At 38.4% G+C, this 72089-nt stretch overlaps 1 protein-coding gene across 1 annotated transcript; it reads right to left on the bottom strand.

Annotated features, from left to right (window-relative positions):
• Positions 1-19607: 19607 nt before the first annotated feature.
• On the bottom strand, positions 19608-23897 carry LOC147631588 (beta-glucosidase 25-like). The gene is made up of 13 exons (XM_086808103.1): positions 23714-23897; positions 23412-23478; positions 23251-23309; positions 22702-22777; positions 22500-22571; positions 22287-22380; positions 21933-22158; positions 21467-21582; positions 21103-21329; positions 20926-20963; positions 20687-20795; positions 20317-20422; positions 19608-19930 (listed from the first exon to the last, which is right to left on the bottom strand). The coding sequence occupies exons 1-13, from the start codon at positions 23783-23785 to the stop codon at positions 19756-19758; spliced, it is 1437 nt and encodes a 478-aa protein (XP_086664229.1). The 5' UTR covers positions 23786-23897; the 3' UTR covers positions 19608-19755.
• Positions 23898-72089: the final 48192 nt, after the last annotated feature.

Here is a 72089-nt window from a genome sequence, read left to right as displayed (position 1 = left end):
GAAATGTCCTTTTTTCGAAACTCAATCCCCTGGATTTCAACTTCAGAAGTTCCACCCTTGAATAAGAGAGTGAAATGTTATAACTGTCAAGGGTTTGGACATCGCAGCATGGATTGCAATACTTGTCACATACATGTTCCTTTGCCAGATTGCATCCATTTGCACAATACATCACTGCTTTCAAGCTCTAATGGAAAGCATGCAAAAACCAAAATTTTTATTTGCTTTGGGCAACCCTGATTTTCCTTGTTTATGCTTGAATCACCTGCAATCCGCTCATCAAGGGTGTTTAGCTTTGCTTACCCATGGTCCTTAGCTCTTAGATTTTTTGAGTATTTGTGTGCTCCAAGCTTCACAGCTCTAATGGTTTGCTTCACAGCTTCTTCTCCCTCTTCTCACTCACTCATAAACCCTAATTAGAGAGCACCAAGCTCTGATACCATGATGAAAAATAGATCAAGAGAGAAGGAGCACACACAGAAGAGCAAACCCTAATGTATATTGCAAACCCTAACCATAGAGGGAAGCCATCTCCCTTCTCACACAATGCATAAAGCCATAATCCATAATCTACAACACACACACACTGTGTTCTGTTGTGTCCACACACTGCTAACCCTAGCTAATGTCCACACTACTATGACCAGCTGGACGTGGTCATTTATGTCTCACACATGTTACTACCTAACATGCTAGCACATAGTGCAACTGGCATAAGCTGACATCGAGCTTGAATCTCAACAAATTCCACTGAGTGTATCATGAATATAAAAGGAGTCTTACCAAAAAGTATGTGATATCTTTTTCTCCCCATGCTTCTTTGATTATTTGAATGAGATTTGTAATAGAACTTTTGTACTCTTGCGCATATGTAGCTGATGTCTTCTGTTGTCTAAGAACATTTAAAAAGATGTTAAGATGCTTCCAAACCTCCATTCTAAGATTTGCTAGCTGCGGTGTACTGGCAACATTTGTCTTGATCTCACACAATTCTTTCCAACAATCCCACATAACATTCACTTGTTTTTTACTATGGTTTCCTAACAATCTTCTGGCTTTTGCACCTCCCATGGAGACGTCTGCCAAGACATTTTGTGTGCAACTATCTGGGGTGGGACTCTGTCTCTTCTTAGTCAAGTCGATTTTTTCCAACTTAACAAGACGCTCAAGGAGTTTCAGGTGAAAAGACCACTTTATTTATAATTCGAATCAAAAAGAAATTAAATTTTAGATTCAACTGATTCTAGTGTTCCTTAAAGTTTGGTCAACCCTCTCAAAATCTTGGGATAAAGATCCCTTCTATAAGAAGAAACATATGGATTTCATTATCAAAAAATAGTTCATTCATATCCTTAACACAATAATGGTCCATCATACCAGTAATTTCCATTTAACATCTGAACATTTTCCCCATGGAAATTTCAGTTATACAGGTTCTCGATTCGTCACATTCCACAATTGGGTCCACTAGACCAAAGGTCAATCTGTCAGCACGATCCACTAATCCCATAGTGATCTACTAAAAGTCTTGATCGTCTTCCAAGTTACTAACATCATCATTGGGATTCTCTCCGTTCATCATCATCATCATGACTTATTCAACTTGTCTACTTTCAACGAGAACTCAAAAATCATCATCCTTCAATCAAAATCCAAATCAATTCATCAATTCTCAACCAGAATTCTAAAATCATATCAACTAGCATTCAAAATCATCATCTAGGATAGCATTTTTGCTCATAACTTCAAGGTCTTAGATTCACTCGTATATATTGTCAGTAAAGAGTTGCAGTATACCCATGGTATATATGGGTGGTCACGGCCCTTGGTGTTATAAGGCAAATGCCATCATATCTAGGCCTCAAGCAAGTTCGGGATTCCACACAATTGCGGTACTTCCATCTAAAAACCCAATTCCCAATTTATGAATTCCCATTCTAGATATCAATTTGTACGAGTTTCAACACTCAATTACAGTCTTTCACTGGTAATTCATAAATTTTTGACATTTCTTGCTTCTTGGTTTATCAGCTTCAACCAAATTGCTATGATACCAGCTCTGAGATCCCTGCCCCTCTGTATCGAACTCTGGAGTGTTGGCAACAGAAGTAGCAGCCTGGCGCGTAGAATAGAGCTTCCCACTCAGGGCCTCGCCTACGAATGTGTGGACACAACAGACTAATCCCTTAGTTCTTCCAAAACCAAACCCAGAAAAAACTTTCCTCATCGAGAAAGCATAGGCGATTCCTCCGAGAAAAATCTTCTAACGTAGTCAAAAGCCTTAACTATCCTTTGTATTCCAACCAAACCCACGGGTCACATGGCCGGATCAAAGGAGGAACTTGCACTTGGTTCATAGAGACCAATGCTTTTTTCCCCCATCAAAAGAGGCACAACCGTTGATTCTTTTCGATCTAATAAGGATTATCCTGTGACTTACTTCAATTATCATAACTTGAACAGAATTGAATTTTATTATAGGAATCCATCGATTTAGCTTAACCCCATCCAATCCCATGGGTTAGACCACCGTATTTATAGGATCCATTATAAAAATTTGGTTATGTTTTGTCCCGGGTATCAGGGAAAAGAGTTCCCAGGCTCCCTAATCGGCACTCATGCAAAATTTAAATAGACACACCACTTACGCACCCAATATGAAATTACCTTTTCTTAGATTCAATTGTTTCCAAAATAGTATTGCAATAAAACCATAGTGTTTCCATCATAATCCTCAGTATTCCATTTCCAGGGTCCAAGTTCCAACTTTTCCACTTTCTAACCACAGAATCCAATTTCCAGTCATTCCTTCTCCTCGGCATACATATGGCATCATTGGCAACCAGAACGCTCACCACCTACTCACTTAGGGGTCTTTTCAAGAGTTCCTAGCCCATAATACCCAGGGATATAATCACATAAAAACCATATGGACTCTCTGTTGAAGATCAGCTAGATCAACCAACAAGATCCATTTATCAAAAGAGCCATGAACTCATCTGTTGAAGACCAGCAAGGCCAATCAACCAGATCCATGCCCGTGTTTAGAAAACAACTCCAACTCATTTTCTTCCTCATCACACGCGTGGGTATCTTGGGTGACCCAAAGCCCAAGCACCATATGGTCAGCATCCTCTAGGCTCCTTTGCAGGTGACCTAGCGCTTCACTCATAGGCCGCTTCCTTGGCCCCTCATCCACCGTACTGGAAGCTCACCATTTTAACCGAACCAAGGTTGGTCAAGACCTTGGCCGATCTTGCCACACGAGATATCCTTCTTTGACTCTCCCCGTCAGCTGTTGCAACATTTTTCACTTAGGTCCCCACCACGACCTCATTCCACAAGATAGTCAAAATGCTTCCCCCATACGTAAAACAATCTTTAAAAAAATAGGTTTCACATACAAATACAGTTTCCAAGAAAAATTTCCATCTTTCCACATCATTCCATATCGTTCCACATTAATCGATATCATTCCACATCATTTGTCATTATTCCACATCAATTCACATCATCTCACATTATTCCACATTCATTCACATCATCATACATCCTTTCCACATTCATTCACATTATCCACATCATTTTCACATTCATTCACATCATCCCACATCACTTTCATATTTATTCACATCATTTTCACATTCATTCACATCATCCCACATAATTTTCACATTCATTCACATCATTTCAACATTCATTTACATCATCATACATCATTTTCACATTCACTCCACATCAACTCCCATCATTCCCTATCAATCCACATCACTTCACATCATTCCACACATCAATCTACATCAACCCACATAAATCCACACATTCCACATCCTTCCACACATCACTCTACATCATTTCACACATCACCTACATCAATTCCAATTTCTACAAACAAGATGGTCTCTTTTTCCTTTGAGCGAATTAGGTTTGATTATCAACTTTCCTTGATCTAGTTATCAGAATCTTTGTGCCACAATCAACCAGTTTAAAAGTACAATTACTCTACTTTTTATATTGACAGGACTTTCTAAGTCTCGGCCATTACTTGGCTTAGTCAACGGTAACTTTTTCTCGACTCAATTAAATCTAAATTTCTGTTCACTTTTGGATCCTCAATCCTTTCAAGAATTCTAGATTCCTTTCCTAGGGAATCTAGGAATAAATCAGTCAAGTATTTACAATTCGTCTAACTAAGCATGTTTCATGTCTTTTTTCTAGAAAATCCCTTTTCCCATTCAGAATGTACCCAAGATTCCATTTCTCGAGAATCTAGACGTATACTTCGATTTCCAAAAGTTAAATATTTTTGTGATTCCTCTTTCTGATTAAAAATTTATCCATGATTTCTCGATGCATTCCTATGAATATTTTCTCATTCTTATCTCAAATTTTCCAAAATAAAATATGCTCAATATTCTTCTTTTTGAATAAAAGATTTATGCATATACGATCTCATGGGATTTATAGAATCAATTATACCCATAGTTCCTCTTTATGATTAAAAATTTATCTATGTTTTCTCGATGCACCCCTATGAATATTTTTATCTTATTTTCTCTATTTTTCTAAATTAAAATATCATGAAAATCCCTCTTTTAGCATAAAATAGTTATGCACACCTTCTAATCTATTTTTATCTAAATGAATTATATTCCTAATCATTTCCACAATTCTCATAATTTGAATGAATCTAAAAAATTTGTGCATAACCTTCTCTATTTTTTTGACAAATGAATAATGCTCAAAACTCCACTCTTAGCATAAAATCTATTATGCATAAATTCATTCTCTAACGATATAAATTCTTCCATAGCTTTCCCACATTTTCTATGAATGATAATACTCAAAATTTTACTTTTAATATAAAAATTATTTATGCATAAATTTTATTTTCTAATGATGAAGATTTCACCATAACTTTCCATATTTTCTATGAAATGAGAATGCTTAAAATTCCACTTTCCATATTTTCTATGAAATGAGAATGCTTAAAATTACACTTTTAGCATAAAAATTAACTATGCATAAAATTCATTTTCTAATAATAAAAATTTCACCATAGTTTCCTCGCATTTCTATAAAATGATAATACTCAAAGTTTCTCTTTTAGCATAAAATTTAATTTATGAATAAACCTTCATTTTCTAATGATAAAATTTTGCCATAACTTCCCCATATTTTCTATGAAATGAGAATGCTTAAAATTTCACTTTTTTGTAGAAAACTGGTTTACCCAAATCAAAATTAAAATCTGTAACATCACATGACTCGACCAATGAAGGCACTCAACCACTTCGAAAGAAGCATGAGGGAAACAAAGCTCCATTATTTTTTGAACGTTTTGGAGGAGGGTATAAATGTTCGCAAATCTGCATGCCATCAGCAAGAAAGGCTCCACATCCTTGCACACAAAGTGGATCACCTCCTCTCTTGATTCCTTTACCTGTATGTAATCCTTAGTATCCAGATTTGGAGGTTCCTCTTTCTTCAAATGGAATGTCTACAAAAGAACCCCTTGCAAGTCAAGAACCAACGCCACTCGATCTAGATCCTTTGTATCTATGAACTTTGATGGAGTCTAGCGGCACTCTATCAATCTCGATCTCCTCAATCCTCTGTATTGCCACATGAGCCTTTCGAAGCTCTAATAAACAGAATGATTATTAACACATTAACCTAAATTCATCAAAACTTTACACAAGGAGACAAGAGGCATAGATGACGAGTTTCAAAAAAGGATGCATTTCATTAAAATAGGGGCAGCCAATACAAACAGTGGCAGCAATGCTTATAGATGCGCATTAAATACAAGAGGCCAAAAATTGGCAGGTGCTAGTGATATAAACATATGCATAAAACAAATACTTTACAACTTCTTGCATTCCCGGGGTTTATGTAAGTGCAAAGGGGGGTCAATGGGATTAAGTCCAATACTTTATTACTTGGTTGGGGTTGTTGTGACACCGCAGGGAGATGATTCCATCTCTTCATCACCATGGTACTAGCTTTGTCTTCTTTGGAGGGCCAACTCCTACAAACACGATAGCCTTTCAAAGAATAATAATAAAGATATTACAATATGGTTAAAAATTAAAAACAAGGTGCCTTCATTTGTATTTTTCTTTCTTCCATTTGTTACTAGATGTGTATTTTTATGTTTATCTTTGAATTTGCTCAGCGTCACATCCGGAGAGGCTTCAGTATCAGCATCCTCCTGCTCTCTTTCTTTGCCCTCATTGTCAAAATTTTTCACAACCTTCATTGCTGTGCATACACACTCTCTTGGGCTGCTTGCTCCATGACTTCAGCTGGTGACTTTTTATGCAGGTCATCAACCATAGGCTTAGGTGGCCCATCTGCCATGCTATTCAAATCTAGCCCATCCTATACGGAACTATAGAACTTGTCACTTTCCCCAAGCCCTCATCTACATCTAGCCTCTCCAAACTCTCTGCTTTCCCCAACCCTGCACATGTCGAACCCCTTCTAAAATCCCATGCATCCACAATCCAAGTACATGTGTAAGATTCATACCAAAGGGTAGCATGACATATAAAACATCATCAAAGATAGCATACTCAAACATCATGAAAGATTACATACTCTCTTGCTTAGTGACTATCCGAGGCTCCCTAAGAATCAACGATCGTGCATTGTCTGGGAGGATGGTCTCATTTTACAGCCAAGTCCCACACAAAACATACTCGAGGCAATCACACTTACAAAGCATAAAAGGTGGTATTTGTGTTTGCAAGCTAGCATATATATACCAATTATATTTGCAGCAGCAGCCAATGGATCTCCACACCCAGCATAGTTGCCTGCCACCTTGATTGTGGCCTCTTCATCTCAGTGCTTCATAGGGTGTGGGTACTAAACACAGCTTCTCACCTTGCTTAAACTTCAACACCATACTCTCTATAAATACTAAATGCTGCATAGCATCTTCAACTTCTGTCTATAATTGTTCTAGCTCAGCCTATACAGTCTCACAAAAAGACATAGCATAATAAGTTAGAAAGATATAAGGATAATCTAAAAAGATATAAGGACATTTGAAAAAAGACCTTTTTGTGTGCTAAACTACTTTTAGATATTGTTAAAAATCTAAAAAGAACTTTTAAAGAAATAAAAACTAGCTGAAAGTATTATGTTGGTACTAAACTACTTCTAGGTTCTGTTCACAATCTGAAATCTACTTTTAAAAGAACAAAAACTATATGAAAAAGTAATTTTTGGGTACTAAAATAATTCTAGGTTCTGTTCACAATCTGAAATCTACTTTTAAAAGAATAAAAACTACCTGAAAAGTATTTTTTGGGCACTAAACTAATTCTAGGTTTTGTTCACAATCTAAAATCTACTTTTAAAAGAAAAAAACTACCTAAAAAGTATTTTTTAGGCCACTAAACTAATTCTAGGTTTTGTTCAAAATCTGAAATCTACTTTTAAAGGAATAAAAACTACCTGTTTTTGGGCACTAAACTAGCTCTAGGTTATGTTCACAATCTCAAATCTACTTTTAAAGGAATAAAAACTACCTGAAAAGTATTTTTGGGTGCTAAACTAATTCTAGGTTCTGTTCACAATCTAAAATCTACTTTCAAAGAAATAAAAACTACCTGAAAATTATTTTTTGGGTGCTAAACTACTTCTAGGTTCTGTTCACAATTTGAAATCTACTTTAAAAGAAGTTTAAATTACTTTGGGGCTCATAACATTCTGAAAAATATCTTGTGGGTACTAAACTACTTCTCAATAAAAAGTAATTTTAAAGGAATAAAAACTACCTTAAAAAGTAAAACATTGTAGAAGGTTTACTTTTATGGATACTAAACTATATATGGGTGCTAGTCAATATCTGAAAACTACTTTAGAAGAAACTACTTTAGTAAGTACTTCTTATTCAACTAGGGACTTGTTCAACTAGGAAAAAGAACACATACCTCTAACAATGAGACGTCCTCCTTCATGTTCAACATATAAATGTCAAACAGTCATGCAGGCACCTCGTGAGTGTCAGCTCATGTTGAGCTTGACATCTCAACAAATAGAAACCCTGCTCTCTCCAGATCGGCCACCTCCTCTATTGTAAGGTTTGTACCTTCTACAACAAGCCAAACACCTAGAGTGGGTCGAGGTGGTGCAATCACCCACTTGGTGTCCACGTGCCAACAATGTGTATTCATAGTAGCACAAAACCATACAAATCCCTCTCAAATGCCACCCGAGGCACCATCATATCCTAGGTAAGTACATTGTCCCCAAAAACAAGGCATAGGCACACCACCTATTCTGCGGTCCACCCTGTGGATTAATGAGGGCACCACAACACTACTTTGTATCTTGTAGAAATCCAAAGAATGTAACTTTAGACTTAGACCCATAGGTCATTCACTCCTAGAAACTGGAGCATCCTAGAGTAAGCTTCAATTTAAAGCTCAAGTTTACGCATTTGCTCCATGTTGGTGTGCAGGTCTACCTTCAACTCTTCCAACTGCACTTGTGACCTTCATGTCTGTTGTCAAGATAGCTACAGCAGATGATGTGCCTTCATTGCAAAAAGTAGCGTGTCTCTCTTCTTATTGAAATCTATTATTCTGCAGACGAGCTCCTGTGTCTTTTCGAACAGCCGCTCATTGGCCTGGGCAGCCATGGACTCCACCTTTGGAATGTGCACACAACAAGGATTGTGAACAAGTATCCATGAACCAGGTTGAGCCATCTTGCTACCGCCATGCTCCCACGTTGAATACTTGGCCTTCTGGTTATTGCCACCTGCATCACATTCCCTATCAGCCACACTGCTTGCAGCTTCTAAATTTGTGGGCCCATAAGCTTTCCTCTAGTTGATGATCTTTTAATGTAGTCCTCCTAGTTGAGTTTTACAAGTTTCCAAGACACTCTCCCCAAATGTCACCCATGCAATTTGGTAACCTTCGGAATCACTTTTCGTGATTTGCACTTTTTGTATACGAAACACCTCGCAAACTTGTGACCAATCTCATTGTTTGAGGGCACATCTTGGTACACCTTTTGATAAAGCAAGCGGCACTCATCCACAAACTCCGACTGTATCATATGCAAGAAGATCTTGGAGTTCTTCTCACACCGTGTTCTGAAAACACTCAGCCAATCTGCTTCTGGCAAATCTTCTTTTGATAGATGCTTTGGAAGCTTCCCCTCCATGTTCAAACCATATTCCTCGTGGAGCTGCTCTTTTGTTAGATACAACCATTGAAGCTTTGGGTATATATGTTTAGCTTTACCAGTACTTATATTAAGAATCTAACTCTAGTCACATGAAATTTGAAACTACATAAATTTAGCAAAAATCTATCTCTCTCTCTCTCTCTCTCTCTCTCTCTCTCTCTCACACACACACACACACACACACACACACACACACACACACACACACACAAAAGCACACATTATTTCTTTTTAAAAAGAAAGAGAGCTTTGACAGTACCTATAGCAAGAATCTAACTATTTCAAGCTACATAGATTTTGCAAAAATCCATCTCTGTCTCTCTCTCTCTATCACACACACACACACACAAAAAAAGCACACATTCTTTGTTGTTGAAAGAAAGAGAGGAACAATCAAGCCATGAAATCACAAACATACCTTTAGAAGAGGATTCCGTCTTTAATATGAACTCCTCTTGTGTGCTAATGTGTGTTTGCAATGGCGGGGTTTCTTCAACGGCTTCTGTAGGTGGGAGTCCTTTCCATGTTGCCCTCAAAGAAGACTACTCCTAAGCTAAAGATGTTAAGAATAGGGATCTATTTAGAGATAGGTTGTAGAGAGACGGTTGGGCATGACAAGCATGCAAGTTGTAGAGAAAATATTGGGCGATAGCATAGACTATTTTTTTTCAAAACTGAAGAAAGATTTCTAGATAGAGAAGGGGATTTGTTGCGCGATGAAAATGATGAGGGGAAAAATTCTACCTTTCACACGTGTGAGATTATAAACATCAAGAAGTGGATCCATGCAATGATACTCATGAAATAATTTACTTTTTATTCTCATACAAAATTATCTTTCATTCTAATTCCCGCACCAAAACTACCATTTCTTGAACCACCAAAAAAGTGGAAGTTTTGTACCACCTATCCATGATTTCACCCATTCATAATATAATTTCCTTCAATGCATGGAACCAATTGGAAAAACCCTAACTCATAGATACCTCCTTATTAAAGGTGAAAGGTATGCATGGTAGAAATACGAGGATTCTTGGGCTATTACAAATAGAGACATACTTTGATGGCAGCAAGCACCTGGTGGGAGACTTCTTGGTTATGCCTACCAGAACATTACCTGAATTGGTAATACTTGGTCATACATGGATGAAAGCTATAGGATGTATGATTGACTGGTCGACAAGGTGTGTCTCTACTATGGGTAAAACCACAACTGAATAATCTACACATAAACCCCTGCCACCTCTCACTACTATTATTGAGGGTCGCACGAGGAGGAAGCTTCAACATCCACAGAATCTATAGAAACCCCCTCCAGTTCAGCATCCACTATTCAAAAAAAAATGATTCTTTTACCTCCACACAGCAAACACCTACATATTAAAAAAATGAGTACATATGATGAGCTATAAAGTGGCAACCCAAATCTACCTTGAATCCCAAGATTTCTCCATCTATACTACTTAACTGACCAAGTAAGGAGGACCTCAACACAAGAATCGGTGTACGAATTCCACATTATAAGTTACCTCAAAATGGATCCCCAAATGCTTGTTAAAATCTCAAGGCTACTACAAGGGTAACCATTATATTTGGATAATGGAAGGCAAGAACTTATGGACTTACACCATCATTCCATGAAGTAATATTACCAACTCCTTGTCCCTTCTGGAGCATGGTGGGTGGTTTCCTAAACATCTTAGCTCATGATAGCTACTTAGATCACTTACCTATAGTACCCATGTCATATCACATTGAGGATGCACTCAGACCATTGCCTAGTATAGTAGAGGAAACATATGTATTAGAAGCAAACCTAAGTGAGGAGGAAAATCAGTCTAGTGATGTTGAATTGGAGCATGCTTACGAGCTATCATTATCTAATAATAATGAGCTTGCTAATGAGTTTGAATTAGAGGTGGTGTAGTCTTGGAGACCAAATCCATATTTATAGCTTCAGTGGACATGTAACCTTGATACGGATCACATTTTCACACTTACCCAAGTGTATTCTAAACCCAACCTCAACTATTACTATGATTTTTATTTTTAATCTTTTTTTCGATTCTCCATTTAGTGTTTGTTTGAGTGCTTGCTTGCATCATTATGTGACTGGTCTATCAGTTTTCTAGTTATTACTTGGATAACCATTTGTTTACAGGCGACCAACCAGCTTGTTTGGCCGCCTCTTAGGTTGCTGCTGCCCAGATTGTCCCGTTGTGTAACAAACTACTATGGGTTAAGCTTTCTTTCTTTGTAACAACTTGTAACGGTTTCTTTCTAACAAGTAGTATCCGGATGGATGTAAGCAGCAGCAAAGGGGATTATTCTCGTATGTGTGGATTAGAGGATAGAGTACTGAGTGGATAGTTGAGTTGAAGAGTTCTTGAGCTGAGTTTTGCCAGTGTACTGTACTGTTGAGAGTTTAAGCTAATACTGAAGAATGTCTCATGGGTTGGTCTCTAACTTGTATCTACTCTACATTGCATAGTTTTATCTATTCTGTATGCATTCTATGTTAAGTGCATTCCTGTCTGGACATGAACTCCTATCCGAAAATCATGATGGAACTAGGAGCTACTAACCTACTTGTAGTCACGATCTACAAACTCCCCAAGTTTGGCCAGATTGATAGCTCAACGCACCAATGTTGGCTTGTCACATTGGGCACAATTGCATTAGTCGTTTCTCTTTAGGAGCCAACTAGGTGGTCTGGAACCACATAAGTGTCGGGTCTTGACAGGACATCGACACTTTTGGCGATTCTCCTAGGGAATGGTACACAAGGAAGGGGAGTAGGCTAGTTTTGAGGTAATTATGCACAACAAGTCCAAATAGAAAAGCTAGTCGGGGTAGATCAAGAGAGGAAGTGTGCATGTCCTTGTGTCGAGCATGTTCGCCACATAAGAGTCATAGGAGTGCAATGGACAATGAATGGACAATGAAGCAAGCTCAAGCAGAGCAATGTGGTACTGCCGTAGATACTCCAAAGTTGTAGGGAGTGAAGGGTGAACCATCATCCAAGAAGACTTCCGGAAGGGATTCTGCACCAGCAAGAAGACAAGATCAGGAACCTCTAAGAAATCAAGAGGGAGAGCACCAGGATCTTCAAAACAGGAGGTAAGAAGATCAAGAAGAAGAAGAACCGGTAGCTATGGGAAGGATGTCTCTCAAATACCTTAAGTTCAAGGGAAAGAGAGGAGGATCGAGATGCTCACATCTTCACCCTCGAGATGCTCACATCTTCACCCTCGAGACCATAGTCTTGGCCACCCAAGCTCCATTGCCACAAAAGACAGAGTACTTTGTGACAACTCTGGGTGGCGATGCCGCTAGATGGTACACACAATATGTTCTAGAGAACTTCCAGACATTTGAAGAATTAAAGAAGGCTTTCTTGAAAAGATTCAAGAGAGATAAGAACATCATGGAAGTAATGGAGAAGCTACAAAGGCTAACTCAAAAGAAGAGGTTAACAAAGGATTATGCAGTAGAATTCAAAGCACTACTAATGTGTCTAGATCAGCCCAATAAACCTACCCTAGCCACACTGAGTTAGTGGTTTGTGAGAGGAATGAGGGAAAATCTCCAGACACAGTGGTAGCCTCATATGCATCTGGATCATCCCAATAAACATGCCCCAGCCACACTAAGTTAGTGATTTGTGAGAGGACTAAGGGAAAAGCTCCAGACGGTGGTAGCCTCATATGATTTGGAGACCCTCACCTTTGAACAAGTGGTGGTGTCATGAGAAACTAGAGCTAAGGGGATCTTGAAGCAAACAAGCAAAGACCCCAAGAAGAAAAAGAAAGAAGAAGGAAGAAGAAACTTTTGAGTCAAATTCTAGAGAGAACACCTCAAATACATTTGTATCCAATGTTACCATCTCCTCATCCATGGCATCTTCCCAATTCTGATTTCCAAGTGTCTACTTAAAACAAGTGGGCTCTATCTCCTATATTGCTTTATCATATCTCAAATTGTCAATAGGGTATCTAGCCTAACACTTGGAGCACTGTCCACTGTCCTCAAAATAGCCCTAGCTCTCAATGCACTATGAGTAACCATTGATGGAATTCCAAGCTCCTCATCAGATCTCAGCTCAGAGAAACTAGAGTCACCATCCACATAAGTGATAAAGTTGCACAATGCAAAAGCAAAACATAGTAGACAAGGAGAGCAAAGGATAGAGAGAGAGAGAGAGAGAGAGAGAGAGAGAGATCAGACAATGAACATCATGTTATGTAGCAAGAGGCTTTTACAATGGCAATATCAGCACATGGTGTAGAACATGTGCTTGTGAATAGGTTAGATGATTAACAAGTGAATATGGCAGGGCCCCTTTTATAATGATGTTAGAAAGTTGGCCGACTACGCCTACGAGTTGGTCGATAGTCCACGACCTACTAATGGTCTAGAACATGTGCCTGTGAATAGGTTAGATGATTAATAAGTGAATGTGGGAGGGCCCCTTTTGTAGTGATGCTAGGAGGTTGGTCGACTGCCCCTAGGAGGTTAGGAGCTAGCCGATAGTCCACGACCTACTAAATAGGAGATAAATGGATAAAATCTCATAAATAGGCATTCCCTAAATACACTAAGATGCACAATTTCTAACACCCCCTCTCCAGCTCATAGTGTGCAAAGTTTGAAGAAGATAAGTTAATGAAGATGCAACCATGGACACTCCAATATTGCGCAGTACCGGATACACCTCAGAAAGAGTACCTACCAACCTATTTCCTCGAAACAAAATGCCACCACAAACAATAGGAACTTTGTTTGGCTCTAAATTCCCACACAAGTGTGCGTGTGAACTCCAAGAATAAAATGATGGGCTACTAGACACACTGCACCCATTATCCCCCCCCAACAGTGGACTCTGAACACATCACATCCCAAAAACCTCAAACAATGAACTTAGAACACATCTAGTTCAAATCTCTGCTACACCAAGTAATAGACGTACAACACATCCAGTCAATAGCTCCAAAATGAAATTGTCTCATCAGATATTTTTAATGCTTGGAACTCTGATTCACAGTTCCCATGCACCAGAAATGGAGCTACTAAAACAGCCAAGGTTGTGTTGGTAGAAGAGGCAAATGAAGATTATGACCAAGAATCTCCACCAAGGTAGCCCTTGGAGCCTTTAACAAAAGAGTAGCTTGCTAAAGTTCCACAATTCACAAGCATTTCAGACATTGAAGGTGATCATGAATAGTTGATTGTTTATCCTTCGGGTTGTAATTTAGAAGTATTGGATTTTTTTTAAGGTGATACAAATTTTACTATAACACATTTTTTATCTTTGTATAAATCCTTTTATGTCTTTTAAAGTTACAATAGAATACATGTGAGTCTTTGTTATGCTTAATTTGAGATAGTGGATTACTAACAAGACTCCATTCATAAATGTCTTTTTTAAGTTGAGATATGTAAGTAAAAAATTGCAAGAAATATCTAGTTTGTTTCTACTTTGTGTTCTTTTTATTTATGTGTTGCAAAAGGCATGAAGGATAGATGCCTCCTCCCATATCCACGGTAACTCTACAAGAAAGCCTTTGTGCCACTGATGATCTAAACACTCCACAACCAATCTCCAACACTTCTCCACAACATAACGAGGTACGAGGAACAAGTAGCCCCCTCTCAAAAATGTGAGAGAAAGGGGCTAGATAGTACCAACAGTCCACCAAAACTTGCTAAAAAAACAACCACAAAGGAGGTAGATCGATCGAAGAAGAGACAAGCTGAAGATGCAACAAGTTTGTAATACTCCACATGCAAAGAAGAGGACTACCCACTGATGTCCAAGGCTCTGCTCCAAACACCGATGCGGTGAAAGCACAGGACCAACAGCCCCCTCTCAAGCAAAGGAAAGGTTGAAACACCACGAGCAAGAGAACCTTCACTGTTGCCCAAGGCTGAACACAACCCATGCACCACCGGCAACATCGACTAATGGGGACAAGATAGCTGTAGGAGAAGAAAACGCAGCCCAAGCAGGGAAATGTCGCCACCAAAACTGAACAACACCCCCGAAAGAAAAACGTAGCCACCAATGTGAAAACACAGTCTTCAGGATGAAAACTCAACAGCTAGATGGAAAACACAATAGCAAGATGCACAAAACGCAACACCAAATTGAAAATTCAATACCTTCTTGCTCTAAAAAAAACATAGATCTTCATACAGATGAGGAAACGCACTACCGTCTCACCTAAGTGACTGATATAATGATAAAGTTACAAAATGTGGAAGCAAAACATAGGAGGAGGGAGAGAAAAGGAGAGAGAAAGAGACATCAGACAGTGAATATCATGTTATGTAGCAAGAGGCTTTTACAATGGCAATATTAGCCAGAAGATGGTATAGAACATGTGCATGTGAATAGGTTAACAAGTGAATACGGGAAGGCTCCTTTTATAGTGATGCTGGGAAGTCAACCGACTACCCCTAGGAGCTGGCCAATAGCCCACGACCTACTAAATAGGAGATAAATGGATAAAAATTCATAAATAGGCATTTCCCAAATACACTGAGATGCACAATTTATATCAATAAGAGTGACCTGCTAACAAATTGGGCATAAAAGGTTAATCTATCTTTTCCTTCATAGTAATAGTACTACATGATGCTATCTGCATTTTAATTTCTTTGCCAACCACCTTGACCTTCTCGTTGGCTCCCCTTGCCTCTAGAGTGGCCTCTTCCACTGCATCTTTAGCGTGTTCCTTCCTTGGAGTCTATGTGATGTTCACAAGATGAGGCCCTAGGTGTAGCTCGATGAGCGACAGTGCTTGCTCACCTTTTCTACCCACTCGTCATTTGGATTAGCAAGTTCATTGTCCTTTAATGAGTTTCCATAGCTTTTTGTGCATACGAGATACTTCATTTGTGTAGCCTAGGTATGGAACCCTTCCTTAGTGAATTTTTCAACTTGATTTATTGTGCTCACTACCATTTAAGAAGGTCCTAACAATGAGTACTACTCACATACCAATGTCTACTCTGATAAGAGATTGGCACGCACAAGGTTTTCAAGTACAAAATCAAGCAGTGAAGTAATTTGAGTGCAAGAGACGACTTCTCAATTTTGAAAAACTTCAAAGTTAACAAATCCACAAGATGAGTGGTCTAGTCCTAAAAACCAAAATTTTTGAATGTGCTCCTTTAGGCTTCCCAACACTCATGAAGAGGCAATGTGATATGCTTTGATACTTAGCAAACCCAAACACACCCTTACTTTTTCCCAATATGGCTTTAATTAAGTTTGATTTTTACTCATTTTAGCTTAATAAGCTTAATTATCTTCTTAATACAATGATTAAGAGGGTTGAGAGATGGAGACCAAATTGAGCTTACCAATGGGACTAATCAAGGGGAAAATGTGATAGGGACTTCAACTTTGATTGATAAGATAGGATTAAGCCCAAAGATTCAGCTCTCAATGTCCAAATGACACCTTTCTTGAAGCGAAAAACGCTAGCTCGTTTTTCGGATATAATGCCGTGACCAGTACTCCAAATGTCTTAAGATTAGAGAGTTCCTTAGATAATAAGAAAGAAGCCCCTAAGAGCTTATAGCTCAATGTGTCTCACATAGGGAGAACCGGCTTGTAGACCAGCATAGCCTTCAATGCAAAATTTAGGCAAAATCCGCCACTTCCTCTGATGTGGAGTAACGCCTTAGTGCGTTTGATATTCTCCCAAAAGTTGAAGAGAAATGGTGAAAGGGATAGAGAGCCATGAGCTCTGCAAGTTCAACCACAAGAAGCGGGTGAGGAGATGAGGTTATTATAAGTGAGCTAATTAACAACTCAATGGTGAAAGGGATAGAGAGCTATGAGCTCTATAAGTCCAACCACAAGAAGCGGATAAGGATAAAGTTATTATAAGTGAACTAATTAACAGCTCAATTAGAGTGCTAACAGCAAAATTTCATCGATAAGATTGAAGCTAAGCTATGAAGAGCTATGACCAAGCTCTAATACCATATTACAAAACATGAGTGCCTCCAGTAAGACGACTGTGGAGTTGTGAGCAAATGTGATGATGAAAAAAACACTAAGATAAGATGAATGCAACCTCAGTGAACTCATAATGATGAAAGATTAACACTAATAAATCTTGGAATCAAGTTCAATTAGGTTACACGATTGAGACTTGTACTCATAGAAGGACTTGAGAGCTTTCTTGATTTGATTGCTTGAAAATGGCTCCTTTTATATGAGGTGAGTACAACTTAGCTTTGTTAGCTCATATGGGATATTTCATACTTACTCATGTGGCTATTTGCTAGACTTACACTTAGTTCATATCTTTCTTGTGCTCCATGGCACCATAGTTTTCAACAAAATCCCATGTCTCATTAGCATTTAATGCATCCATCGCTTCATCCATGGCGTCTTTCCAACCTCATATAAAAGGAGCCATTTTTAAGCAATCAAATCAAGAAAGCTCTCAAGTCCTTCTATGAGTACAACTTAGCTTTGTTAGCTCATATGGGATATTTCATACTTTCTCATGTGGCTATTTGCTAGACTTACACTTAGTTCATATCTTTCTTGTGCTCCATGGCACCATAGTTTTCAACAAAATCCCATGTCTCACATTAGCATCTAATGCATCCATCGCTTCATCCATGGCGTCTTTCCAAAGCTTATGCCCAAGTATCTCCTCTTGTATAGCTTTGGCCATGTTTACATAATGATAAGCTGTATACCATCATATCTTAACTTGTCCACTGGATGGATATCTGACTCTAGTAGACATGTATACACCTGGATTATCTGACTCTAGTAGACATGTATACACCTGGATTATTATCCCTATATATGTATGCATGCATGCATATACATCATCTATGTATAAATGCATGCATACATATATACATCTATGTATACAAGAATTCACATGCATATACATCTATGTATGCATACATATATACATGTATGGATGCATCGTTGTATGCGAACATGCATGCATGTATACGTTTATGGCTGCATGCATGCATATACATGTATGCATGCTTGTATTTATATATATATCTATGTATGCATGCATGCATACATGTATATATACTTTTATATCTACATGTATGTATGCATATTGGAGAGACTTTTGAAAAGCGCTCACCAATTTGGAGAACCACTCTCCCTGAAAATTGCTCCCCTAAAATCGTGTTCATATTATCCCAATCAATGACATTAGTGGAAGTTTTATATCAACCTTAAGAATTGTCGCCTGATTTAAACAAGATTATGTCGTAAGTTTTGACACATGGTTTGGCATGCACTGCTATTCAACCAAAAGGAGTGGAGTACGAAGAAGGTTTCAGAAAGGAAAATAGGTGGTCTGCAATGTGTGATGCTTCCATGGACGTGCATGCGCAACACTTTTTATGAGGGGTTTATACATTGGCCTTGTCATGTATGTGTTATATATGCATAGTCACAAGAAATGTTTGGTCATTGTCATTTCAATTTGTTTGTTTTGGAAGTGCATTGTCATTTCAATTTGTTTGGTTTCGAAGTGACCCTTGCCAAATCAAATTGGAAAAAAAAAAGAGATTTTAAGGCAACAAAAAAGAAATTTTGACAATTAGGTGTGAAATTAGCTGTTATTGAGGGTGAAAGTAAGAAATTGGAATTCATAAATTGAGGAAAAGTAACAAATTGAAGATATTGTTTAAAAATAATAATTAGGCGTGAAATTAAGCGCAATCGAGACTAAAGCACTAAAGTATGAAATTGGGGTTTATAAGTGGGAAGAAAGTGATAAATTGAAGAGCTAGTGGAAGACTTGTAGGAAATTTCAACAAATGAATATAAAATTAAATGAAATCGACCAAAAAGTTGAATTTGGACAAAATGGAGTTTTGACCATTGAGGTTGAAAGTAAAAAAATGGGAAGAAAGCAAGAAATAGAAAAGCTAGCGGAATATTTGTAAAGAATTTTAACAATTGGATGCGAAATCGAGCAAGAAGTCAAATTTGACGATCACTCTTATACATAGTCACAGGAAAATTTGCATCTATTTCATCATTTCGTCTTTACGGTTTTTTTAAGAAAATTGAGATAGACAGGAGAAGAAAGTAAAGGGGAAGGGAAAGAAGAGAAGAAGAATAAGGTTTCTCTTTTAAATCAAATTTAAGAAAAATGGCGTTTCAAGTTTCGTTTCGTTTCGAAACGTTTCATCCTTTCCATACATTTGTTTCGTGTTTCATAAGGACAAAACGGATTTTCATGTGACTATGGTTATATGGAATGAAACATGCATGGTAATGGGGAGAAGTAGTCTACTTTTAAGGTTGGTCGATGATGTACACCCCATGGAAAGGGGGAACATACCAAAAGATGTACACCACAGGGAAAGGGGGAAACAAACCAAAAAATGATGTAGTCACTTTTAAGGTTGGGAGTTGAAATGCAACAAACCAAGAAATGAGTGTTGTTTCAATGGGACAAAATCAAAGTGGGCATCAATGGGCGACCTAAACCCACATGAGTTTAGTTTTTATCCTAGGCATCTTTTCCTTCAACTTTTAAGGAATGAGGAGAGCCATTTAGCAGAGGCTTTGGGTTGTCTTGGAAGTTGAGGGTGATTGAAGTCAACATAGTATAATCCAAAGCGCAAGGTAAAGCCACTCATCCACTCCCAGTCATCCATGAGTGTCCAATGAAAATAGCCCTTCACATTCACCTTGTCCACCCTGCCACTCCCACATAACTCCCATCATTTTTGCCAATGGTGTGGCTATGAGATAGTGAGAAACCTTCATCTACTTGGGTGCTTAACATAAAAACCCAAGTATAATTTCAGGCTAGATACACAACCAACGCCTGCTTATCAGAGGGATACTAGAGACCAACAGCCATTTCCCAAGCAGGAAAAGGACGGCCCAAGGGGCTGAGGGGGAGGTTCCCTCCCATCATTTTCATGAGCCTCAGATTTTCCAAGACCAAAATGATGGGAGGGCCAGCAGCCTAGCATGATGCAGCATGGGATGGGGTTTGTGTATCCACTCTCCCCTAATCTAGAAATTCACCACCTCCGGGTTTTCTCTCTACCTTCACATCTTAAGAACACACTACTAACCTAATGGAGTCCGATACTTCGGACACGTGATCCTGCAAGAATTTGATCCTGTGCTGATCATTCAATGGCCCATCCAACATCATGCTCGCGTCTGGATCCGGAGTTCCTGAAACAAGAAGAGCCATTACTTTCCCATCCGAAATCATCCTCTCGGTCATCTACTTAAAAACCAGGCTGCTACAAGTACTTCATGGAGACAAATGCATACATGGTGCAATGCTGTGTTCAAAATCATTTCTCATTTAACGACTTTAAGAACGAAAAATATGACACTTTCATACTCAAAAAATTCGTAATATGTTGGATGTACGACACTTTCATAAATGATATGATGTTGGGGATTGCAGTATGACACTGGATGTAGGATTACCATTCTCAGTTATATAGATTGGTATCTTGCCATACCGACTGTCCAGGCCTGCCAAGACTTTCCTCAAACCCCATGGGCAACTCCGGAACATTGCCTGTTCAGGGGGGCCCTGGAATTATCAAAACACACAACATATGCCCATAACCCAGCATTTAAGTGGAAGCCAAGTGAAGAAATCTCTGTAAATTTTAGCTTCTTTTTTTCTAAAGAGAGAGAATCTGAGTGCAGCTTCAACTTGCCATCAGCTCGCCCAAGAGCTTGCCATCTGCATCCTTCCCTGATGCCAAGCACGTAAAGTTATGAGTCATATAAAGCTTCTTGTTGTGGAGAGGTAAAGCTTTCCATATAAAGACTAGCTTAGAGAATCTTGTAAGAAAAATTGTGGCAGCAAGCACATCAATGAAGAGATGGCTCACAATAGAACTCCGACTGTGATTCTTTCAACCACATGTTGAATCCTGCAGGAGGATCTTCACTATGCTTTGCCTTAGTTGCCCAGAGTGCAAAATAGTAGTTCAAACCGATAAAATCAATGCTCCCTTTGAGATCTCGGCTTTCTTCTTCAGTAAACCTGGGCAGCAGTTCACCTGCTAGCTCCTTCATGACTTGTGGGTAGTCACCAAATTGCACTGGATCCAGAATCCTGTAGGTAAACATCGCAGGGCCAAGTCGAGAGAGAGAGAGAGAGAGAGAGTGAGAGAATGAGAGAGAGAACTCTTTAACTCATAATATCATTCAGTATTGCATGCAATATACATAAAACTTTTATATTTTTCTCACCAGCCCATCTCAAATTCTTCACATCTCGCAGCAGCATCTATGTCTTCTTGTGTTTTGAACATCGGCTCATAACACATTATATCAGTGCTAATACCGATTGCACCTTGCTGTCCTTTCTGTAGCAGAGCAACAAGGAGACATTTCAAAATAAGAAACATATCCCCATGGATGCTCTTGAGGGGCTCACGATTCAAAAATGCCACATATCACAAGCATCGAAAGGGTGACCCGATAAAATAGCCCTCTTTCTTTACAAGTTTTTTACAAAAATCAGATACAACACCCCTTTTGTAAATATATTTCTGTGAATGGTTCTTCAAAAAAACATATTTATTGAATCCCTTATATTGAACTCACACGCTATCTTGCATAAACCCCCATGAGGGAGAGATGATATATCGTTGCCAACCAGACGACTGCATTGCATTTCAAAGGTAGATATAGAAATTTGCAAGAAAAAACATGCCTGATAATCTGCCCTATAGAGTTTTACAGCTGCTGCATGAGACAGAAGCTGGTGATGAGCCACTATATATGGATTAGTGCTTGCATCCAGTGCTCTTCCAGGGGCCATAATTCCGACTTCATAAGCCAAAACCGTTATCAAGTGTATTTCATTGAAGGTTATCCAATTCTTTACTCTGTCCCCGAAGCATTTGAAGCACATGTTCACGAAAACCAAGAAATGCTTTCTGCAGGCCCAGTGATTTGTTAGGAAGCGGACATGCATACGAGCATATATTCCACACACACACACATACAGACACACATACATACATATGTATGTATGACTAGAGTTGAGAGGCCTTTCAAAGCTTACATGATGTTTTTGGTACTCCAACCCTTTACATCAGGGTCATCCTGGAGAAACTGGGGTAGATCCCAGTGATAAAGTGTGACAAATGGAATCAAACCTACAATAGCATTTTTTTTAAAAGGTAGTCATCCGCCTTCTCTGTGGCATCCATGCATTTGAGAATATTTTGCAACAGAAATGAACAAAAACTACGGATTTTGAAGGAAAAAACCCTACCAGCCTCAACAATGCAGTCGATGATGTCGTTGTAATATGCTACCCCTTCCTTGTTGAGCTTGTCAGAGGTTTCTAATGCCAACATTGGAGCACTCATAATCAAAATTAAGCCCAATAAGTACAATCAGTACTAATGCCAAAAGTAAGCACTACAACAGTAGAATATTGTCAGCACATGAGGAGGTGTTAACTTGACAGTTACCTGGAAAGAGGCGGGGCCATGAAATGGAGAGACGGTAGGCATCTACACCCAATCTCTTGACCTCCAAGATGTCTTCCTGCAAATCAACATGTTCAAGCTGTTCAAGTCCTGAGGCTTTGGTGAACTACAAGGTGCAGATATGAGCTAATTTCTGTTGCTACACTCCGAAGGTTATTGGCAAGTGTCTGACAATCATGGCCAGAGATAATCGCTTTAATCTGCACAATCTGTCTGGATCTCACCCTCATCTGCTTAGATCCAAGAAACTGTCCTCCCATGTGAAGTGCTCCTCAGATTTATAGATATATGTAAGCTGTTCTCTTCTGTGAAGCCCCTTTAAGGGGGCTTACATATTTATGGCTGTCCGTGAATCCCTAAGCTTAGACAGACAGATAAGCTGCTCTCCCAAGAGTCCTCTATAACTCCAGATACATAATCTGTTTTTGCATGTGAAACCCTCCTAGCCTTAAATGCATGAACCCCAAGACACAAAACAACAAAGGAAAGTTTCAACTTAAATTTGTGGTGAGATTAGGGGGTGATTAGTACCTTAAACTTATGGAAGTGATCACAGGTAAGTGCAGGAGTGCTTCCATCAGCAATCCTTCCTGCCAAAAAAACAAAGAAAAGGAGGAAGATCTCGCATTTTCAGTAATGTAGGAAGAAAACGTATGGCCAACAAATGACTCAATGCAGATGAAAATCCCTGCCTGGACTGCTGGAAAAGCTGTCCCAAATGCCTTTCCCTCGTCCGCCTTCCGAAGTGGCGCCGTCTATCTGCAAGGCAAAACACTAACAGCTCTCATAAACCCATTTGAGGCCTCCCAACCAAGATCTACGCAATTTCAAAGTGTGTGATTTATCTTGGAACATCTAAACCCGCTTTCTTCCACCCCAATTGAGGTATCATTAATCTTAGATTTCCCGAATCCGTAGCTTCTGAAGGAGCCATGATTAGGCCAACTGAGAAAATTCCAAACTGTGCAAGCAATTAAGAAGAGATCAACTTTGCCTGCACAGAGCTCGTGGCCACACCGAAGATGAAGGTTGAGGGAAAAGAAGAGGATCGCGAGAGATCAGACATGGCGACAATGCGAATTGAACAGGGCGAATCAAAGGACAGCTCGGTTATTTAGGAAACGTGTAGAGGTTTTTTTGGAAATATTTACTCTCGCTTGATGGATGCTTGTTTGAATAGGGGTGATTGAAGGTGAAGAAGATATATTAACGTCTTGAAAAAGACCCAATGGGTCTATGAGACAAAAGGTGTGCAATGTGTCCATGGAATCTTATCATGGAAAAACAAACAACATAACAAAAAGAACTAACACTAAGATTGAGACCTTTCTTATAAGATTAAGACCTTGCTTGGCAAAGACATGTCAGGTTTGGTGCTACAAAAAGAATTTTATAGTTCAGACCTTTCTTATAAGATTGAGACCTTGCTTGGCAGACATGTCAACTTATCAAGGTTTGGTGCTACACCCTCAGTATACTAATTATATTTTTATAGTTGAAGATCTTTGAATTGAGATTCAAACCTAAGGACTTAGTGCACATAGTTGCTTAAGATTGGTAATAATGGAGACCAGACCATTTTTAAGTTTGGCCGGCCTAGTGTGAAAACTAGTCACTTGTATATAAGTCACTTTTTATCATAAGCAACACACAATCATTCCCTTGCAATAGTTTTCTTGTGAGCTCTCCTTCTTCCCTCTTCTTGCTTGCTTTCATGCTATTGTACTCTCACTTGCTTGATGGATGCTTGTTTGAATAGGGGTGATTGTAGGTGAAGAAGATATATTAACGTCTTGCAAAAGACCCAATGGGTCTATGAGACAAAAGGTGTGCAATGTGTCCATGGAATCTTATCATGGAAAAACAAACAACATAACAAAAAGAACTAACACTAATCCCTCGTGATCCTCATCATCATGGATATAAATCCAATCACATCCTAAGGAGGAGCTTGTGTAAACACCCCAGGGGCATATTCACAATTAAGGTGAGTGTCTATGAACAACCAATTGTAAGATTCCTCCTCAGCCTGAATAATGTATAAGCCTTTACCTCAATACCCTGTAATCATTCCTTGTTTCTGAATACAAGAAAATATTATTTTTCCTTGTTTTGCCTAGTGAGATAAAAATTTCTAGAGAGTGGTAAATCGATATTAAGATATTTTTGGATATATAAATTCTACAAATATCAAAAATATGAGATTTTTTGAAAATTTTAGATTATGGTCCAATTAAGGTTCCTATGGACCAATAAGATTAATCCAAGTGTTGGGATGAGATAAATCTAATGAATAAAAGAAAATGCCCAAAAATGAGTAACTGCCCACATAAGATGAAGAGTTGACTGAGTACAAGGTTTATTAGTTAAAAATTATGAAATATTACTAAAAAAATGACATATTTTGGAGTAATAATTCATTTTTGACACCTTGGTAAGGAAAGGGGGAGCCTTCAAGGAGGCGCCTAATTCACATGTGTGGAGGAGTTTTAAACTCAAAAATAATAGGATATTTTTATCTCTCCTCTCTCTCCTGGATCAACTCTCCTGGATCAAACCAAATCAAAAAGGGAGCCAAACTGGTTCAAATCCTGTCCAAATTCAGCCAAACTAAAGCTGAAAAATTCTAGAACTTAGTTGGACTCAGTTAGTGGCCTCCCTCACCTATAAATAGACCCTCATTCTTTTGTATTCTCATCTATGAAGAACTAAACTATGCCGGTATTACTCTAAGATAAGCTTATTTTCTATTATCCTCTAAAAATCCTCTACAAATTGGAGAGATTGGAGCTTCTCTCTCTCTTCAACCTTCCTTGGAGTCTTCATCAACATACTAAACTAATTGATTGGTTGGGGGCCTCTCCATAGACTAAAGAATCAAGCAAATTAAGAGGTAAAGTGTGGTTTATGGTCTTTTTTCTTAATCTCAAAATGTTTCTCACTTCTCAACCCCTCTCAAGCTTGAGAAGCATTCAATTGAATGGCTCTTTAATGCAATTGGAACTCTCTAATGAATTTTAGTGATAAATCTCATAAAGTTTCCATTTATGCTTAAATTAAAATATTTTTCAAGCATTTCTCTCTTTCCCCCAAAGAATGGTCATTCCTATGACCTATTCTATATTCAAATGATACTTCTCATGAAGCAATTCTCAAATCTAAAAGTAATTTCTATGCTTGTCAAATTAGAGGCTAAAGAAGTGGCTTTTTAATGCTTTTATGCTACTTAATTCATGAAAAACTTAGGAATCAAGTCCATAATTGGATATTGATCCAAATGGTAGTTATTCTATCATATTGTATTAACTAAAACTTTATGCTTTCAAAATTATTGAGAATTATCAGTAATAGTAGCAGCGGAGCTATGGCAAAATTTTTGAAAAATTAACACATAAATAATTTTCGTACATAATATGAAAAGAGAACTTCCTACCGTATTCTAGGATTAATCATCCTAGATTAATTTAATAATTCTCATCATAACCATATGGAAATTTTGATTTCTATGTTTATACATAAATAGTTAATTAAAAAAATAAATTTCTAGTATTTCGTTTTTATGATAAAAGAGAAATTCCCATGACAATAGAAATCCATGTATTCCAATGAGAGAAGAGAAAAAATTGGAATACCAAAATAATGGATATTTTATTTATAAATTAAAGAAGAAATTTAGTTAAATTTATCTTTTTGCAAAGATAAATTTAAATGATGAAAGAGGAATTCTCACCATAATTGGAATTCAACCATTTAAATGAGAAAAATGAAATTTCTAGTGTAAAGGAATTAATGGAGATTTTTATTTAATTTTTAAGAGAAAATTTAGTTAAATGTATCTTTTTGCATAGATAAATTTAAATGATGAAAGAAGAATTCCCATCATAATTGGAATTCAACCATTTAAATGAGAAAAATGAAATTTCTAGTGTAAAGGAATTAATGGAGATTTTTATTTAATTTTAAAGAGAAAATTTAGTTAAATTTATCTTTTTGCATAGATAAATTTAAATGATGAAAGAGGAATTCCCACCATACTTGGAATTCAATCATTTGAATGAGAAAAGTTGAATTTCTAGCTTAATGGAATTAATGGATATTTTTATGTAATTTTTAAGAAGAATTTTAGATAGATTTAATTTATGTAAAAGAGGAATTCCCATGATAATTGGATTGTACTCATTAAATGATAAAAAGAGGGATTTCAAGTTTATTCAAAAAAAATAGGTATTGGTATTTAGTTAAATGAAAAAATTTTATGATATTTAAGAAAAGATGGATTTGAATTAAATCTTAGTGTCAAAAGATGAATTTCCACCATAATTCTACCTAATGAATTAAGGTCGAGAAATTATGTGGCATAAGGAATATCTTTGGATATTTTAATTGGAAGAATCACTCAATTGATATTTACCCAAAATTAGATGTTTATCTGAAGGAGGGAATCCTTGTTAGATCTAAGCCGAATGAAATTGGTTAGACTATGAGAGGGACGGACAGTAAACCTACTTGTCCATCTCTCGATCTGAAACTTAGTGACCAATTCTAGTTCCTAAATACAAAGAATAGACTACCAAAACTAAACTAGTTTTTCCTTTGACCGAACTCACCAAGAATCTAGTTGGACAGATAGACAAAATGATGGGTAGATTACCCTCATGAGAGATCAAGGATCCTCATTATGAAACCGGGAATTATGGAGAAAAGGGTTTTGTGGAACCAATCTCAAACTGGGAATTTTACTTGCATTGGAATTTTGTGGAACCAATCTCAAACTGGGAATTTTACTTGCATTGGAACCTCTGTTTTTCATTTAAAGGACTGTTTTACGCCAGAATGCTGGAGGAAGCATTTGGCATGTGTTTTACTAAGAGGAGGTTCGTTGGAACAACTGGCAGGAGTTGTCAAGGGACGTTGCTCGCGGCAAAGCCTGCCGAGGTCTTGACCAGGCTCGGTACGGTTAAAATGGTGCGCTTCCGGTACGATGGGCGAGGACCGACGAAGCGGTCCCTAAGTGAAGTGCTAGGACACCTAAGGAGGATCCTAGAGGGTTCTGACTAGGCGATGCATGGGCTCGCGGTTGCTAAGACACCCATGCGTACGTCGAGGAGGATTTCTGATGGACTAAAAGGAAAGCTTTTTGAGAACCAAATTTTGATACTAGATCTCGTTGGTTGGCCAGCTGGTCTTCAACGGAGAGTCCAAATGACACATTTTGTAATACAATGGACTCGAAATTTTAGAAAAATGATGATCAGAAATATTATGATTTCCATTGAAGAATTGTTTAAAGCCAGTCAAATTTGTTATAAATGGCAATTTCATATTGGGTGTGTACGTTGTATGCCTACCTTAATTTTTGCATGAATCTCCGGCTAAGGGACCTAGGAACTCTTTTCCTCATAGTACCCAGGCAAAAACACAACCTAATCTTTATAAAGGAATCCCACCAATACAGTGGTCGTGTGGTTGGCTAACCCATTGGCCGGATGGGGTTAGGCTGGATCGGAGGATTCCTATGAAACAACTAGATACGATTAGTTACGCTAATTAGAATAAATCTTGAGAAGACCTTGCTCTATGGGAGGGGATCAATGGCTGTGCACCTCGTAAAGGAGGAAAAAAGTGGTGATTCCATGGACCAAGTGCAAGTCTCTTCTTGATTCGACCATGTGACTTCAGGTTCGGTCAGATTAGTTTAACTAGCTAAGACTTTGACTCGTTAAAGTAATTCCCCCATGATAAGATTTTCCCATGGAGGAATCGCCCGTGCCTTCCGAGCGAGGAGAGTTTTTTCGGGCCCGGAATCGGCCGGGCTAGCCTTTTGTCCGAACATACGGGCGAGGCATAGAGTGTGGATCCTCGCCCCGCGCGGGAGGCCACCGATGCTGCTTCCGCCCGCCGCCGCCGCTGGAACTCCGAAAGGGGGATCTCATAGCTAGTATCAGAGCTTTGTTGAAAGCTAATAAGGAGAAGCGAATTCTTATCAGAAATTAATAATAAAAACCCAAAAAAAGCATTTTCATATTGTATTTTCATTTCGTAAGCTTCATTAATGAAGAATTATTAATCAAAGAAATTATTTTTATAAATGGAAGTTCCATACTTATCTGGTGTTCCTGACCTCACCCAGTCTCACAAGACATGACTGCGCTCGCCTTCGAGCATCTCCATCTCTTCCGCTACAACTTGAACGAGCCGAGCAAGCATCGCATGCCATTTTGAGGATCTATATTTTCTTGACCCAGTGGAGAGACGGCAGCACAAGTGGTTTGCAGGGCAGTATGTCCACGCCTCTTGCGAGCGACCAGCGTGCGATGCTGAGGCAGAACCTCTCATTGGCCATGATTCTGATGAAGCTGAAAGTTCCATACTTATCTGGTGTTCCTGACCTCACCCAGCCACAAGACATGACTGCTTTAGCCTTCGAGCATCTCATCTCTTCCGCTACGACTCGAACAGCAAGCATCACATGCCATTTCGAGGATCTATATTTTCCTGACCCAGCGGAGAGACGGCAGCACAAGTGGTTTGCAGGGGCAGTATGTCCACGCCTCTTGCGACGACGCCTAGCGTGCGATGCTGAGGTAGAACCTCTCATTGGCCATGATTCTGATGAAGCTGAAAGTGATACATGGTGTCATTTTATATCACTCCAGGCCTCGAAATTTCAGACTTTCCTGCCAAATCTACAGACTCCTTAGTCACTTTATTCCTAAGGAGAAGATAGTAGCTCCCTTGGCAGTAGTAAGGGAACGTTTGTATCAGGGCATGGCTAGCCCAGTACGATCGTCTTATGCGTCTCCCGAGGAGATTTTGACTTTTGGGCTCTATGTACATATTGCAACTTTTATATAAATAAAGAAATATTTTCTGGAGAAAAATTCTCTGTTGTATAAGTGATTGTTTATGGAACTAATAAAGAAAAATCTGTTACCGGACATACATCATAGATCTCCAATAAGATCATTTATCTTGTTTAAGAAATTGTTTTTCGAACCTCTTAAGTCTTAGGATCTCATGGACAATATCAAAATAAAAATTTAATAATATATCATTTTTGGCAGAATCATGAGACGAAGAAACCATGGCCGTCAGCCAGACCCTCTCTCTGAAGATGAAGAGCTTGACCCCGATGTCCGTAAGGCTCTTCACAGAACTCAGCCCCCCAGGACCCTTCAAAGGAGAAGGGGAGAACCTAGGCGAGGCTGTGGAGAAATGGGTGGAAGCTATAGAAGAATATTTTGACGTCACAGGCTACAATGAGCGAAGCAAAATGGCTCTTGCCAGGCTGAAAATAGTGGAAACAACTAGGGTGGCATGGAGGAACCATTGTGACACACCGACCATCTGGATAGAAATACTCAGTCCTGGAACGACCTTAAAACCTATTTGAGAAAGAGATTTTGTCCCCCCGGGTTTTTAGAAACCAAAATGAACGAATTTTTAGAACTAAAACAGGGGAGCAAAACCATCGAAGAATATCACCAGGCATTCGCTCTTCTACTCAAATATTCACCACCTCTAGATGAAGAGCAACTCATGGCCAAGTTCATTCGAGGAATGAACAAACCCTTAGACACACTGGTCAAGAATGCCAAGCTAGTATCCATGGCAGAAGCTATCAGAATGGCGAAGGACTTTTCCAAAGTCTTCATCATGAAAGTCCTGCCAGAGCTAGCTCCCTCATCCTTCAAAAGATTTCAGACACTGGGAAGTTCTTCCAACCTTCCACCTCCAAAGAGACACCAAGCTAAACCAGAATGTGGAGACAGGAAGCTTCAGAAATGAAGGAAGAACTTTCTCTCGAAGTACTTTCTTAGGAACTCCGGCTCTCTCAAGAATGCAAAGGGAAGAGATTTGAGGCAAGAACAAATGCTTCGGATGTCAGGGATTTGGGCACCAGCTCAAGGATTGCCATCTCCTTCTGTGGGCCAAGGAAGCCAGGGTCCCAGAATTCAAAGACAGACTCCTTCGTATCAATCCAATTAGGGTCCTCCACGCCAGAATCAAGGCAACCCTAGAAGAGTGCCAGCTCAGCGTGCAGCCTCCATACAAAGCAGTCTTCGAACTCCCTCCCAGAATTGGAATAACCAAAGAGAGAGAGTTCCACCTCAGACTGCAGCAGCCAGAGCTGTCACTGTTGCTGAAGAAGTGGAGGAAGAGAAAGGACAAATCTATGCAGCAATAGAGCATCAAGGGAATAACCGTCAATTCTCAGCCCTCCAGACTCCAGTGGAGTACCAGGGTAAGCAATTCAAGCTTTTGATTGATTCGGGTAGTACTCATTCATTTATTTCCCCAGGATGTCTACGCAAAGTAGTCCTAAATCAAAAATCAGGGAAACCTATGCAAGTAGAATTGGCTAGTGGAAAGATTCTTTTCACACACCTTGAGACTCAACTTATTCAGTTTAGCTTAGATGGGAACGTAACAGAGTGCCAGTTCAGAGTCGTACCCTTGGGAATCTATGATGGAATCCTTGGAATGGATTGGCTCCAAAAGAATCAGGCTGACATTCATTGTCACAAAGGAACCATCTCTTTCCTTGACCTTCACGGGAATAAAGTTCAAGGGATTGGAATTTTCGGATCCCCAGTGCTGCAATCAGTCAAGGCTTCCAAATTATTAAAGGGCTCAAAAAGAGGCAAGCTGTGTATGTCGTTAAAATGAATCCAGTAGACATAAAATGCAAGGCTAAAGAACCAGTGTGGTTAAGTGAGTATGCAGATGTGTTCCCTAAAGAGCTGACTGAGATGCCTCCGTCTCGTGAAGTAGATCATGAGATCGAGTTAACCCCTGGAGCTCAGCCCACTGGCTCAGCGTGCATACAAAATGCCAATCCTTGAAGCCATAGAACTTAAGGAACAGTTAAGACAACTGTTAGAGCAGGGATTCGTCAGACCCAGTGTCTCACCTTGGGGTGCGCCCATTCTCTTTCAAAAGAAGAAAGATGGAACGCTAAGACTCTATATTGACTACAGAGGATTGAATCAATTAACAATTAAAAATAAGTATCCTATTCCTAGGATTGATGAACTTCTGGATCCGTTAAGTGGGACCCAAATGTTCACAAAGATAGATCTCAAATCTAGGTACTACTAGATCAAAATCAAGGAGCAAGACATCCCAAAGACAGCATTCAATACTCGCTATGGACATTATGAGTTTACAGTCATATCATTTGGATTGACTAATGCCCTGGCGACATTTAATCGACTTATGCAGGATATTCTCAGAGAATACTTGGATGATTTTGTTCTTGTCTTCTTTGATGATATCTTGGTATACTCAAAGAATACTGCACATCATGAGAAGATCATGTGCGCAAGGTCCTGGAAATCCTAAGGAAACACCAACTCTTTGCAAAGAAGAGCAAGTAACTAGGTAGAATACTTGGGATTCATAGTGCTAAAGGATGGGATTTCTCTTGACCCCGCAAAGTTCCAAGCAGTCGTGAAATGGCCGGAACCTAAGACAGTAAAGGAAGTCAGAGGATTCCTAGGATTAATCGAATGGTATAGGATCTTTATACCTAGGTATGCTTAGATAGCATCCCCTTTAACTAACCTTCTCAAGAAGAGTAGACTTTTTTAGTGCATTGCAATGTGTCAGAGTGCCTTTGACAAGCTAAAGACAACCTTAGTAACCAACCCTGTCCTTAAGTTACCAAATTTTACCAAACCCTTTGAGGTAGTTACTAATGCGAGTGGGTTTGCCTTAGGTGGTGCTCTTATGAAGGAAGGTCATGAATCCAGAAAACTCTAAACACATGAGAGAAATTATGCCATCCATTACTTGGAGTTACTCTCAATAGTGTATGCTCTGAAGTTGTGGAGATATTATCTTTTGGGACAAAGGTTCACCTTGATGACATATCATCAAAGTCTGAAGTGGATCTTCACCCAAAGGGATCAATAAAATGTAGTTGCAGATTTGCTCAGCAGAAAAGCCTTCTTGCTTGCAATAACAGTGGTGTCAAATCCATTGATCAGTGAAGCAAAGGAGAAAATCATGCAGGACAAATTCTTTGCCCCTATTGCTACCCTTCTGATGCAGGAAAGCAAGACTCCTCAGGAAATGAGTCGAGTTCTTGATTTTGAAATAAAGTATCGACCGAGGAAAGAAAATGTGGTTGTAGATGTGCTCAACAGAAAAGCCTTCTTGCTTGCAATAACAGTGGTGTCAAATCCATTGATCAACAATGAAGCAAAGGAGAAAATCATGCAGGACAAATTCTTTGCCCCTATTGCTACCCTTCTGATGCAGGAAAGCAAGACTCCTCAGGAAATGAGTCGAGTTCTTGGGTACAAATTGGATGAAGGATGCATGTATTATAATAATCGGCTATGTATCCCCAATTATGAGGGAATAAAGGGAAAAATTTTGAGAGAAGCCCATGATAGCCTGATAGCTGGACATCCAGGGTTTATAAAAACCTATGTCTGTGAAGAAAGCTTCTTTTGGACAGCACTCAAAAAGGATGTACTTGATCATGTAAGGAAATGCTTAATGTGCCAAAGAGTCAAGGCAGAGAGAGTCAAGATGCCAGGGAAACTGAAGCCTCTAGACATTCCATAGATGAAGTGGGAATGTATCAGTATGGACTTTGTCACTGGATTACCTTCAGTATAATCAGGTTACAACTCCATTTTTGTGGTAGTTGACAGGCTAACCAAAGTTGCCCATCTGATTCTAGTGAAAGAAACATACACTGCAGTGGATGTTGCCAGAGTTTTTCTTAAGGAGATCTTCAGATTGCATGGTTTACCCACCAGGAGGATAGTAAGTGACAGAGATCCCAAATTCACATCGAAATTCTGGACTGCATTCTTCGAAGCAGTAGGAACTTTCTTGGATCTCAGCATAGCCTATCACCCCGAAACAAATGGCCAGACTGAAAGAGTGAACCAGGTAATTGAAGATATCCTTCCATCATGCTGTGGCAGGGAACCCAAGAAGTGGTTAAGCCATTTGCATCTAGTCGATTTTGCTTACAATGCTTCTTATCATCGAAGCATTGGGATGAGTCCTTTCAAAGCTTTCTATGGACAAGATTACCTTACACTGTTGACTTGGTCTGACCCATTGATCAGAGTCGAAATATCCAGACAAATGCGTAATGACATGGACCAGCAGATGCAATCAATCCGTAAAGATATAAAGGCAGCCCAAGACAGGCAAAAGTAGGATGCAGATAAAAAGAGGTCAGAGAGAGAGTTTGAAGAATCAGATATGGTCTTCATTCGAGTACGACCAAAAGAAGTTCCCTATCCTTAGGGAAGTATAAGAAGGTCTCTCCCAAATACTGTGGGCCATATGATGTTATAAAAGAAAGTGGGCGATCTAGCCTACAAACTTCTTCGGCCTCCCCATCTCAAGGTACATGATGTTCTCCATGTCAGTTTGCTTAAGAAATATGTACCCACACATGCTTGATGACGAACAATTGATCTCTCTGACTCAAGGCCAGAGATGATACTCCAACCTTAGGAAATCCATGACGTTTAGGAGAAGACTCTCAGGAGCAGAGTCCTCAGAGAATTCTTAGTAAAGTGGAAGTTCTTCCCTCTAGAAGACGCCACCTGGGAGAAAGAAGAAGAGTTGGCAAAGGAATACCCCCACTTTGTGAGATGAGGACATCTTGCGTTTTTCAAGTGGGAGAGGATGTAAGATTCCTCCTCAGCCTCCTGAATAATGTATAAGCCTTTACCTCAATACCCTGTAATCATTCCCTGTTTCTGAATACGAGAAAATATTATTTTTCCTTATTTTGCCTAGTGAGATAAAAATTTCTAGCGAGTGGTAAATCGATATTGAGATATTTTTAGATATATAAACTCTACAAATATCAAAAATATGTTGCCCCGAAACAGAAAATCAAAATAAATTTTCCAAAGTGTAGTTGGAATTAATTAAAAATGATTTAAAAGACCTTAGCCTAAGGGTCAAGATTTTCTGAAAATTTTGGATTATGGTCCAATTAAGGTTCCTATGGACCAATAAGATTAATCCAAGTGTTGGGATGAGATAAATATAATGAATAAAAGAAAATACCCAAAAATGAGTAAATGCCCACATAAGATGAAGAGTTGACCGAGTATAAGATTTATTAGTTAAAAATTATGAAATATTACTAAAAAAACGAGATATTTTGGAGTAATCATTCATTTTTGACATCTTGGTAAGGAAAGGTGGAGCCTTCAAGGAGGCGCCTAATTCACATGTGTGGAGGAGTTTTAAACTCAAAAATAATAGAATATTTTTATCTCTCCTCTCTCCTGGATCAAACCAAATAAAAAAGGGAGCCAAACTGGTCCAAATCCTGTCCAAATTCAGCCAAACTAAAGCTGGAAAATTCTAGAACGTAGTTGGACTCAGTTAGTGGCCTCCCTCACCTATAAATAGACCCTCATTCTTTTGTATTCTCATCTATGAACTAAACTATGTCGGTATTACTCTAAGATAAGCTTATTTTCTATTATCCTCTACAAATTGGAGAGATTGGAGCTTCTCTCTCTCTCTTCAACCTTCCTTGGAGTCTTCATCAACATACTAAACCAATTGATTGGTTGGGGACCTCTCCATAGACTAAAGAATCAAGCAAATTAAGAGGTAAAGTGTGGTTTATGGTCTTTTTTCTTAATCTCAAAATGTTTCTCACTTCTCAACCCCTCTCAAGCTTGAGAAGCATTCAATTGAATGGCTCTTTAATGCAATTGGAACTCTCTAATGAATTTTAGTGATAAATCTTATAAAGTTTCCATTTATGCTTAAATTAAAATATTTTTTAAGCATTTCTCTCTCTCCCCCAAAGAATGGTCATTCCTATGACCTATTCTATATTCAAATGATGCTTCTCATGAAGCCCTTGTTAGATCTAAGCCGAATGAAATTGGTTAGACTATGAGAGGGATGGACAGTAAACCTACTTGTCCATCTCTCGATCTAAAACTTAGTGACCAATTCCAGTTCCTAAATACAAAGAATAGACTACCAGAACTAAACTAGTTTTTTCTTTGACCGAACTCACCAAGAATCTAGTTGGACAGATGGACAAAATGATGGGTGGATTACCGTCACGAGAGATCAAGGATCCTCATTATGAAACCGGGAATTATGGAGAAAAGGGTTTTGTGGAACCAATCTCAAACTGGGAATTTTACTTGCATTGGAACCTCTGTTTTTCATTTAAAGGACTGTTTTATGCCAGAATGCTGGAGGAAGCATTTGGCATGTGTTTTACTAGGAGGAGGTTCGTTGTTGGCTCTAGGTGCATCCAATTCCCTTGGGCATGTTCCCTCCGATTACTTTGTCTCTCTTTGATGGATCCCTGGATAATGATAAACACACAAGGCTACATATTCGTAAGTATTAGATGCAACATCACATCATGATCCACAAACAAATTTGGAATCTAAGGGGATTCAAATTAGAGTGGACTTGTGATTGGTTGAGAGAACTAATAACACAATCGTGAGTTTTCTCCATCCTATATCCACTTAATTAAGCGAGAATGTCTCCATCAACAATCATGGACACCCATGAGCCCATTACATCATGGACACCCATGATGTAATGGGCTCATGGACACCCATGATGTAATGGGTGTCTCCATCAACAATCATGGACACCCATGATGTAATGGGCTCATGGACACCCATGAGCCCATTACATCATCTTTTAACCAACAAATTGCATCACTCTTTCACTTTACCCTAAGGTTTCTTTTCTTGACCACTCTAGCATTCTTAAAGTTTGAAATTGCTATTTAACCCCAAATTTTAACTCAAATGACCACATTTATTTCTATTTCATTGATCCCCACTTTTATTATATTCTTAGAACACTAACTATTAATCATTTGCATAGTATATATTCATGTGGTTCTTTGTTCATTAGTAAACTATAAAAATTTCAGAGGCATGTCTATTTTATCTATTATTCTTATAAGCCATTTTCTTCTTTTGCTAATTAAAGATTAAAAAATAGCATTTCACATATATTTTCAAAGTAAGAGTGTGTAAATATATCTCATAAAAGGATTCTTCAATTAAAATTCATTTACAAACATCACAAACTTAAGGAGGACTAAATCCATTAGAAGGGGGCCATTTAAAGTAACCAAAGTTCATAGGCAAAAGATCTTAAAGGCACCATTTGAATGCATATGTTATACATGTATTTTATGTAATGAACCTTTTGAACATATTTCTCATTCTCCTTAATATGCATTATGTATACACACATATTAGACAAAAAGAGAGATAAACATATGTATAAGCCACATGGATACATGCTAGTATACATGCAATGGGGACACTTTAAGCATGTACTAGCATGGACACTTTAAGCACATTACAAGACTTGATGATTTAAAAGGGTAATCCTTAAATGAAATCCTTTTACATGTATTGTATTTAACACTTTAATTCCTCGATATTTTGCAATAATTGTTTGTTGATCCATGTATTTTGTAAACAAATGTGCTCGTATGTATGAGTGCACTTGTAAGTCACTTAAGTTCAATTACTTAAACTCTAAGAGAATTATAAGACCATAAAGTATCATAATATAGTAAAAGTTGGTTTTAACCTTTAGATTATCAACTCTTCATCTTTTAATGTAAAAAAAAAAAGTTATAGTACTCACACAAGCATGGAGTAAAAAGAAACAAACTTAAGGAGTTACTTCACCTAGTGAGTTGTGTTTGGAATTTTTCCTTTTGTCAAAGGTGGTATTTACTTCAACACGTATCCATGAGCATCATGAATGTTATGAATAGAAACGCTAGCTAAGTTGCATTATCTAAACTTTAATCACGAACTTTAAAGTTTAAAGTCAACTTTGTAGAAACATCTTTTGTATAAAAAAGCCTTTATATAAAATGCTTTCATTTTAAAAAAAAACTTCTTACAAAAAGCTTGTCGTACAAAAAGCTTTCCTATATACATGGTGTTTTGCCAATGCTATTTTGAGTGAATAGAGTGTTTGTGGACACTTTGAGTGGATAGAATGTGTGGTGACTTTGAGTAGACACTTTGAGTGGATAGAATGTGTGTGGTGACTTTGAGTAGACACTTTGAGTGGATAGGTTAGCAATATGTGTGTGGCACTTTGAGTGGATAGAGTGTGTGTGGACACACCACTCATAGATAAGTAAGATTTGAGAAAATTAAGCAAGAAAGCTGTGGAAGATAGAAGCCTCTTGTAGTAGAGAAGCTTGAGCTGAGTATTACATGTGCAATTATCATTTAGCTAATATCTAAACCATAATTGATTGCCTCGTGGAAAAACGCTATTATGCTCTTCACAATTTATTTAGTTTGGTTGTAGCTTTGAGAATTTATATCTTGGCTTTGAATTTCAAAAAGGAAATTCATAACTCTTTCTTTGGGAAGGAGGATTTGTGTTTTTAACTAATGTTGCTAAAGAGTTGGCATGTGTTGAATCATGCTTTGCATTTGCCAAATCCTTTTCGATGAAAAGTTTTTGTCTTGTGTTTATAAAATTAATAAGGAATGGACATTAGTTGTTTGGGAAGAACAATTTATGTTTACTTATTTTATTAATGGGTTGGCAATATTCTTAGTGAAATTTATTTTTTTCTTTGCATTTGTCAATGTCCTTAGTGAACTTTTCTTTTTTGCTTATCATTGTGTAAAAGTCTAACAAGTAATATTCACCACATTAAGTCAAATATTCATAATTTTCAAGGTATAGGGAAGCAAATATCTATTTTGCCACACATTCATTTGTATTCTTGCTTACAAAAAATTGATGAGTGCATATTTTTTACAATTTTGACATATTAGATAGACGCATTGGACTAATTTTGATTGAAATGAGTATAAACATGACCTTAATTTGGATAAGTTTTAAGAAAGCTATGGCTATTCTAAATTTTGCATTTTAGCCCCTTTTTTTGTACAAAAAGTGCAAATAAAATTCATGTTTTGTGATGAGAAATTTGTGAATATTTTTGCATTATTCACATAAAAAATAATTAGAGCCTAAAAATGCAATGCAACATGCTAGCATGCACATGCACATGAATGTGTAGGTGTATAAAGAAGTGTGCAAGTAAAACTATTAAAATTTTGAATAAGAATAATATAATAATATTGAACAAGATCAAATCATTGGTGAAAGATTTGATTTTTTTTTCTCTTCACCCTTTATAATTTGAGCCTAAAAAATGCAATGCAGCATGCTAGCATGCACATGAATACATGCGTGTATAAGAAAGTGTGCAAGTCAAACTGTTAAAAGTTTTAATAAGAATAATATAATAATACTAAACAAGATCAAATCATTGGTGAAAGGTTTGAATTTGTTCTTCTCTACACTCTCTATCTAGATAAAAAAATTGGCAATTTTGTAAGTCTTTTAAGAGTGGGGTAAAGACAAGAGAGGTCTATGTATATTTTAAAACTATGGTATGTGTTTTGATAAAAAAATAAGTTCCATATTTAAAGCTAGTTAGTCTCTTGTACTTTGCACAAGAAAAGACTTTCTAGGCCCAAATGAGCATAAACTTTTAAACTTTCTAGTACCTTGTCCTTTTCTTTTCCTACAAAAGGATTCAATGATACACCAACCATATAAAAAAGTAATAGTATAGAAATGGATCTTCTTAAGATCACATAACTTTGATCCCACATGCATCTCCTTTCCACTTGTTTAATTATGAACTTAACCAACTCTATAGGGTTTAAAAAGTAACACTATTAAATATACAAAGTTTTGATATCAAATTTAAATTAGATGTTAACTTTGGAATCCAGCTAATCTACCCAGGTGGAATCTAACTAATCTACCTAGGTGGATCAAATCAAATACACACATTCACGATCATAATCTAGCAAGATGATAATAATCAAATCAAAGTAATTAATTAATAAAAATCTCCTTGTTGATAAAAACAAGAGCCACTAGGTGTTGGTGGAAACAAATTTTCTCAATGCTTCACCCTCAAATTGTCACACTGTGGGTGATGGATGTGCTCTTTTTTATAAGACCCCCTATATGAGGAGTAATCATTGTGGGGTAAGCACCCGAGCACTCACAAGCTCCTAGTTTTGACACTTGGAGCTTGGATTGATGGTCTAAAAAGGAGTGTCATTAACACTCCTTTTGAAGTGGTGAAAGGAGTGGGAAACCGTTTGGTAACAAAGAGAATGTCACTACCACATAAAAAAGGAGTTCAGTTTTGAAGTGAGGCTTTTACCCCCACAACCACTACTCACGTACTATCTTGTAATTAATTTAGCACGCCTGTACATGAGAATCTCCCTTCCCTTCCCTTCCTCCCTCCCTTCGTTCTTCCCTCCATCCTCCCTCTTTCATTCTATCTCTAGCTCTCTTGCGAAACCTTCTTAGCCGAGTCATGATTGCTTCTCTCTCTCTCTCTCTCTCTCTCTCTCTCTCTCTCTCTCTCTCAAGCTTGTACACACATATAAGCACACACCAACATGTTGAAATATACAAGTGAATAGGGTGTGTGTGAGAACAAGCTCTTGGATAGAGACTGTAAAAGAGGAGATGTAATTGTGAAAGAACCTGTGAAAAGGTTAGAAGAATCTACTGGGAGAGAATAATGGGTAGCATGAGGGAATTTAGGAGTGTGGAGTTATTCTGGGAGATAATCAGGGAAAAGAGAAGAGGTGGAGAGAATCAGGCAAAAGGTGGAGATATTCTGGGAGTGAATCATGGAGAAATCAATGGGATTTGATGCTTGATGTAAACACTATAAATTGAGGCATAGCCCTAATGAGAATTTGTTGGTTTTTGAGTATCCATGCCTACATTAATCTATCTGCTAATTATTCACTAATTACGTCTTAATTATTTCTTAATCACTTTGTTAATCATGTTGATTCTAGTGTATGATCCACCATAGCTCATCATTATGCTCAAATTTCAACATGGTATCAGAGCCATGCCTAGAATCAACCAGATTTATGAGCCCATTAGTGAATTAATTAGGATTAGTAGGTAATTAGCAAAAAAATCAATTTTTAGTGAGTTCTTCATCTTCCCCTTCACCCCCAGTCAATGGAGGACTCCATTCTCTTTGCACACATAACATTAGGCTAAGCCCTTTTAAGCACTTATAGTAGACTCATAGGGCTATACTCAACCTAATTCTTGTGGGCCAATTTAGCGCAGAAACGCAGATTTTCGCAGAATGAAGGGCGTCGTTTTTCTGAGGTATTTTTGCCATTGCTACTTGCTCCAATCAAATTGCTTCAATTCCTCCTAGCCCAAGGGGTAATCAAGCATGCTCTACAAGCTGGTGAAGACAGAATTGAGTTTCATCAAGTCTACATTGAGATCCAAGCTCTTCATCAAATCTGCAGGTGACTTTGATAAAACAGAGATTAAGCTTTCATTATTTGGTCAAATCTTGTGTTTCTTGGCTTAATCCTCTACTAGACTCATTGCTATTGATGCCTTTGAAAGCATTTGAGCTCATTTGAAGTGGAAGGCATCAGATCTGGGCTCCCCGCATACTCTATTTTCTGCACACAAACCAGAGCATTAATTTATTAATCAGTGGTTAATCAGTGCTAATCACTATATTTTGGTGCAATTGAGGGTTCAAATTAACCATTAGGTATCTGATACAGATCCCTATAACTTCAGATTGCAAATCGGAGTTGGTTTGATACTCCAACTATCCCGTACAAATTGGTTACCCTTGATTTAATGTAATTTCTGGAAAATTGTGCTGATAAAATTTGTGAAAATCATCATTTTGCATTTAACCCTTGGTTAATGCCTGTAAATCTCACTCAAATTCAAGATTATTCACAGCCAGAGTTGCATTTGGAATGTGCATGAGAATGAATGCTATACGCATTATGTATTGGGCACATTTTATCAGTGTAAAAATGGGAACAGACACTGCCCTTGTCCAGATTAAGGCAAGAGGTAAGACCTCCCGCATAAATTTGGGTTTGCATTGCATAATGATACAAAATAAACATAAAAAGCCCAAAGGAACTGTCAGCAAAACATTGAAACATGTTGCTCACATGGAGCAAAATGACCTGACGGACGAGCTCATGGCCCCAGCCATGAAAGAAGAAGAATATCTCTTCCCAAGAAGAGGATCCACACCGAGAAGAAGATCTGAAGGAAGACATGGACATGAGAAGAGAAGCTGCCACGAGAAGAGAAGCTGCCCCAAGAAGACTGAAAGAAGAGACGGACGCGTGGAGAGAAGCTGCCACGACAAGAAGACTGAAGAGAAGAGAAGATGTGAGGCTCTAAAGAGTGAGGAGCCATGTGAAAATCTCTGAGAGAGAGAGAGAGAGAGAGAGAGAGAGCCCACAACCCAATGTAACCTGCCCCAATAAAGTAAAACCACCTCTGAGCCACCGATGATGTAGGCCACGTGGTAGATGTATGTGTGAGCACTTTAGTCAAGCTCGCGGGCACTTATAGTAGCCTTGGACACATAGAGAGAGAGAGTGTCAAGGACTATGGAGTTTAGGGACTTGAGGCACTGGTCGCGGACTGTCAAGTAAGAAAGAAACTTGATACAGGGTTCAGGTGTGCTGAGATAACTTGAGGGGAGGAGTAGACACTGGTCGCGGACTACCAAGAAAGGGGAGGCAAACTTGGTATAGGGTCTAGGTGTACTAGGATTATTCACTTGAGGGGAGGTGTTGAAATATACAAGTGAATAGGGTGTGTGTGAGAACAAGCTCTTGGATAGAGACTGTAAAAGAGGAGATGTAATTGTGAAAGAACCTGTGAAAAGGTTAGAAGAATCTACTGGGAGAGAATAATGGGTAGCATGAGGGAATTTAGGAGTGTGGAGTTATTCTGGGAGATAATCAGGGAAAAGAGAAGAGGTGGAGAGAATTAGGCAAAAGGTGGAGATATTCTGGGAGTGAATCATGGAGAAATCAATGGGATTTGATGCTTGATGTAAACACTATAAATTGAGGCATAGCCCTAATGAGAATTTGCTGGTTTTTGAGTATCCATGCCTACATTAATCTATCTGCTAATTATTCACTAATTACGTCTTAATCATTTCTTAATCACTTTGTTAATCATGTTGATTCTAGTGTATGATCCACCATAGCTCATCATTATGCTCAAATTTCAACACAACACACTCAAGTTTAATTACCAACTATTTTGTGACTCCATAAGAGAATATGGAGAAAGTTGTTGTGCCCAGCAGCTCAGTGGTGAGACAGAATGCTCAGTCGGATCACCTTTCACATCATGACACCACCTCTGTAACCCCCAGAGTAGCTGTTGCCAAGATCAAGAAGTCTAAGCTTAAAAGGATGGCTGGTCACTCTTGCAAGGTAAGCAGGAGGATGCACGAGTTTGAAGGTTGCAGAGGTTGCATGCTTCAATTAGCTCATAGCTGTAGTTGACAGCTAGTGATGTGAAGCCTAACATAGTCACAATTCTTAGGAAGTCATAGACTTATGTTGAGCAATTGCTTTGTAGTGAACCTTTACTGATTTTGGAAGTAATACATTAAATAAAGAGCAATGTTGCCATTCATTTTATATTTGTGTACTTTCTACTATGTGTTGAATAAGAGTGTTGTGTCTCTATTTTAATAAACATGCTATGCACGTAAAAGAGAGTGAGAGAGTTACGTAGCAGAGTGAGAGTGTGTGGAGTTGTAAAGTAGAGCTATGTTCTGAGTATTCCCATGACCAATCTAGAGTTGGTGTTTGAATCCAGAAGCTCTAGTGGGTGGCTACATGCCTCCTAGGGCATTGCCTGACTGGTATGTTACTTCAAACTGCTGTCTTGTCATTCCGCTGAGAGGGAAATTGGCAAGAAACACCTGATAATCATGTTGGGGAACCTATCTCGCAGCTTTGCTCTAGAATACTTCTTGGTGAGGGAAACTACTACTTTTTAGGAATTTACGGCGGCAAAGCGAGAAAATCTTCGCCGAGTAGCATTTTGCACCTTCAGGCAAAGGAAACTCTGAAGAAAAAGAAAGTTTTGTTCCTCTCAAACTAATCTTACTAGAAATAGATCCCTAAAACAAGTCTACTGAAAAGCCATAGCATGGAGGGGCTTTTCTGGGCAAGCCAGTGGTGCGGAGAACTTTCCACCACATAACCCAACCAACAAAAATGGAGTCAGACATGCCTTTCGCATGATTGTGAACTTGATGATGGAGAGAAGTAATGCCTTCCAAGAAACCCTCTAGGAAGCTCGCCAGACAGCAGGCAGCTGGGAGTGTCTCGCACCGTTCCAACCAAGACGATAGTGTAGAAACTACTATAACCCCACACGAGCAAGAGGGAGTGTCAAATTTCAAGCATAATTTGGACCAAGAAGAGTGTCAAGAGCTAGAAGCTGTGCACAGTCCAGGTCCAGGAAGCCTAAGAAGGGTGGAGCAACAAAACTAGGAAGAACAACAACAATAACAAAAGCCCCCAAAAAAGTTTCAAGGGAGCCATGGCATCATTAGCCAAAAATTTCCTAGCGTTCTCACCAGGAGACAAAAGGGGAAGATGCAGATTTGCATGTAAGGAGGTTTGAGCAATACTCAGACCTCAAGATGTGGAAGAACCAGAGCTGAGTGAAATCCACAGAGATGCTTTCATGAACACCTTCAAAGACAGAGCCACGGAGTGGGTGTCAAGATACCAAGACAACCATTTCCAAACTTATGAAGAGGTCATGGTGACTGCTTTTTTAAGGAGATTTTGCAAGATGAAATCTACAACTTAACTCTGTGATCAAATGGAAGAACTTCAACAAGAAGATATGGATGTAGAGGCCTATACAACAAAACTGTTGAGCTTGAGGCCGAGTGGCAAAAAAAGCCCGACTCTCAATGCAAATATTTGTGGATTGGTTTGTCCAAGGGCTTAAGCCAGACATCCATATAATAGTTAGCACAAAGCAGGCAAAAACTGAAGAGGAGTTTGAGGAACTGTCGAGTTGGCCAAAATGGTAGAAAAAAGAAACCAAGAAAGAAGATAAAAGAGGAAGCCTAGGAAAAGTTTCACAATTGAGGAGGATGACTCAAGCGACATCTCATAGGACACTCTAGTGGAAAATAAAGGACAAAAAGAAGAAAACCGTGAAGGCGAAAATGAACCCCAGAGAACTTGTGCTGCAGGTGAAGCAGCTAATGCAAGAGATGAAAAAGAGAAAAAGCTCAAAATTCCACAAAAATGTGTTCTACTCTCAATGCAAACATGAATGCCACCTTAAGTAGGAATGCACAGTGCACCAACGTGTACCATTTGTAACATGTACAATCACATGAAACTATAGGTACAACATGAAAAATATAGCTCCCATGGTGAATAGCATGGAAGAAGTGGAAAGAAGACCCCCAGGAATGGGAAGGTATGGGAGCAGAGGTCATGGAAATTACTCAGGAAGAAGAAGCCAAGGACATGCTGGTAGTTCTACAACCTTCACATGCTACTATTTTTAACAGCTTGGGCACACCAAGGTGGAATGGGCCATGAAGAAAGAACGGAATTACTGCAACTCAAGGAAAATCCACCGAGTGCCAACATGATGCATGCGGATGACATACAAATGGAGGTTCAAGACATCTTGGTAGTCACAAGGGCTAAAACAAATGAATCTGGTGTACTAATAACTCCGCTAGATAATCAGGACTCACCCAAAGCCCGCAAGAAGGTAGCTGTGGAGTAGGAACAGTAGGAGAAGGTGAGGATTCAAACCACTAAGAAAATAGAAAAAAGGCAAGGCAAACAAAAGAAGGATGGCTCATGTGAAGTCATCGTAGATCTCCCCGAAGCAAGTGGAAATCTACGCAAGATGCACACAGAGCACAACAATGAAATCTTCTTAGAAGAAAGCAAGAAAGATGTTGATTGGTTGAACCAATGTAGTATCAATGCTACTGGATAGACAGGTTCTCCTAAGACAAGTGCTGGACTTATCTCCAAGATTCAAGCCTAAAATCTTGATTGCAGAGGCATTGAAGGACTAAGCAAGGAATTTAAACACTTAGAAGAAGAAGAAACCCCATAATGTAGCAGAATGCAAGCTGAGGAACCCCTAGCATCTAGAGATGATGAAGTAGCCAAAGTCACAATCCAACTGAATAACGTGCTCATCAATGATGCAGTACTGGATGATGGATCGAAATAAATGTCATTTTACTGAGAAAATTGTAGTGGGATTGAGTCTCAAGTGGGAGCCCATTCCATTAACCATAAGAATGGTAGATAATAGAATGGTGGTTCCTAAAGGAATTATAAAAAATGTCTAAATGAAAATCGAACAATTAGACTTCAAGGTCAACTTGGTGGTCATAGTAGCCACTGAAAACCACACCGAGTCTTACTAGGTGTCATTTTGGGAAGGCCCTGAGACATGGCAAAGTAAAGCAGAACTGGGGCCAAAGAAATAGAATCTCTATTAGAAAGGGAAAGCGAAAAGTCCATGTTGATGTTTCCGATGTAAGGGGATCAATAACACCTACTTAAAGGCCAATTCATAACGGAGACATTCAATATGTCAGAAGGCTTTGATGATGAAGAAGAAGATAGAATACTCCGTGAACATCCTGACCTGGTGCCCTTGTACATGCTACATGTGGATGAAGTGATGGGGCACTATACGGAGGCAAAAGAAGCAGCCAAATAAATGAATAAAAAAGAATCAGATTCCGCAAAACCAAAGGGCTCAAGGAGAAAAACATTGAGCAAAACCATGCAGGAGATTGGAAGAGATTGAATGGCCCCAAAATTTGGAGCAAGAGGAAGAGATTCAAGAGACCCATGATTGGGTGCAGAAGCAAAAAGAGAACCAAAAGAAAAATGCCGTGGGAAGTGAGCCCGGACAAACTATAAGAGGTAAATCTTGGAGATGAAAAAGAAGAAAAGCCTGTGAAGATTAGTCCGGAACTAGAAGAAGAATTCAAGAAAGAGTTGGTGTCCTTACTGAAAGAATAACAAGATGTCTTTGCTTGGTTGTATATGAGGACATGGAGGGCATTGACCCTAAATTCTTCCAACACAGCATCAATTTAAGAGAAGGATCCATACTAGTCAGACAACAAAGGTACATAATGAACCCAAACTATGCCAAACAAGTCAAAGAAAAATTTTATAGACTACTAAGGGTAGGTTTCATTGTGCCAATAAAGAAACTCCTTGGATATCCCCAATTGTGGTAGTTCCCAAAAAGAACATGAAGATCAGAATCTATGTGCACTACCGCAAGATGAATCTCGCAACTACCTCAGATCCCCTTTCCACTCCCATTTACAGACTCTTTTTTGGATGAGGTAGCTAGAAAGGAAATGTACTCATTTCTGGATGGATTGAGTGGTACAACTAGGTAAAAATGGCGCCAAAAGACAGGGAGAAAATAGCTTTCATCACTGAGTGGGGTGTCTTCATGGCAACTGTCATGATGTTCGGCTTGAAAAATGCACCTGCTACTTTTCAAAGAATGGTGCAAGAGATCTTCTATGATTACCTAACAGACTTCATGAAAGCTTTTGTAGATGACTTCAGTGTGTCTGGAGATAAGGCAAAGCACATCTATCATTTGAGGCTGTGTCAGAGATGCAGAGATACAAGGCTTAAGCTAAATCCAGCCAAGTGTGCATTTATTACAGTAAGATTAGGAACACTATTAGGACACATAGTGTCAACCCAAGGATTGGCCATAGATCCTGCTAAAGTAGAGGCCATATCCAGAATGTCTGATCCTCAGAATATTAAGCAACTAGAGAGGTTTCTTGGTAAGGTTAAGTGGCATGCTAGATTTTTAAAATATTTAACATATGTGGCTAACCCATTGTATGCACTTACCAAAGATGCAAATTATGGGTGGAATCCAGAGTGTCAAAAAGCATTCCAATGGCTAAATAGAATGGTGTCAACTGCACCAATGATAACCACCCCAGACTGGAATGAAATGTTCCACATTATAATATATAGATGATTCAAGCAAAGGGCAGTGCATTGATGCACAAGAAGCAAGAGGGGTATATGTAGCCAATTCATTCTGCTAGCAAAGCCCTCACAAGGGCGTAAAGGAACCACATCACAACAGAGCGGGAAGCTCTCTCAATGATTTATGTTGTGAACAAATTTCGACACTACCTTTTGGGAAACAAATTGTTTTTCCACGTGGACCATCAAGCCCTCATTTATTTGGTGAACAAAGCCTTTCTGGTGGGAAAGATGGCAAGGTGGATGCTTCTACTGCAAGAGTTGGAGTTCACCATCTAGCACATGCCCGAAAAAGAGAATGTGGTGGTGGCAGACTTTCTATCCAGACTAGATTCTCAAGAACCTGCTCTAGATGGAGTGGATGACCAACTCCCAGATACCAACCTATTTATAGCAGTAGCTGCTACATAAGTGGGAGAAAATTGGTATTATAATATGATGCAATTTCTAGAGGATGGAACATTCTTGGAAGGTTACACTATTGACAAAAGGAAAAGGATTGTCTTAAGGCGCATAAACTTAACTATGATTGTCAGGCAACTATACAAAAGAGGCATAGACCATATCCTACAACACAAGTGTGTCCCCGACCTTGAGTAGCAAGAAGTATTAAGAGAATCACACTGTGGCATTACCGGAGGAAACATGGGTGGAGAAATCATAACCCGAAAGATTTTGCAAGCAAGCCTATGGTGGCCAATAGTCATGAGGGATTCCAACAATGAAGCAAAGCAATGTGATGTCTGTCAGTGATTGGGTCAACACAGTGATTCTGATAGATTTTCCATCTCGCAAATATTGTCACTGTTTCCATTCAAGAAGTGGGGATTAGATTTTGTTGGACCAATCAAGCCGCCCACAAAAGGCAGCAGGTGTGAATACATCATTGTGGAAATATTTCACCAAATGGCCGAAAGCTAAAGCAGTGAAGAGCAATTCTGCAGAAGAGGTGATGAAGTTCCTCTTCAAGGACATTATTGTTAGGCATGGATTGCCGGTGGAAATAGTTAGTGACTAGGGAACCCATTTCATGAACAATGTAATGAAAGGGTTGATGGAAAAGTATCTAATCAGTCACAAGAACTCAACCTATTATCCACAGTGCAATGGCCAAGCAGAATCTATCAACAAGGTTCTGATCAAAATTCTAAAGAAGATTATAAATGCCAACAAAAATGATTGGGACTAGAAGCTAGATGCAACCCTATGGGCATTTCGCATATCTTACAAAGTCTCAATGGGGAAAACACCATTTAAACTAGTCTATGGGCTGGAGGCAATAATGCCCATGGAATTTGTGGTGCCCACGAATCCCAAGAGAGCACAGAATACAAGAGCTCCTAGTCTTAGAAGAAGAAAGATAACTTAGCTCTCTACAAGCAGAGATAGTGTAGTAGAGAAGAAAAGCCTAGATTAACAGGCATCTCAAGCACAAAATTTTCAAGCAAGGAGACCTAATATTGGTTGTAAGATTCCTCCCTCCAGCTTTTGAGGTGTAAAGGTGTAAGAACCTCCCCTTCTGTTCTTGTAATTATTTCCCTCTGAAATAGAAGAAAGATCTTGTTTTACCCTGTTTTGGCCTAGAGAGAGATAATCCAAAATTGAGATATCTTTGGATATAAAAACCCTCCTAGTGTCTAAAATGGATTCCCCTGAAGCAAAAGTTCAAAATGAACTTTCTAATGTGCATTAAAAATTAATTGAAAATGGTATAAGGGACCTTAGCCTAAGGGTCTACATTTTCAGAAATTTTTTGATTATGGTCCAATTAAGGTTCCAATGCCAATGGGATTAATCCAAGTGTTGGGATGAGATGAATCCAAAAGAATAAAAGAAAATACCCAAAAATGAGTAAATGCTTACATAAGATGAAGAGTTGACTGAGTACAAGGTTTATTAGTTAAACATTATGAGATATTATTGAAAAAAATGAGATATTTTGGAATAATGATGCATTTTTGACACCTTGGTAAGGAAAGGGGGACTCTTGAGATAGGCACCTCTTTCACATGTGTAGAAGGGTTTTTAATTCAAAAAAATTGTGATATTTTTATCTCTCCTCTCTCCTGGATCAAAACAAATCAAAAAGGGGGCCAAACTGGTCCAAATCTTGTCCAAAAACTGAACCTGGAAAATTCTAGAACCCAGTTGGACTTGGTTAGTGGCCTCCCTCACCTATAAATAGACCCTCAGTCATTTGTAATGGGATATGGGAGTCGTACCATGCTATTATATTAAAATAATCATATTTTCTATTATCCTTTAAATTTTTCTCTCTCTTGGGAGCTTGGAGCTCTCTCTCTCTACAACAACTCTTGGAGTTGCTCTTCTCTTCTTGGTGGACCAATTGATTGGTCAGGGGCTTCACTGCAATTAGAGAATCAAGCCAAACTTGGAGGTAAAATCAAATTTTATGGCTTTTTTCAAATTTCTCAATAACTTTCTTCTTCTCAATCCCTCTCAAGCTTGAGAAGCTTTCTAAATGATTGTTTTAATTCAAATCAAGCTTTCCCTTAAAGTCTTAATGTTTAATTAAGAGAAAGTTAATCTTTATGCTTATTTGTAATGCTTTCTTTAAGTAAATCTCTCTCTCAAAGAATAGCCATCTTTATGGCTAAATCCCTTGGAAAAGGATGCTTCTCAATGATAGTCTCTTAATTCAAAGCTAAACTCTAGGCTTGATAAGCTAGAGATTAAGAAAATGATATTTTTATGATTTTGTGCTGTTAAAACAATGGTAAATTCTTTTAGATTATTTATGAGTTAAAAACTACTCTAATTCATTCTAAATTAGAAATGGATTATCCTAATAAATTGGAAAAAGAGGAATGTTGAAATTAGATCAATCTAGTGGGATAATCATAGTTATGTTTAATTTTAGGTTAAAATTATGATTCAAATTCATAGTGTGATTTTAAGCATAAAAGAGGAACTACTATCATATTTTTATTACAAGCTTTTATTCTTTTAGAAAAAAATTAAGAATTATCAGTAATAGTAGCGAAGCTATGGCAAAATTTTCAGAAAATAATACATATCTTATTTTTATGCATAATGCTAAAAGAGGACTTCCTACCATATTCTAGGATTGGACATCCTATGCAAAAAGAATGATTTTCATCATATTCATGAGAAATAATTCTTTTGTAATTATGCATAATTAATTGATTATGAGAAAAGAGTAATTTTTGGTAAGTTTTTTTTATGCAAAAAGAAAAATTTCCATGATATTTGAGATCCAAGTAATTAAATGATAAAAGAGGAATTTTTGGCATAATTCAAATTATGAGTATTTATCAAAAGTAAAATTTTAAGCATTATTAATTTTATTAAGAAATATGGGTAGACTTGATTTTTGTAAATCCCATGAATCTTTTACTCGAAAAGAAGAATATTGAATATATTTTACTTGAGAAATTTGAGAAAGAATATGAAAATATCTATTGAGAAAACTTGGATAATTCTTATTCAGAGAAAAGACAATCTGGAATCCCTAGGAAGACCAAGGATCCAATGAGTAAACAGAAGTTTAAAATTAATTCTCATTAATGAAGCTTAAGGAATGAAAATACAATACTTAAATGCTCTTTCTGAATTTTTACTATTCAATTCTGATAAGGTTTATTTTTCCTTTTCAAACCTTCAACAACACTCTGTTATGTAGATTCAATGGGATCGAGAAAAAGTACCTTTAACAAGGCCAAGCAATTGGCAGAAACTTAGAAAAGTCCTATCGGTATCGAAAGTAGAAAACGGTACTAAAAGTGGATGTGATAAGATGTGATGTGGAGCTGAATGAATGTAAAGGAATGTGATGGGATGTAAATGAATGCGATGTGATTAGATGAGATGTGAATGTGATGTGATAAGATGTGAATGTGATGTGAGGAGATGTGAGTGGATGTGATGAGATGTGATGTGATGTAAATGGATGTGGATGTGAATGTGATAAGTGTGATGTGATGTAAATGGATGTGATGTAAATGGATGTGGATGTGATGTGATAAGTGTGATGTGATGTAAATGGATGTGGATGTGAATGTGATGAGATGTGATGTGATGTAAATGGATGTGGATGTGAATGGGTGTGATGTGACGTAAATGGATGAGAATGAGATGTGAAGTGATAGATGTGCAAGTGAATGAATGGATGGATGTGGATAGATGTGAATGTGAATGAATGGATGGATCTTGATGAATGTGATGAGATGTGAATGGATGTGGTGAGATATGGATAGATGTGGATGTGATGTAATGTGGATGGAATGAATGTGATGTAATGTGGATGGAATGAAGATGTGATGTGGATAGATGTGGATGTGATGAATGTGGATGGAATGAATGTGATGTGATGTGATATGATGTGGATGGAATGAATGTGATGTGATGTGATGTGATATGGATGCAATGAATGTGATGTGATAAGGATAGATGTGGATGGAATGTATGTGATGTGATGTGGATGCAATGAATGTGATGGATGTGAATGGGTGTGATGGGATGTGAATGGGTGTGATGAGATGGGAATGGATATGATGTGATGTGAATGGATGTGATATGGATCTGGGTAGATGTGAATGGATGTGATGTGATGTGATGTGAATATGATATGATGAGATGTAAATGGATGTGAATGTGATGTGAATGGATGAGATGAGATGTAAATGGATGAGATGTGATGTGGATGGATGTGGTGTGGATCGTGTGTGATGTGATGAGATGTGAATGGATGAGATGTGATGTGGATGGATGTGGTGTGGATCGGGGTAAATGCAAATGGATGAGATGTGATGTGATGTGATGTGGATATGGATAGATGTGAATGGATGAGATGTGATGAGATGTGGATATGGGTAGATGTGAATGGATGAGATGTAATATGATGTGATTAGATGAGAATGAATGAAGGACGATGGGAATACATATGACTGGATATGGAATAAGCAATGCGAATTGATGTAGAAGAATGTGGAATAATGAGAAATGATGTGGAACAATGTGGAAAGATGAGAGTTCGTTGGAAACTGTATTTATGAAACGTGTTTTTAAATGATTATTTTATGTCAAGAATGTTGGGGGAAACATTTTGACCATCTTGTGAATGAGGTCGTTTTGAGACCTAAGTGATAAAGTTGCAACAGCAGCTGACGAAGAGTCAATGGACGTCTTGCGTAGCAAGGTCGTCGTCGTCGGCCGAGGTCTTGACCAGCCTCGATTCGATTTAAATGGTGAGCTTCCGGTACGGTGGATGAGGGACCAAGGAAGTGGCCTATGAGTGAAGCGCTAGGTGACCTGCAAAAAGGAGCAACCTAGAGGGTGCTGACCAGATGGTGCTCGGGCTCTGGGTCGCCGAAGATACCCATGCGTGCATCGGGGGAGAAAATGGAATAATGAGTTAGAGTTGTTTTCTGAACTCCAGCATGGATCTGGTTGATTGGCGTTGTTGGTCCTCAACGGATGAGTCCATGGCTCTTTTATATGGATCTGTTGGTTGATCTTGCTGATCTTCAATGGAGAGTCTATCTGGATTTTCTTATGTGATTATATTTTTGGGTACTATGAGCTAAGAACTATTGAAAAGGCCCCTAAGTGGGTGAGCGTTCTGGTTGCCAATGTGCCATAGGTACACTGATGAAGGAATGATTGTAAATTAGAATTCAAGCTCGATATTTTGGAGGATTATGATCAGTGATACTATGGTTTCATTAAAAGATTGTTTTAAAGACAGCTGAATCTGTGAAATAGGCAATTTCATATTGGGTGTGTAAGTGGTGTGACTAGGGGGCCTCGGAACTCTTTTCCATGGTACCCGAGGAAAAAAAATATTCAAATTCCTAAATAGATCCTATCACTATAGTGGTTGGGCGGTTGGCTAACCCATGGGATTGGATGGCTGATGAATCCCTAAAATGAGACTCAATTCTGTTAAATTACAATAGTTGAAGTAAATGCCGGATAACCCTTGTTCTATAGAAAAGAATCAATGGATGTGCCTATTGATGAGGAAAAAAAGCGTTGGACTCTATGATCCAAGTGCAAGTATCTTCCTTGATCTGACCATGAGACTTACGGGTTCGGTTGGATCAGTTTGGTTAGTGAAGACCTTGACTACGTTAGAATAAAATATCCCGGTGTCTACTGGGCAAGGAAAGTTTTTCGGAGTTCGATTTTGGAAGAACCGAGGGATTAGTCTCTTGTTCGGATATCCATGGGTGAGGCCCCAAGTGAGAGGCTGTGCCTTGTGCAAGAAGTGCTACTTTCGCTGCTAGCACCCCAGAATTTGTTGCGCGGAGGTCTACAACTCCAAGTTGGGATCACACCTGGGAAAATTCAAAATCCGGTGGATAGGATCATTCATGGAAAAACCCACTTAGTGAGAATGCCTTCACATTAGAAAGCCTGGATGGTATACATTTTTCCAAAACAATGAAGGGCTTCAGGGATGAGGAAATACATGGGCCAACCCATGGTAGTTACACCAGAAGTAGAACAAGTAGAGGACAAGGAGCTGGTCCGAAACATCTATTTTATGGCATGATCTCACTAGTGGACAATGATGCAAAAAATCCAAGAAGCAACAGAGCTGTGGAAGAATTCCGCAAGGGTTGCCAGTTTCCAAAAGAACACAATTCCACAACCAATCAAGGCGAAGTCAACAAAGAAGCAAGTGACCAAGTCAGCCAGATCCACGTCAGCAATGCAAATTGGCATGATGTCGGCATAAGTAATCACATGGAGGATAGTTGTCAACATCATTAAAACTCCACATGCAACGGTAAAGATGGAGGCGACGAGAAAACTTTAATGCCTTTATGCAAGGACAGCAGGGATGATACGAATCAGGAGTCAAATCACATCAAAATTTGGGATGTTAAAATGACAATGCCCCAAGAAAGGAAGGAAAAAGGAAAAAACATCTCAAAAAAAGAGCACAAGGAGCCAAAATACGCACACTCTCAACCCGCTTTCTTGCTCACAGCTTTCTCACCGATTTGCAATTCCCTCTCAGAAGACAAAGCCATTCCGAAGGTCACCAAGACTCTAAGGCTAGACAAGCGGCCAAAGAAAAGCCTCTACATGCCTATGATAATCCCCAACATGAGGAAGAAAGAACACCAAGAGTGGGCAAGGAAGTGCGGCTTCAAAAAGCTGCTGAATCGCTAGTGGGAGGAGCTTTAGGAGCCCAAGGATGGGGGTAATCTTATTAATCAGTTTCTTGAAACAAATATTGTGCATGTGGAGGGGAAGGAACCCATAAAGATCTCGGAGCTCACAATGCACCATGAACTAGGGTTACCGATGGACAGAGCATTGGATACAAACATGAAGCCTAGAGTGGAGGAGGAGATTCTGAAAACAGGCAACATGCACCAGGTAAAGGATGTGGCAGATGATACCCGGCACAAGAGCAGTTTATCTTCTTTCTATAGAATGTAATGTTCATGGGGGGGAAGTTAGAAGATATGTCAAACAAAAACTACAGGCTGCTCAGAGGAGCAGTAAAAGTAGGAGAAAAGATCAACTAGGCTTCCATTTACTAGGAGAATTTGGCAAAGAGAGCAGCCACATGGGCCAAAGAGAAACACCTAACGATGGTGCATGCACACCTAAGAGCCATTGCATAGGCCGCTAGGTCTATGGAACTTAGGTCTGGAGAATCCTATGTAGAACTAACACACTATGAAGCTAAAGGATCCTCAAAGCCCGCCAGAGTGACCTTTAGCTCCTTTGAAGATGATGTGGATGATGAAGGGCAGTGGCAAAAAATCACCCAGAAAGCCAGTAAGAAGAGAAAGCTCAAAGTAGACGAAGAGTTGTTGCCTGACCCAGATAAGGTAAAGAAGCAAAAAGTAGAAGAAGAAAGAAAAAGACAACTGGAAGAGAGATAGAAATAGAAAGCCGCTTGCTGTAGAAGCAGGAAAGAAGAAAAAGCTGGAAGAAGAGAAAAGGAAAAATGAGGAAGAAGAAAATATAAGGAAGGAGGAGGAAGAGAGAAAGAGGAAAAACAAGGGGAACATTAGAAAAAGAGAGAAGAAGAAGTGAAAAAGGGGAAGCTGCCTACAGGGGTGGAGCTATCCATACCACCAAAACTTCAGCCTTGGGTGGCAGCTTTGGCACAGAAAATGCAAGAAGGACCAAGCCACAGCCCCAAGCTACCTAAAGAATTGGAGGCACAACTACCCACCCAGCACAGTTACACATGAACAAAGGGCTGATGATCGTGGCGGCCCAAAACATTCTCTCTCATGCCCTCGCTTCTGTTGAGGAATATGAATCAAAGGTTCGGAGCACCATCAATGACATGTGCGCCCTGGATCAGCAACAACATGGATTGCTCAAAAATGTTGCACAGCTAAAGCCAGGGACTCGGAGAGCAAAGCATAGATAATGGCTCAGCATAATGTGGAGATGTAGAACAAGCTTGCTCTGGCAGAGAAAGAGCCGAGTGAAGGGAAGATCAGAACCCTCACCAGTGAGAAAAACATGCTTTAAGCTCAGGTGGACAGGCTTAGAGAAGAGTTAGCGGAAGCTCAAAAGCTAGTCAAGGTTTGCGGGCGATGCCATCCAAGGGCTAAAAGAAGAAGTGTTGGAGAGCACAACAACATTGGCGGTCGCCCAGACAGAGGTCCAATCCCTGAAGACCAAGGAAGAAGAAGAGATTATGTGCCTTTCGCTTGATTCTAAAGTAGAAATCATTAAAACAGCAAAGGCTAGACTTAGCAAGTTGTGGGACCAAGCCTTGGAAGCCCTGCTCGAAATTTAGGAACAAATGGCTTGTAAGACTCAAAAGGTGATCCATGACCTAGACGAAGATGATGACGCACACAAGGAGCAACATCCACAACAACAACAACAACAACAGCAACAACAACAACAACAACATCAACAGCAAAACAACAGTAGCAGTAGCCCCTGCAGTCTAGGGGTGTTATGGGCTACCTCACCTCCAAGAGGGAACTCTAAACATTCACCTAATGGATGAGCAATAGAACACAACTGCCGTGGGGTACTTACCAATGCTTTGATCTCGAGTCCCTTGAGGCATCCAAGCTTGCTTGTAAAGCTCTAAACTCCAAGCTCCACCTCCACACTGTCACCGTGGAGTCGCTCACACCATCACATAGACCAATCACACTCTCTCTCACTCTCTCACACAAGCATGAAAGAGGAACAATGCTAGAATGCTCTCACTCTCTCACAAAGCATAAGGGGAGAGCTCTCAATAGCACAAAGGGGATTGTGTCCTTTTCATACAACTAGCCCTTATTCACACTTGGGCGCCCAAAACTTACTAACTAGGCCTTGGGTGGCCAATATCTCATAATTTACAACCTTTATAGTGCCTTTGCATGACACTTATTAATGTCCTTAATTGAGGACCATGTTGTTAATCTGAATGGGATTAACATTCCCCCCTTCTTGATGTAGGCTCTGTCCTCAAAACTTGTTACCGAGGTCGGAAGACCTGGTCACCGAATTCATGTGAGTAGAAGTTACGTCTAGACTGGAGTTTCCGGAGTGTTCGACGGAATACTGAGTGGGACTTCCAGAATCCAGTGTCGATCATGTCTTCAAATGTCAAATGCATATAAGTTGGAAGACATCTTAAGCAATGGTAATACAGCATCATCCCTCTGTGTCTGAAGGCCCTTGCGAACTGTGTAGATGCTGTGCTTCAAAGCCATCATAAGGTTCTTTAAGTTGATCTATGAGGACCACCAATAATTTCATGAACCTAACATTGGCCACCATTGCAGGATTAGGTATTCTGCACACCAAGCCCTGATCTAGGTCAGCAGTTGCTGTCGTTGTTCTTGAATATTGCCAAATGTTAGTGGATTGAATATAGGAAAGTTATAGCAAACATGAGAGTCCCTATTTTTGGCATTTTGGAACTCCAACGGCATCCACCTTCTCTTGATAGGCATGTACAGTGGATCCACTCGTAGTATTGGTGGCGCACACATGTAAACTCTGTTGTATTTAGGAACTATTAAAAACTCCTATCTCTATGTTGGTTGGACTCCAAAATCTGGTAGTTGTGGCGCTTCTTCATTTGTGTGGATGGTCGTGTACCCACCTCTTGTATGCACAGGATACCGCTTCCTCCATCTTCTATAACAATAGCTAATCATGAATGTGACCAGGCAAATTTTCAGCAAGTTAGAGAGATGAGGGTTTGCTACCCTTGTGTGTTTTGCGACATTTTCCCACAATGTTCCTTCTCCTGCCAACGGAAGTAATTCCGGATGTGTGGCATGGAGAGGGTATGGTACATAGTGTTGCCTTTGTGGGTGTGAGTGCAGAATATGCTTCTAGCAGAATCTGACAGGTAGGATCAAATGGAGTAATCTGCATCAGCACTTTGAACATGAGATTCGGCTTTAAGAGTGGATTGCCTTCTTGGATAAACATCTCATACTCTGCAGCTGTCAAGGAATCCAAAACATTTTGTTCAGTGTAAGGCAGAACATTATGATGTGGAGGCAGATTACGTACCTCCTGAGGTTGCCGTGGGTGGAGATGGGATAGGTGCCAATACCTCCTCGAGGGCGAGATTGTTAGTGGGAAAATCTAATTCTGCATAAAGAAGGAAGAGTAGATACAGTCAGCTTGGGAAGATGAAGTAGGTGGTGTGCTAAGATAAGGATGAAGAAGCCTATTGGCGATATTAGAATATACAGGGTAAGTATTTTTAGAAACTGAAGATGGACCCTCATCTTCGCCTTGACTAGTGCTAGGGGGTGGGTGGCTAGGCTTATGAGCTTTAAAAAAGTTTTGAATTTCAGGAATTTCTTCAGTATCAATATCCGGGTAATTTATATGAGTGGCATCAAAATTATAGCTTACATTGGTGAGCATAGCCTCTAAATGCTTGTGTATATTGGTATAGTGTTATGAGAATATATTTTAAGCCCTCTTTAAGAATATTATTTTTCCCTCTTGAGTAATTTGGGGACGCCTAGGTTACTCTTGCGTCATGCCGGCTAGGTTAATATCGTGGGTGACACCACTAAAAATATTAATACGTGCGGTATATGACGTATGCTTGGGGCCGTCTATGATTATTTCAGTTAGGTTTGTATTGGCAGGGTGATCCCTGGAAGTACTTACGCCTGGTAGTCATGAGTTGGTTATGGTTTGTGCCTGTTTAATATTTGTGGGATTAATTTAATTATTAATTGGGCTTATATTTTGAGGTAATGAAGATTACGAGGATTGATGAAATGAGGAGAATGTTTCTTATGTGCATCACATTTATTTTTACAAGCGTAGCTTGTAACCTTAGTAGTTGATTTTTCCATTTTGATACATTGGGAAAAATACATTTATAGTATTGAATTTATTAAAGCCCAAAGGCTTTACCCTAGCCCCAATTTTCAGGACACTCTATTTTTGTTGAGGAAGAGTGTCGTGCTCTCTAAAAGCACACTTTGTATATTTTTGGGGGCTATGGCCTATTTTTGGTGGAAAGAAAGCTAATAAAGAAATACTCTTGTGTGGGGGAAGGGGGGGGAAGATTGCACCCATGGTGTTGATGGTGATGTTTTTCTTTCTCTTGTCTTATGTTTTGTTATATGCTTTAATTTTTAATTTAATTCAAGTAGTTGTTTTAATATTTGATATATTTTGCAGAGGAGCATGGAGAACCATAATCAGAATTGCTAAACCTTCCCTTTGCTCAGTTTCTATAATAGAGGGCTGAGAATTGTTCAAGTTGTTTTTAAAAAATTTACTTTTAATTTTTATTTACTTTTTCCTCCTCTGCACTGGTTATATATATAATCCTTCTCCTCCTCCCTCCATCCGACGGCCCGCGCATCCTGAAGGGCAAGCCGGTTGCGCAAAATCCAGGCTTTCCATCCGACTTCTCTCCATCCCGTCGTGGCGGCGGCCAGCGCTGCGAATTCAGGGGGAGAGAGGAATTTTCAGCTGATTTACTACTTAAAAGCTTTGTTATTACAAAGCTTATATTATCTAAAAGCTTTATAAGCTTACACTCTTTATTTTTATTTTTTTGATGCGGTGGTGGGCGACTTCTTCTCCAGCTTTTGGCGTTGGGCACTGGCTAGGTTACAAGTTTTAATAGTAAAGTTTTCATAAGCTTTTTAATAAGCTTAATAAATCTAATATTAAAAGCTTTATGAGATAAAGCTTAGTATAAAGCTTTGATATAAGCTTAGTAAATTTTTTTTTTAAAAAGGAACCATATCTATAAATATACCTCCTCTTCTCTAAATTTGGGTTACCTGAGCTGATAGTATCAGGCCGAGAAATGCTTGAAAAAGCTTTTATTATAAAGCTTTGATAAGTTTTTTTAAATAAGCTTAAATGAGATCAATAAAATGTTTTACAAAAGAAAATATATATATTTTTACTATTCCCATCATATTTTATGGAAAAGAATCTCATGTGCATATAGTTAGTTTGGATTTCTTTTACAGATTTTTAGAATTTACCTCAAGAGAAATTTTGAGACTTTAGTCAAATTCTTGTGAATAATGTTGTTTTCTAAATCCTCATGAAGTACGAATAATATAAACAGCTTGTTAGTGAAGATATCATTAAAATGTTGGTTTAACCTACGGCTAGTTTTCTAATTTTAAAGAGTACATGGATTATTTCTTGAAAAATTATGCATTTGTGTATTGAGCTAACTTGGCAGGACTCACATCTAACTCGACATTCCATATGAGATAAGAAACCCTATCTTTTCTCTTGTTTTAAAAATTTTCTATTCTTTTTAATTGTCAAGAAATGGGTGAATATCCGCAGCACCATCGTACTATTCAGGAACAGCTTGATTCTCTCTATATTCTTTTGAATCAAGAACGAGAGCATCAGGACAACTTTCAAAGAAAGATTGAACGACATCTGTCTAGAATGAACAAATATATTAAGAAGATAGTTAAAATTGTGGAAGCATCTGACATGCATAGCCCGACCAATGACATCGTATCCAAGCTGTCTATTGTTAAGTGTTTCAGGTGTAAGATGTTGGGACATTATGCTAAATCTTGCCCAACTAGAAAGAAGAACCAAATTGCATCAAAGGACATGCTTGATACCAAAGAGGTTAACGCACTTGACACATTAACCAAAGGTGGAGGTATGTGTAAAAAAAATAAAATTATTTATTGTATACAATTTCTAGTTTGCTTTTGTATCTATTTTCTAAATATTCTTTCCTTTTAGACCTAGTTAGAAAACTTTAGCTCTTGAAAAGAATTTTAGATACCGTGACCTAACTAGAAAGATCGAGACAAGGTTAGCAAAAGTTATCTTCAAGATCTAGTTGCCCAAATTCAAGTAAAAATGATTACTAGGCATTTCATAGAAGATTAAGACCAATTTGAAAATTCAAGTACCAAGAAAGTTTCTCCAGTCTTTGATTCAAGTTATCAATTGCTTCACCATCGAATTTAGTGATGATGAGAAAAGTAAAGAAATAGCTCTCAAGTGACTAGAAACCAAGCTTAAGTTGTATGCCAATCACAATTACGAAGTTTATACCAATTTAAGTAAAGTTTTGTCTAAATTTTCAAGTGTTCTAGTTTAAGATCTATCCAAGTACAAGATTTTTTTCTAGACCAAGAATTGCTCTAAGTCAAAGATATATTCAACCACAAGATTTAAACCCCTTAAGAACAAGATTTATTCAAGAATTGCAATTATGATTCATTAAAGACTAATCTCTCAATTTTTCGTCCATTCAAGTATTTTTAATCTAAACCAACATTCATTACTAGTATATCAAGTTCTTGCTATCAACTAGGGTGCAAGATATCTATCTTTCTTCAAGTTCTGATTTCAAGTTTAAGATTAAGCTTAAGATCAACATCTCCTTTAGATTTCATTGTTTACAAGTAAGATTCACAAATTCAAGAATTATAAACCTATTCAAAGATTATAATTTTTGAATTTAGTTAGAGAATTTCAAGATTAAGATTAAGATCAAAAATAAATCTCGAGAATTCATCAAGATTAAGATCAAAAACAAATCCCGAGAATTTAGTTAGACAATTACAAGATTAAGATCAAGAACAAATCCCCAGAATTCATCAAGTTATTGATAGTAATGTAAGTGATTATTTTTCAATCTTAAGTTGATAAGAATTTCCATTTCAACCTAATTCATTTTTGGAATAAGACTTGTAGTCTAATTTTGAAGATAGAGAAAAGTTATGTCAGAATGAAAGTTTCAGAGGGAATTAGCTACTCCGTCTCAAACTTCTATTCTTAAGGTAGTGTCGTGTGGAATTAATCTATGGTATGGGACATTAGATTGGTTTTACATGGCTACACCAGACGTATCTATGTCTTCTATCTTTCACCAGCGAGTGTTTGTATGTGGAAGGTACCTCTGTGGTATGGGACACTTAGATACATTACACATGCATTCACTTGTTTGGTTTTATTTTCAAAAATTGTTTGATGTGATGATCTTGTCCTCTACTTGTGCCATGAAGCCATCCACTCGTTGATTGCGCAACTGAGGACAGTTGATTCCCAATCGGGGGGACTGTTATGATCCATGTTAATTAAATACCTTTTGATATTCAAAAACCATCCTCAACAGGGATTTCATTAACGTCTTCACAATTTCGTGATCACGTTAACAAAACCTGTTAACATAAAAATTCTTGTGATCACAATGTATATTCACGGGCATTTTTTATGACCTGCAAAAACCTTCTCTGCCAGTAATCCCGCCGGGAAAATGTACATTTCCCGGCGGGCTTGCCGGGAAAACCCATTTTCTCGACGGACAAATTAAAAAAATAAAAAAATAAAAAAAATAAAAAAAATAAAAAAATCATGTTCACAGTCATTCTTACCATTTTTGGGCCTTCTGGACTCATTTATGATGTCAAAAGTTTAAAATTCTTGGCACAAAAAAAGTTTTGTATAATTTGCTGGCCTTAAGTTCAATTGACACACCAATTAAATCTAACTATACTTACATCAATTGACTCAATTGTCCATGACATCATTGCACTCAATTGAGCCCAATTGGACTCAATTACACTTGATTTACACTCAATTGATATTAATTGGGTATCAATTGATGTCAATTGTGCCTAATTCGACGCAATTGAGCCAAATTTACACCCAATTTGCATAAATTGGGTGTAAACTAAGTATCAATTGAGTCGAATTGGACTCAATTGATAATAATTGGATGTTAATTGATATTAATTAAGCCCAATTGACTTCAATTGGGTGTTAATTTATTACAATTAATGTCAATTAAGCTCAATTGAGCTCAGTTGACATCAATTGGGTGTCAATTGATATCAATTGAGTTCAATTGGGCTCAATTGCACTCAATTGACACTCAATCGGGTGTTAATTGCATCCTATTGTGCTCAATTGAGCCCAATAGAATGCAATTAACATCAATCGGGTGTCAATTCAATTGGGCTCAATTGCACTCAATTGTGTGATCGATTGTGTGTCAATTGATGTCAATTGAGCCTAATATGATACAATTGAGCTCAATTCACGCCCAATTGGTTGAGTGTCAATTGAGCCGAATTAGACTCAATTGATAGCAATTGGGTGTTAATTGATATCAATTAATATCCAATTAACACAATTGAAGTCAATTAAGTCTAATTGACTTCAATTGGATAATTTGGGTGTCAATTGAGCTCAATTGGACGTAAATGACATCAATTGGGGGTCAATTAACATCAATTGAACCTTATTGACATCAATTGGGTGCCAATTAACATCAATTGGACTCAATTGACATCAGTTGGGTTTCAATTGAGCCAAATTGGATGCAACTGACATCAATTGGGTGTCAATTGATTACAACTGAGCTGAATTGGGCTCAATTGCACTCAATTGATATTAATTGGGTGTCAGTTAAACCTAATTCCATGCAATTGAGCTCAATTGACATCAATTCACATCAATTGCTCTCAATTGATATTAATTGGGTGTCAATTGATGTCAATTGAAGGCTAATTCGATGCAATTGAGCTCAATTCACATCAGTTCATATCAATTGGGTGTCAATTGATGTCAATTGAGTAAAATTGAGTCTAATTGGGTGTCAATTGAGTCAAATTGAGTATAATTGGGTGTCAATTGATATCAATTGAGCCAAATTGAGTCTAATTGAGTCCAATTAGACTTAATTAAGCCAAATTGAGTCTAATTGGGTGTCAATTGATGTCAATTGAGCCAAATTGAGTCTAATTGGGTGTCAATGGAGCCTAATTGACATCAATTGGGTGTCAATTGATGTCAATTGAGCCCAATTGAAGCTAATTGTGTATCAATTGACACACAATTGATGTCAATTGGGCTCAATTGACATCAATTGAATTCAATTGACACACAATTGATGTCACATGGGCTCAATTGACATCAATTAACACCTAATTGATGTCAATTAATATCAATTGGGTGTCAATTGATTATAATTGATGCTAAATTGAATGAATTGAGTCCAATTGATATCAATTAAGTCTAATTGGATATTAATTGATCAATTGGGCTCAATTGATATCAATTGACACCCAATTGGACTCAATTGATATCAATTGGACTCAAAAGGGTGTTAACTGATGTTAATTGAGCCCAATTGACATCAATTGGGTGTTAATTGAGCTCAATTGGACACAATTAACAATAATTGGGTATGAATTGAACTCAATTGACATCAATTAGGTGTCAATTGAGCCTAATTGCATCCAATTGAACTCAATTGACATCAATTGGACAAATTGCATCCAATTTAATTCAATTGACATCAATTAAGCCTAATTGCATCCAATTTAACCCAATTGGACTCAATTGAATCCAATTGGACTCAATTGACATCAGTTAGGTGTCAATTGAGCCTAATTGTATCTATTTGGACTTAATTGAAATTTGACATCAATTAAACCCAATTGGAGTCAATTGATATCAATTGGGTGTTTTTTGATATTAATTGAGTTTAATTGACATCAATTGGGTGTTTATTGATGTCAATCGAGTCCAATTAGATGCAATTGGACTCAATTGGGTGTGAATTAGACTCAATTAATATCAATTGGGCTCAATTGATATCAATTAGGTGTGAATTGATGTCAATTGAGCCCAATTCGATGCAATTGATATCACTTGGGTGTCAATTAGACTCAATTGGCACCCAATTGATGTCAATTGAGTCCAAGTGGATGTCAATTGATATCAATTGAGCCCAATTGATCAATTGATACCCAATTAGACTTAATTGATATCAATTTGACTCAATTAGGTGTTAATTGATATCAATTAGACTCAATTGGATACTAATTGATGTTAATTGAGCTCAATTAGACTCAATTGACATCAATTAAGTGCTAATTGAGTGTAATTGATGTCCATTAAGTTCCTAATTTGGCTTAATTGACATCAATTGGGTATCAATTGACTATAATTGATGTCAATTAAGCTCAATTGGATGTCAATTGATATCAATTGAGCCCAATTGATCAATTGACACCCAATTAGACTTAATTGATATCAATTTGACTCAATTGGGTATTAATTGATGTCAATTGAACTCAATTGGATGTTAATTGATGTTAATTGAGTCTCAATTGACATCAATTGGGTGCCAATTGAGTGTAATTGATGTCAATTAAGCCCAATTTGGCTCAATTAACATCAATTGGGTGTCAATTAACTACGATTGATGTCAATTGAGCTAAATTGACATCAATCGGGTGTTAATTGATATTAATTGAGTTTAATTGACATCAATTGGGTGTTAATTGATGTCACTTGAGTCCAATTAGATATAATTAGACTCAATTGGGTTTGAATTAGACTCAATTGATATCAATTGGGCTGAGTTAATTGGGTGTCAATTGAGCCCAATTGACATCAATTGGGTGTGAATTGAACGTGATTGGACTCAATTGACATTAATTAGGTGTGAATTAATGTCAATTGAGCCCAATTGGATGCAATGGATATCAATTGAGCCCAATTGGATGCAATGGATATCAATTGGGTGTCACTTGGACTCAATTGGCACCCAATTGATGTCAATTGAGTCCAATTGGATGTCAATTGGTACCAATTGAGCCCAATTGATCAATTGACATCCAATTAGACTTAATTGATATCAATTTGACTCAATTAGGTATTAATTGATATCAATTAGACTTAATTGGGTATTAATTGATATTAATTGAGTCTAATCGGACTCAATTGATATCAATTGGGTGCCAATTGAGTGCAATTAATATCAATTAAGCTCAATTCGGCTCAATTGGCATCAATTGGGTGTCAATTGACTACGATTGATGTCAATTGAGCTCAATTGACATCAATTGGGTGTTAATTGATATCAATTGAGTCCAATTAACATCAATTGGATGTCAATTGAGCCCAATTGACATCAATTGGGTGTGAATTAAACTGGATTGGACTCAATTGACATCAATTAGGTGTGAATTGATGTCAATTAAGCCCAATTGGATGCAATTGATATCAATTGGGTGTCACTTGGACTCAATTGGCACCCAATTGATGTCAATTGAGTCCAATTGGATGTCAATTGATATCAGTTGAGTCGAATTGATTAATTGACACCCAATTATACTTAATTGATATCAATTTGACTCAATTGGGTATTAGTTGATGTCAATTGGACTCAATTGGGTGTTAATTGATGTTAATTGAGGACTCAATTGACATCAATTGGGTACCAATTGAGTGCAATTGGTGTCAATTCGGCTCAATTGGCATCAATTGGATATCAATTGACTAGGATTGATGTCAATTGAGCTCAATTGACATTAATTGGGTGTTAATCGATGTCAATTGAGTCCAATTAAGCCCAGTTGTGTCCAATTGGGTGTCAATTGATTGAATCCAATTAAGCCCAATTAAGCCCAATTGAGTCCAATGGGGTGTCAATTGAGCCCAATCGATCAATTGACACCCAATTAGACTTAATTGATACCAATTGGACTCAATTGGATATTAATTGATGTCAATTAGACTCAATTGGAAGTATAATAAGATCTAATTGATGGTAATCGAGCTTAAGGTGATAAATTTAGAGATAACTTTTTTTGTACAAAGAATTTTGAACTTTTGACATCATAAATGAGTCCAGAAGGCCCAAAAATGGTAGGAATGACTGTGAACATGAATATATTTTGACCATTTTTTTTAAACTTTTTTTTCCGCCGGGAAAACAAAAAGCCCGGCGGGCTTCGGCAGGTTACCAGGTCACTGGTAACCTGCTATTTTGAGAACATGCAAACATGTGAACATGTGAATAACATGTTCACAAGTGTTATTAACAAAAAAAATCTTGTGATCACGTGAATATAAAATCCCTGATCCTCAAGAAGATGCAAAATGGATGCCGAAAATTTTTTCCGAGCTTATCCTGAGATCCTTCGTTCTTTTCAAACCCAGCAAACCTGCAATTGAGGACAATTGCAAACTCAAGCAAGAGGGATGTTATGAGAATATATTTTAAGTCCTCTTTAAGAATATTATTTTTCTCTCTTGAGTAATTTGGGGATGCCTAGGTTACTCTTGCATTATGTCGGCTAGGTTAATATCATGGGTGACACCACTAAAAATATTAATACGTGCGGTATATGACGTATGCTTGGGGCCGTCTATGATTATTTCAGTTAGGTTTGTATTGGTAGGGTGATCCCTGGAAGTACTTACGCCTGGTAGTCATGAGTTGGTTATGGTTTGTGCCTGTTTAATATTTGTGGGATTAATTTAATTATTAATTGGGCTTATATTTTGAGGTAATGAAGATTACGAGGATTGATAAATAATGTCAAGGAGAATGTTTCTTATGTGCATCACATTTATTTTTACAAGCGTAGCTTGTAACCTTAGTAGTTGATTTTTCCATTTTGATACATTGGGAAAAATACATTTATAGTATTGAATTTATTAAAGCCCAAAGGCTTTACCCTAGCCCCAATTTTTGGGACACTCTATTTTTGTTGAGGAAGAGTGTCGTGCTCTCTAAAAGCACACTTTGTATATTTTTGGGAGCTATGGCCTATTTTTGGTGGAAAGAAAGCTAATAAAGAAATACTCTTGTGTGGGGGAAGGCCACGCACAAGGGGGGGAAGATTGTTGATGGTGATGTTTTTCTTTCTCTTGTCTTATGTTTTGTTATATGCTTTAATTTTCAATTTAATTCAAGTAGTTGTTTTAATATTTGATATATTTTATGAGTTTTTGATTATTCCCTTCAAGAAGATTAAAGGGTTCCGTTTGAGTGATAGAGCTTAAGTATGCCAACCGGGTGATATAAGGTGGACTCACAAAGATTTAAATGTTGGTGAGTGTTGTATACTTCTAGCCACCCATGACTAATTACCCATTGATAAGTATTAGCCACCACCTCGTAGTTGGCTGGTGTCGTTGGTATGCCATCTGGAACAAACAGATCGAGTTTTTCGACACTGTTGTCCAGGATGTCAGAATTTTGTAACACATGACACCAACTATGGAGGTTGAGGACTATAGGATGCAAGGGATAGAAGAAGATGTCTTGAGGGTTAGTTAATATAAGGTCCCCCCCCTCAAACCCTCAAAATGCCCATAATGATTGTTGGGTCAGTGTCCCTTTCAGTATTTTGTTTAATTAGGGTTAATTCTCCTAAGCCTATATCTTCAGCTAAGTTGATATCATACTAAAGTAATGAGAGTGTCAGTGTAGATAAAAGAAAGGTTAGAGCTTGAGGAGGGGCACGAGGAGTTACTGGCAAAAACTGTCCCAATTTCGAGGCATGCTCAAGGAGGGTACATAGATCATCTGTGGGCTCCGGGCATTGACTCCTTTCTTGTGCGGCTAATTGGCAAGCCAAATCTTGCATCGGATATCAGCATTGCTGAGTTGGTTGGAGATGGCTATTTCTCGGATCATTCTCTCAGCATCCATTTCCTCAAACCTTCTTGTTGCAGCTTCCTGTGCTCTCCTGGTAGTGGCTTCCCATTGTTGTGCCTTAGTAGTCTGGTTTAGCCACTGTGCTGCCAATCTTTGTGTATCCTGTAATTGTACTTCCAGTTGTGATATGATCTCTTGACTCCTTTGCGCTGCTGCTTGGTTGTTGGTGATGATGGTTTTGTTGAGGGCCTTGATTTTTTATGCATGTGCTTTGTTAGCCTGTTCTCTTTCCTGTTATTTTGCAAACTTTGCACTCTTTCTTGTTCTTCCTTTAGTTGGGCCATTAGGAGCTCTAATTGTTGTTGAAGCATATCTTCATTATGCTTTGCATTATCTTAGCACTCCTTTATTTCACGCGCATGCATAGTTGAGAGGCTCTGTGTGTGTGCAATCTCTTTTTGAAGCTCCTCTTTTGCTTGCTCCAGCCTTGCGTTCAAGTTAGCATTTTCGTTGATTTTCTGTACAATGGTTTGACTTAAAACCATATTTTTGCTTTCCAAGGCACCATTTCTGGTTTCTTGTTTTTTTGCAGCCTTTAAGCTCTTCATGATCACTTCTTTATGAGTGTCTTCTATTGCCGCCAAATTTGCTTTTATGTTTTGTATTCATGCATTGGCAATTTCTAGCTGCTTTCATAGGTCGGCGTTCCTGTCATGTAGCATGTGTGTTGTCAATAAATGGAAACGCCACACCTTTTGCTCCTGTTCCCAGTTGGTACTAGTGTCAGCACCTATTTTTGTAAGGGGATCATGGAGTAGTGCCTCTAATCCTTCCAATGTATCCTGGATGAAACGCTGTGAATCCATGTCCTTGAAAGATTCAAGTTGCGGCAGCGGCTCCTTATCATCCAACCTTCTCCTTTTGCTTGGACTGGAAGGATCTGGCGAGCGTTGGCGCTTACTAGATTATGCTGGATCCTCCAGTACTTGTGTTGCGACTAGTAATTCTTCGATTACTGGTCCTTCCACAGCATGGTCCTTTTATGCTTGTACCGCACAGCTGCCTCTGTTGGCGTATCTGTTAGTTATGAATCTTTGAGAGGAGAGAGGTCTTTGAAGATGAGTTGTACGGGGCTTGTTGGGGGGGTGAACTATTGTTGTTGTTCCTGTATAGTGGGGCTTAGTAGCTTTTCCTATAAGGCCTCTTGGTATGTTCTGATTTCAGTTACCACTGCCTCTTCTAGTTGTTGTGATTCTGTTGTGACGTCTACAAGTAGTCCTCTCATCCTCTTGTTTGTCTTCTTTCGTCGGTCCTTTTTGATTGCCTTGATGAGCTCCCGCATTTCCATTAACACTGCCTGCCCCTCTTCTATACTTTCGGTAGCTTCTATAGGTTGGTCAGGGATGATAGCTAGCTGCACGCTCTCCTCTGGTTCTGGCTCTTTTAGAGGCCTCTTTGCCACATGGTTAAGTACCTGCGTTAGGAGGTAAGGATTGATGATCTTTGATTGATGTACTTTTAAATAATTCTCCATTTCCTTATATGTAGATAATAGGCCCAGTCCTCCTTATATGCAGATAATAGGCCCAGTTCTCCTCCTTCTCCTCATAAGCTTTAACTATCTTGTTCAAGCCCACCCTATTGTACCTGTCAACCGGATTTATTTGCATCATTAATGACATTGCTCCACTTGCTTTTTCGGTGGCTTCATCTCTCATGTTTTCGTATTCCACCCCATTTGAGTTGTAAGAATATCTCTTTAGCATTTCTTTGATTGGCATTGTATCAAGGGTGTGCCTGTGTGCCTTCACTGTAGCTGGGAGTTGTAAGAATATCTCTTTGCATTTCTTTGATTAGCATTGTATCAAGGGTGTGCCTGTGTGCCTTCACTGTAGCTGGGAGTTGTAACAATATCTCTTTAGCATTTCTTTGATTGGCATTGTATCAAGGGTGTGCCTGTGTGCCTTCATTGTAGCTGGGAGTTGTAAAGATTCTTTGATTAAATCTTATGTGATGAGTAGCTTTTCTATGGTGCCATCCGCCTTTGTAATCCTACCTCTTTTTGTCTGCTTGTCGTATGTCCTTAGGTACTAGGCACAGAGGTCGGTGTCAACTCGTAGGGGTAGTACCTCTGCCATTCTGCCAAGGCCGACTTTGTCGAGCTTAGCTTTGACTTCAGCATCTTCTAATAGATGGAGGAACTCTTTGTTGTGGCATTGGAGAGTTACCTTTCCATGTGGTGTGGTGACATCCTTCCTGATGAGTGTTCCCTGGAATGACTGGGCATAAGGGCCCAAGAAGTTGGTCTTTAATTTGCTGGCACTCTGTAGTCTTTGACTGGATGGTGACCCTATAGCACTACTTGCTTGTATTGTTGATGGTTGCTCTCGTGCCTTGGATTTGGAAACCGACATCTACATCATCACATGTACAGTCAGCCGAATGACTTGTGGAAGTTACTTTTTTTTGGTAGTTAATAATGTTAGTGTTAGTATGTTGATCATGACGTGAATGGATGGGTTTTAAAGCGTCAAGTAGTGAATTGTCGGAACGTGAAAGACGTGAAAGAGGAAGTTGTGAAAGACTAAGACGTGAATGTCTTAGACGTGAGATTATAGACGTGAATGTCTCAGACGTGAATTAGCAGACATGAATGTCTCAGATGTGAATTAGTAGACGTGAATGTCTAAGACGTGAGACTGCAGACGTGAATGTCTCAGATGTGAATGTCTAAGATGTGAGACTGTAGACGTGAATCTCAGATGTGAGACTATAGACGTGAATGTCTCGGATGTGAGACTGCATACGTGAATGTCTAAGACGTGAGACCGCAGACCTGAATGTCTGAGACACGAATGTCTAAGACGTGAGACTATAGACATGAATGTCTAAGACGTGAATGTCTCATACGTGAGAATGTAGACGCGAATCTACAGTCTTGGATTTTAATCAGTGCATGCATATTTAAGGATGGAGTCTTTTCATTTTATTTGAAACATGTCATTTATGAAAATTCACTCAATGGATTTTATATGCAATGGGGCAAGAATTAATCATTCAATGAATAGATTCGAACGCAAAAAAGGTATTTAAGACTTTCACGATCCATTGACATAACAAAAGATCGAAACAATGAAAGCAAAGAAAAAGAAAAAGAAAAAGCAAAAGCAAAAGTTAAGCTCCCACCTTGATGAGTTTGGGTAGGCGGTTGGAGGAGACTGGGAGCAAGCACACAATTGTATGAAGAAGGCGATCGAAGAAGAAAAACACGAAATCACAGAAGAAAAGTGACGAGAATAAGATGAAAATTTGCTTTTATAGTGTAGCCGTCAGACAGGGCAGCTACGTTTAATGAAGGAGCCATGTTTCATTTTATAATTGGCTATCGTAGTTCTTACCATTTCATGGTGTGAACTTCTTTGCACTCTTTCAATGGTGTGAAACACCACAAAATGGTTCACGTCAATGATTGTAGGGTGGTTCATGGTGTGAACAATTTTCTTGCAGTTTCACATGGAAGTTATAAGATCAAATTTTTATCTTTCGTG

The sequence above is a fragment of the Cibotium barometz genome, chromosome 14 (assembly GCF_041138505.1).
Source record: "Cibotium barometz isolate CiBa-2024 chromosome 14, ASM4113850v1, whole genome shotgun sequence".
Lineage (NCBI taxonomy): Eukaryota > Viridiplantae > Streptophyta > Polypodiopsida > Cyatheales > Cibotiaceae > Cibotium > Cibotium barometz.
This window is presented reverse-complemented; position numbering and strand designations above follow the sequence as displayed.

What these genes read in the sequence shown, in the direction of transcription:
- LOC147631588 (XM_086808103.1), bottom strand. Translation starts at nt 23,785, where the DNA reads ATGTCTGATCTCTCGCGATCCTCTTCTTTTCCCTCAACCTTCATCTTC. An exon ending in TGGAGTACCAAAAACATCAT is followed by an intron (nt 22,159 to 22,286) that starts GTAAGCTTTGAA and finishes CTGGGCCTGCAG; the next exon opens with AAAGCATTTCTTGGTTTTCG. An exon ending in GAAGAATTTGAGATGGGCTG is followed by an intron (nt 21,330 to 21,466) that starts GTGAGAAAAATA and finishes GTTTACCTACAG; the next exon opens with GATTCTGGATCCAGTGCAAT.